This window comes from Amblyomma americanum, chromosome 3 (genome assembly GCF_052857255.1).
Source record: "Amblyomma americanum isolate KBUSLIRL-KWMA chromosome 3, ASM5285725v1, whole genome shotgun sequence".
In the NCBI taxonomy this organism is placed as follows: domain Eukaryota; kingdom Metazoa; phylum Arthropoda; class Arachnida; order Ixodida; family Ixodidae; genus Amblyomma; species Amblyomma americanum.
In genome coordinates this window covers 87,186,614-87,258,702 of record NC_135499.1, presented here as the reverse complement: position 1 = coordinate 87,258,702, position 72,089 = coordinate 87,186,614, and the positions used below count along the sequence as shown (strand labels likewise).

The 72,089-nt window shown below is 46.8% G+C and overlaps 1 protein-coding gene and 1 pseudogene across 1 annotated transcript; both read right to left on the bottom strand.

The window, feature by feature from the left end:
• Positions 1–21,695: 21,695 nt before the first annotated feature.
• LOC144123882 (uncharacterized) lies at positions 21,696–38,113 on the bottom strand. The gene is made up of 2 exons (XM_077656604.1): positions 38,105–38,113; positions 21,696–23,021 (listed from the first exon to the last, which is right to left on the bottom strand). Exons 1-2 carry the CDS (start codon positions 38,111–38,113, stop codon positions 21,696–21,698), a joined length of 1,335 nt encoding a protein of 444 aa, XP_077512730.1.
• Positions 38,114–41,971: 3,858 nt separating this feature from the next.
• Positions 41,972–64,722, bottom strand: LOC144123881 (uncharacterized; annotated as a pseudogene).
• Between the last annotated feature and the right edge of the window lie 7,367 nt (positions 64,723–72,089).

The following is a 72,089-nucleotide window of genomic DNA, read 5'->3' as shown; positions in this document are numbered from 1 at the left end:
ACGGCACCGCCGAGCTGAAGGCTTGAAATGCTACCGTAATGTAGCTATCGCTACAAAAGGGCACAACGGGGTTTGGCGTACAAGGAGGATTTTGGTCCCTCGCGGATAATTCTCCATCGAGGGAGGGTAACGTCACAAAACGTCACAAGAACCGAGCACTAGACCGGGGGAATACAAAACCGGTGGGTACCCGATAACATTGGTGATCGAAACCAGCACCTCCCAAATCCGAGATGGATGTTCGACCATAAAGGCACCGCTGAGGATTAAAGGGTTCACTTAATACAGTTATGGCTATTAGGTACAAAAGCATACAGGCTTTACCGAAAGGGTAGCAAACAGATTATTCTTCCTTTCAACTCTCAGCCGTTCGTCTTCCTACTACTCCTCCTCACGTTAAAAATGCAAAATATCTAGGCAAGGATCCACAAGAAATCAGAGTTACGGGCGGAATAAAAAAAGCCTTTTCATGCACCTACAAGAAAATCACAGCATAGATGTCATAAAGTTATTCAAGACATTTAGAAAATCAAATAGTGTAGGCATAAAAACGTGAATGCAGTAATACCGAAAACCGTTTGCTAAACCTAGTCGCCCCCTGAAGTGCTGTGTTAGGTGAACAGATCTGCGTGCCCAAAACGTGCAAGGCATTTTGTTCTACGCGCCACTGTTTTGTGCCTAGCTGCTCATCTTTAACATCAAGTTTTTTTTAGGACTATTTTATCTATTCTGACTGTTTTGATGCACGCCTAGTGCCATAGTGTAAGTCACGATATCTTTTTAAAGTATGAATTACACATATCTTGCATGAAATTTTATTGACACTCTTGATATGTCTACTGATACTGTATAGCAAAAATTTGAACACCTAAATTTGTGCTTTCTTACACATTTTTACGAATGCCTTCGCTTGCAGCACTCTAGTAAGAGAGCAATGATTGCTCCATAAGGCGTCTGCCATATTTTTCTAACTATCCCGCTTTTTCTCAAACCCAAGAGGCATGGAGCAATTTTCTGGAGCTGTAACATTGAAATGCCATGAGAGTACTAAATAATTTGATGGGCTCGAAAGACTTCGTGCAAAGACATCAAGAAATAAAATGTTCATCTGTCTGACACAAACACTTACGTGGAACGCTGTCCCAGTGGTAGCGTTCCCACTGCTATTCGACGCTAGCTTAGCGACCGCGACTTCTTTCAGCCGTCTGGACCCGCTGCTTTCTTCGCTCGAAAGGAATTCGAAGAGGAGTAAGTAATGACAGTGAGCCATACTAAATTCAGATCGTTAGGTTTAAACGATGATTAAAAGTAGATCTTTCACCGATGGAGAGCGGCTGAAACACTACCACCCCATCGCTAGGTCTTGCACAGCCTTGTGGTAACCGCGCAAATTAGGTGCCCAAGTGTACAAGTGCTCTTATTGCAGTCAGCCGCTCTTAGTCTCATCCCATGTTCTCATGGGCAGCGGGTTCTACGAACATCCCCTTTAAAGCTGGCAGAGAGGGGCTTTGACGAATCGACTGCAAATGTGCCAGTAGGTGCCGTAGATCAAAGCGCAGTGTCTTCTTCTGCTGCCCCAGGATGCATTTGCCACCAGAATTTGCCCTTCCTGGTGTGCTGGGCAGAAAGGAAAGAGGCGTGCTTGAAATGAAGGCATGGAAACAGGCAACCCTACCACAGCGGGAGAAAGGAGAGCAGGGTGGCGGAGAGGCGGATTTAGCTTGAAACGCAGATCGAGACACGCTGAGATGAAACGACTGAGGCAAATTTATGGCGAAGACCTGTGTCAGGATGTCGGCTGCTGCCGCATCCGTCACCTATTTTCCGCATTCGGCTATTCGGAGCGTGAGGCGGCGAGAGCTACTAAGTGACGCGACCGAACTTTCTGTGTGGGTGAAAAAATTGAAAATGAAAATGGGTTTTTGGGGAAGGAAATGGCGCAGTATCTCTCTCAGATATCGCCGGACACCTGAACCGCGCCGTAAGAGAAGGGATAAAGGAGGGTGTGAGAGAAGAAAGGAAGAAAGAGGTGCCGGAAAGGAAGGCTCAAGAATAATTTCGACCACCTGGGGATCTTTAACGTGCACTGAGACACAGCCCACGGGCGCCTTTTATGTTTCGCCTCCATCGAAACGCTGCCGCCGCGGTCGGGTTTGTGCATGAGGTTCATTAAGAGATTTTCTTGAAAGCTGTTCCCTCTTTAAGCAGGAGGCGGAAACCCAATGAAGATAATGACATAAAATTTGCAATATATATTATCTGGATTGGCTTTTCAGAAGGCTGATTGGTTGTTTCATTTGTCTTTCCGGTATGCACTACAACAAAGCCCAGAGATGTTATAATGTATTATATCCACACCGCTAAAACTTGTTCCTTTTCACGAGCTAAATGAAACGAAAATAATTATACCGTAACTGTTACGAATTCTGTAATTTTTATGGCGATTATTATATATGTGGTGGTGGTGGTGGTAGTGGTTTATTTTTATTAAAATAATAGTAAAAAGGAAGGAAAATATTTTTGCTAGCCCCGGCATCTGCCATCGATACTGAAGCATCTGAGCTGGGGCAGCGGAAATAAAGGATAGCAGGCAGAATGGAGAAATGAAAGAGGTGAGGGGACATGAAGAGAGGATAGGGGAAGAAGTAATATATACAAACTATTTACACAATAAGAAATGTGTCCAGGCTGTGCGCGTGATTTGTTCATATGTTGGAGGAATTAAAACAACCGCGCACAGCACTGTGTTGTCTACAACTGGAGTGGGGCGCCCAGTTATTAATCGTTCAAGGTAGAACTCGCGGAGCGTTCGGTCACTGCGTGTAACTACCTGACGGAGAACAGACGGGACGTCAGGCCCGTCTGTTCGAGGAATGCACAGAGGCTCACTAAGGTTCGCTCACGAGTGCGCGCACTGCCCTGTGGCCACAAAATAGACTTGAGGGAGTCTGGTAGCATGCCCAGCGCCCTATAGGCCGCAAGCATATCGCGACGAGCATTGACGAACGTGGTACAGTGAAGGAGCAGGTGATTTAGTGTTTCCACTGCACCGCATACATCACACACATCACTCGTCGCCATTCCGTGACGCTCCCGTCGTTCCCCGGGCCACACGCAGCTAATACGCGCGCGGAGGATCATTACACGTTGTGACCGTGTAAGTCACTGCTCAGGTGAGCCAAAATTCAACCCCTCCACAACGCTAGCGCATTTAGTTCCATTGACTTAAGCATAGACATCGAGCGTCATTTTTTTGCATTTTTACAATAATAATAATATTAATAATGAAGTCTTTATTTATATCATTTTACATTATGTAGGAGGCCTGCAGAAAAAGCCGCCGAAATGCCAGATTGACAGGGCCGCACGCACCCTTCATCGGGAGTTTGCATAAATTGAACTAGTAATAATAAGAACAAAATTTCTCTGAGAGCAAATTAAAAACAAAAACATGATGGCGCAGTACATGCATAACACGCGAAACTGCATGCCAAGCAACAAATATTGGATTTAGTGTTACAATTCCGCCTATAAATCGCATGCAAACATAATTCACTGCTTAAAATGCACGAGGGAAAACTCTATTTTGAAAATGATTGTGCAATGTCTTGAAAGCGATGTTGTCTAGCTTGATATTTCTTGCGTGTAAACTGTTCAGTATTCTGGGTGATTTATTTCGCAGCATTTGTAGACCGCATGTTGTTATTCATTTTTTATCTCCTATGGTTCAAAACGCGTGTGTTTTATAATTCGACAAAATTTTCTAGTTCACCTATTTTCTGAAAAAAAGTACTAATTACATTTTCTTTCTTTGAACAACTTGCACAACCGGTAGTCGTAACATTTTGTGGCTTGAGCAAAGTTGTATTTTGTGAATAACTCACGTGTGTGATAGTGCATTTGTAGGTTCTCAACAGCTATTACAAACTTTTTGTGCAGGATGGGCAGCTTGTCTATAATATATTTGGTAGTTGAGGCCCATTCCAAGAGACAGTAGTTAAGGCTCGAAATGAAAGACTACTGTAAATCAACATCATGTTATCGTGAGGCAATACATGGTGATTACGAGAAGCTATACCTACTATTTGGGATACCCTTTCTGTGACAAGAACTACGTGCGCATCCCACGACAGTGTATTTTAAAAAATGAAGCCCAAAGTTTAAAGCTATCCACAATGTCAACTAGAGTTTACCGTATCAATATTTTATTTTGCGTATCTATGTTTTAGTTTTAATCGTAAGAAACAAAACCACTTTTTTTACCCAGCATTTATCCTCAAACTATTTTCCTTTGTCCATTCATCCAGCTTAACTAATGGTGTATTTGATGCAGCTGTTAAGTGATCGCTTGCGTATTCTGTAAACAATATACTTTAACATCTGCATAATTAACAAATATAGCGGCTGGAACAATGTATACACACCGCTTACATCCAAATTGAAAAGAAAGGGGCCCAGGATGCTGCCTTGTGGCACACTATGGAAAATATGAAGTGGGTCGGGAAAAAGTCATCTATGGATACAATTTGGGTAGGATGTTTAAGGTAGGATTCTATGAGAGGCCCGGCTTTTCCACGAATGCCATAATTTTCGAGCTTCCTAATCAATACTGCGTGGCTGATAGCGTCGAATGCTTTTCAGAAGTCGACGAAAGCATCCAAGACGAGCTTCCCTCCTTCCGATCTGCTGAGATCGTATTTTTTTTAAAAGTGCAAGTCCCATGCTAGAGCCCTTGAGGAAACCGAATTGGGAGTCAGCTAGCAACCTATATTTTTCTTTAAAAGTTGTGACACGTTTCTTAATAGCCTCTTCTAAAACTTTAGAAAAGACCGGACGTATTGATATGGGATGGTACTTTCCCATATTGTTATTGTCATATTTTATATGCAATACACTTACTCGAGTGACCTGCATCTTAGGAGGAAATCTGGCCTGCTCAATACATAAACAAAATACATGCACTTGATACGGAACAAGAAAATACCTAACGTGTTTGATGGGTTTTACTTGAATACCTTCAATATTTTTGGAACGAGCATTCCTTAAATTTAAAATTATATTTGCAATCTGTGGTTCACTTACTGGAGTAAAAATCACCGAGTTATTATTGCCCGGAAAAGTAGCCAGTTCAATTGAAGTTTTGGTTTTATAAACATTTCGAAATAATCATTGAAAGCATCCGCAAGAGGCTTTCCTGTCTTCTCTACGTCATTGATTTTAATTTTACTGACTTTTTCAGATGCTATTATGTAGTTAAACATCGCGTTGAGTTTATGCCAAACTACATCCGTGCGTCCGGCTACAGAACAAAGTACATTATCTAAATACTCTCGTCTAGCCATTTTAGGTCTTTTTCTACGCAATTACGATAAGATGTGAACTCAAGTAGTATTTTTTCATCTTTGATTTTTTTAAACTAGTGAAATAAATCATTCTTTCCGAATTCTGGCGGACAGTCCTGCACGTATCTAAGATTTTCGATTTTTGCTACTAGAGGAAACATTTGCTCAGAAATTGGCTTTAATAACTTCAGGAACGGGTCGTATGCAGTGATGACATATTTGCTCAAAGGAACTTGGTCCCACGCCGTGCACGCCTTTTTATCCTAGAATTCGGAATAGCTGAGCTGTGTTATGTTTTGAAATAAATGTGTCGCCTTCCTGATGCTTACGTCACCTTAAGCGCATACAAATATGGGCAAATGGTCACAGAGATCTGAGAACAGTACACCTGTTTAATTCTGCATGCATCAATACTGATAATGGATACATCAATTAAGGACGACGAACTTTCTGTTACTCTCGTTGGAATATCAATTGTATTCCAAATACCATATGTGTTCAACAAGACGGTAAGGTTAGTTTGCAAAGAAGTGTCCAGCGTATTAATATTGATGTCACCACCAAAATTAACAATATAACGATTGATATTATCAAATGAGAAGAGTGTTTCTCGTTAATCAAACAAAGGTGCTATCGTTCTTTTGAGGAGGGTAACAGACTACAAACAAGCTATTTTTCACACCAACAGCCAAAGGTTCATATTCTTCTGTAATTATACAAAAATCATCGAGCAGTTCAGAATCTTATGTGTGCTCCACTAAAATACATATTTCACCAATCCGTCCAGCGGAGCGATTTAAGTAGTAAGTTTCATAGCCGTTAAGACGGTAGACATCGGTGCTATCGCTTGACCGCGTCACAGTTAGCAATACAAAATCTAGTGATTCATTTACTACCGCAACAAGTAGGTGAAGATATATTTTCTCGTTTTTAATTGATATGACCATATGATGAAAACATCTGAAAGACTGCAAAAATGGTTTGCCAATATGTTCCGGAAAGTCGTGAAGCAAAACGTAGCACGCCATTTTCTCAGTTCTCAGCTTTTAAGGAGGCTTATCGAAGTCATCTGCGCTAGTATTGTTTAACAATGAAAACAAAAACACAGAGTCCAAAAAGTCCGCCACCGTCTGGAAGACGTTGAAGTAATGAGCGTTAGCTGTTTGGTTTACTAGGCGAAGAAAGCGAAGAAGAGCGCGCCCATTGTCGAGTTGCACCCCCTCACGATACGTCCCAAACGGAATTTGCTTCGTATGGGGGGTCAAGGTGGGCCAAGAATTCTGCTTGCGGTGCGATATGGTAATGCTTCAATTATTAATTGAATGTATTTGGTATTTATCTATTATTTAATTGTGATTTTAATTCTATACCGCATCCCATAGGCTTTTATTTGCCTACCGAATTCGGTACACAACTGTCCCAGTATGGGTACCCCTTGTTGTCGGAGTATATATAGCGGAACGAATGCATATGGACGTAGCGCCCCCATAACGGGACAGTTTTCCTCCCGTTATAGGATATTTTTGGGGGGAGGGGAAAAGGATGGGAAGGCAGAACCAATTTTAATCGCCACCATTTTGGATTCCAGAAAGTGAAACTATGCTGCCCTTTCGTTCCCTGACGTCATACTCACATAGTTCCACCTCTGTCCACTATATTGGACCGTGACGTCATCATTGACAGGTGCTTGTTTCTACGATGCTATTGTATATGGCGCTACAAGTCTCAGTGACAGATTTGCTGTTTTCTAGATGTTGCCACGGATGGCGCTGTGATCTCAGAGTGGTAGCAGACCCCACGAAATCTCGAAACGTGCTGAATAAGCGCTCACGCTCTTAAAAGTCCGAAATTGGAAAAGAATGCTGAAATTTATTAGTATTACCTCAAGCAACGCAATTCGCATATTAGCGACTTTACTTGCTCCTGTGGCGCCTTACTAGCACGCTATATAAAACTCCATGAGCGACTTCAGAATGAGTTAATGCGTTGAAAGCTGACTCTGGTCCACAACATTTATGGGCGCGCGTGAAATACGGTCGCATCTCGGCACAGACACTTCTAACATTTTTCTCGTACTTCTGTGTCGTGAACATTGCTTACCTCGCATTGTCGAGCAGTTGCCGAAGCTGCAAAGTCTTTCCGGTCGATTCTGTGAAGCTATACTATTCTTGTTAAGTTTTGCTTCCCGCTCGGGTTGCAAAATAATTTCTTCCTTTCCTTCGTCCGGTTTCGGCAGCCAACCGTACAACAATAATGCATTACTGCTTTACAAGAGCGTAATTAGCACAACAATGTGCGTATGCCGATATATCGATTTTTCGGCAAAAAATAATAATAAATGAATTCTTTGAAGATAGAAAATTTTGTGCCGTTGGCAGAACAGGCGATGCCACTGCAGCTGTCAGCTACTCTAAGCGAGCCGAGCTTTCCGCCAGCGCGCGCTAACTTTCGTGGCGGTGAAGGGGAGGAGCAAAGTCACGTGCTGCAAATGAGCCTATCACTACAGTTGGCGGCGGGATCAAGGCCCTTCATTAGTTTTAAATTATTGAGGGAGTCTAGCCGAACGGAGACCGCCGGACGGAGACCTTGCCCCAGGTACTGGGCCACATATTTTTCACCCTGACTGTACGTCCGTCGAAGCCGGAGCCGCTTCCCTGGCAATCAATTTTCCATTACTGCTTTTCACTCTGCCTGGTTCTTCCCACTGGTGAAGGACACACGTTGCTTTTATTCCCCTCAAGATGAACAGCATAACAGAAGTGAAATAATACAATGCCGCAAATTTTAGATTAGCTCTTAGTTTCCACAGTTGGTTGGGTTACCAAGTGGGCTCAGCTTGCCGGGTACGGGTACGGGGGTCAGAAAGTGCAAGATATTTAAAGAAGTTGATTATGGTTACCTAATCTAATGCCCTCATACTGTTGAATTTCATATATTACGTTTCTTACGTTAGGTAATATGACTCATTGAAAGTGACAAAAATAATCTCGTAAATTTTTATTTAAGAGATAATGTGAGATTGGGCATTTCTTTGCGTCATGAAATATTCAGAACAGAGGACAACTATTGTGCCAATAACAGAAGTTTTTGTACGTACATAACTTATACATTATTGTATGAAGCAGCACAAAGAAATATTACTGTACTGTACTGTTCTGATCACAAAATATGAACGAAGTAAAGCATAAACAAATGCCAGTACATATAATTTGATTAGGAAACAATGATAAGATAGCGGTAGTAAACGATAAACAGTGGGCGTTTCAAATATAAAACCTACCTATCTAGAACAAGAAATTAATGGCGCTGTTTATTTCTGTTTGGGGGGCTTTGCTTTTTTTATTCCCGGATACAAATTTCGTCTTTGACTCCACCTGCTACTCGGAACCGGTAAACTAAACTTGTTAGGCGTCTGTGTAGTGTTATGTGCAGGAGTCGCAGAGGTATTCAGTGATCATATTTGCGACATATTGTCCATTGACATATTGTCCATTTATAAAAAAAGAAAGATTACATGCCGTCGGCTTCATTAGTATGACGAAAATTAATGCTTGGAAGAACCATTTCTCGCATACGATATGTATGTAATGACTGATCGAAACCGACTCCACAGCGCTAACAATACATAAAAGAAGAACACAGACACAAATGCTTGTGCCTGTGTTCTTTTCATCCGCCCTATCTGTTAGCGCTATGGATCGGTTTCCATCAACATCCACCAACCAGCCCGACTAATCCCTCTTCTTGATGTAATACCATACCATCATGGAACAATGTAAAACAAAGTCATGCCGTCGCAAAACCTTGTCTGCAAACTAAACCTCGCTAGCTTCTAGTTGATATTCGTATTATTTTCTACTTCGAACTGTGCACTCAGCGGCAGGCAGCACAGAAGGGGTAGAATTTGATCTCTTTGATTTCGCTTTGTAAGTAAACAAAATCTGAAAATATGGAGATAATTTTTCCAACAGCGCTCATTTCAAACTCAATTGTAAACGCTGTAGAATTCAGTATTTATGCTCAACGGTGTTTTCTTGCGGTTGCTTACAGTGAATACGAGAAAGAGTAATATAATTTAAAAATGAACGAACAAAGGGAAGGAACCGCGAGAACGGGCTGCAAAATAGAAAATCTTCGATATTCTATTTTGCAAGTTCGATATAGAGCTCTGAGTAATCAAAGCTGCACCTACTTATGTTATTAATTAAGTCGCACCTGTGCTGCAAGGTCTCTGAGTCTCCGCAGTGTGTTATATGGCTTTATGGGGCCAACTTTTTGTTGGAGGTGACGTCTTCGGGCCGGTTACAGTCTGTAGGTGGAGCAATCTCCAAGACAAACTCGCAAGAGGGTTGCAATGTCCGGAGAGCCCGCTTTCCGACTTGAGCAGTACACAGGTACTGAGGCAGGCGAGGTCTAAATTTTATGTCGTTCGGAAATGCGCGCACGCTAGAGTGACCAAAGAGATCAATTAACTATCGTTATACCAGCCGTAAACGCGATATTCGCGCGGGCCTTATTGATGATCTTGACTCCGCGACCGAGACCAGCCGCATTGGAGACAGTGACCTGTGGCGTGGCCCGCTCCGCGGGATGCTTGCCGTCTTTGCAGCGCAAACGTTGGAAGTAGCCATGGGGCGTATCGAGGACCACCGGCAAGGCGGTGGCCCAGTGCTTCAGCTGTGACAAGGGTTGCTACGGCCACTGGTTTCCAGGTTGTGCGCTGACTTGTTGTGGGCGATGCCTTGATAGTCAGAGCGCCACTTCATGCGCACCTCCAGGGATGTGGAGAATAAAACATCGCGGAGGTGACGTACAGCATGGCTGCTTTATCTGCAGGAATTTAAGTAATCAGCGGCAGTAAGGGTGACAGAGTCAGGCAACCATATCGGTTCATGAAAGTGGCCCGCACTGGGTCACTAAGAAGGGAGAGGACATTCGCGGCTACGGTCCAATTTAGAAAACTTATAGTTGACTGCTGAAGAAGCCCATGTTTCGAAACGTATTTTGATAAAGATACCGAAAAACTTTAAAATGTCGGCGACAGCCCCTTTGAGAAAAAGAGAGGAGCTGCCTGGAATAATTTAAATATGCTAGATGAGAGGCAATTATTTCTAAAAAGTTCCTAATTAAAAGTGGGCAGGAAGCTCACTTCCATAATCGAATAGAAAGATATCTCAAAATGGTGCAACGCTCGAGCATATGCAGATTCCTCGCTGTTTTCAAAACAACAAGCTCATCTCTAAAAAAATGACAGATAATATTTACATTTCTTTCACAGCAGCAGGAGCGTTTTGTTGTTTGTGACTGATTTTACTGATTTTCTAAACATGAACGACTGAATTGAGGCACACACATGGCGATTGATTAAATTTTGTGTCTTTTTTTAGCGGACACGCAAAAGTCGATTTAGCTCGGATCAGAACCTCCGGATTAGCGTTAAGTAGAAGACAGCGGTGTGCGGGCAGTGCCGCAGGACGGGGCGCTCGCGCTAGGCGGTGCGGCGTCGAAGACGATCATGAGTAGCGCTCACGCTAGGCACACACACGCAAGAGATCATTGCATACACGCAAGAGACTACTTGGCTAGGCTCTGAACAACCTAATTATTGGCTTTGCTCTAATAGCAACCCTGTTTGGACTAGTTACCTTAAAACTGTAAAAAAAAACGTGAATGCTCAAACCTATTATTTAAGCACAGTGCGCAATCTTCGCCTTCATATATTCTTCGCTTCATCATATTCATCACCATCGAGCGACCATCGTCCTCATCTGTACATACAGGTATTCATCATCACCGCTCACCTTTGTCTTCGGAGGAGTGACCGCGATTCTTGCGAGTGTGAATAAAGCTTGCTCCGTCCTGTCTGGCAATTATTGTAAAGGAACATTAGTCGACGCTCTCAATACATGATTCTGCGCAATGCAACAAACTGTCTCGCAAAAAAATAATGCAATTTTGTGGTCGCGAGTAAATGAGGAAAAATATTTTGTCCTTGATATTCGTTTAAATATGCCCTTAAGGCTCTAGAGGTATTCTTTACAATGGGTCATGAGCATAAAATATCCTCGCAGTTTTCTGCACCAAACCTACTAGTTTCTTGCCGTGTGACTCGGACAATGTAATTACAGAAACACATTTAATACGATTGGTCGCTGCACCTTGTCACCCGTCGAGCACCATTTTTTGCATTGCAAGGATTTTCATGTTGTAGATAGCTCCGAAGAACCAGTGCAAAACCAAGTTTCTTATTAGCGAGAGGCAGATGCACGTTCGAAGCGAAAAATGCCCTGCTGTAGGAACTTTGATCTGTTTTCTGGGTTTTTTCTTGGCTTTGTTCCTTTTACAACATTCTACCTGCACAAAAATAAAGTAATTCAGGAAATATGGAATTCTGTGATGTTTGGCGCGAAAATCCAAAACAGCAGCAAGCGACGGTCGTTTTTCAGCTATGGGCTTGTGCTTGTAGGCAGCAGCAATACATGTTATTCATGTTTAAACATTTTGAATTCTTCACCTAGGCAAGGCGTTTGCGGTAAAATGATGGCAAGCGGAGATATGCATTTAAATGCATTTAAATGAAACCTATGCATTTAAATGAAAATCAATTTCGAGTTTCGAGCTCAGCGCGTTGTGTACTTAAAATATTGCGTAGTCAGTCCTCGCGCTGTGTCTCTTATTAAAAATGGCACTTCTGTTCCAGGTTTACGTCACAAGGATTTCAAGAAATAATTTCAAGGACTCACCATGGTCTATTCTCTAAATCGCTCCCTTTGTGTTCTCTTAGTGGTGCACTTTCTCATTGCAGGGTAAGCTAGAAGCCCGAAGCACATGCATCCCTCTTTTTACGTGTAATGGACACATTCTCATCATTAGTGTAAATGGTACATGACCATTCTTAAGGAATATTTTTCTCGAAAGCAAGAGGAAAACTAAATAAATAATGTATTCATGCTTATGCTTTTATTTGCGCAACTTCAGCTGTGAAACGTAATCAGCCGTAGCAAAGCGCATTTTATATTTACAAGACCGCTGAGCAATAAGGAGGCAAGATTGTAAGCTCGCAATACCTGTCAGTATTTAAAAAATATTCCCCACCGAAATCCCGGGCAAACGTTCAAACAACCACGCTGTCTGCGATAATTTTGGGCCAACAGCCACGGCAAATGTAGTTAAGGCACACGATGGTTATTTTACTGCGGTGTAATTGTCGTGGCAAAATTCTTTAAGGCAGCTACTGCAACGAATTTATTTATTTTTGCTCAGAATGCATTTCCTAATCTTTCAGTGGTATTTTCACTGCTCGCCTTACGCACGGTATGAGACGGTATTTTTTTCTTTTTGTATAAGTGCGCAGATGTCAAGGATAAAAAGCACAACGCGGAACGGCTATCTTCGCCTTAGCTACATTGCCGCTCTTCCATGTCATCTCATGTAATAAAAGCCAAGAGCGCAAATATAAAGACATTCAACGAAGGAAGGGGCGATAGGACAAGCACAAATATTCAACGGATTTCATTGTCTTCGAATTAACGCCTTATATCAGTACTGATAAAAACACCTCAAAAACAGGAATAACCCGATAAGCCTCTACGCAAGTCAGGAAACATGCTGCAGAAATTTGCTCAGCAACTGATGCAAAGCTCTCACGCTTCACTCATGCAGCCGTCATCGGTTCTCTTGCTGTGGTACGCCTCCAAGAACTAACATGCTATTCTGCTCTTGCTTCGGCTTTCACAGCCTTGAGTTTTTATAGCCTCAATTCGTGGCTTGCAACCTTTGAATGTAGTGTAGGGAGCGGGCAAATTTGCGCCTTCCTCATTTTGGGTCGATACGAGTCCTCTCTTGAGCGAGGAATGCCACAGCGGCCCATCTAGCCTATGTAGACCCGTTCACAATTCAACGGAACTTGGTGGACAAACGAGGTGGGATCTTTCACAAACGTTTTCGTATGCTTCGTTCCACATTCACGGTGTCGATCTTCTTGGTTGGTGGAACCAGCGAAACTCACGCAGGACAAGACAAAGAGGCACAATCTGTGCATTATGAGCAATCTAGCCTAGCAGTTTCCTGTGTCGAGCTCCTTGGCCATAGGTTCTGGATATAGAAACGAAAGCATCCGCGGAGTTGAAAACAAAAACCGCAAAGATGCCGCGCCTATTTTCCCCTTTCTCCATGCAGCGCGCGAGTTTGTTTATCTAGGCACGTCCATAGGTTTTGTATTTCCAAGCGCCCGCTTATTCCTCTTGCCGCATATTCCATTTTGGTCTCTGTGTGAAGGCTCACCACCGCCGAGATAGCCGTGCAAAAGAACCCGGTTGAAAGCACAGTTCCAACCTGATTGTGAAATCTAGACTGTCTGACAAAACTTAGAGCTGACTGCAGGCTCTGCCAAGCTTACAAATATATTCAGTGCCTTGGAACGAGCTAAATCATAGAGAACCAACTCTTTCTGTGATCGTGTGGTTTAATGGCAGCAGATATGGCAACGCCTAAATTTAAGTTAGTATCTAAAAACTGCAACGAACCTTTATTCGGCTCTCCGTCTGTACAAACCAAGCCCTCCCCATTACCGCATGAGAATATACTTTCGATTTCTTCCTTCCTTACACAGCCGAGTCTGCAAACATCGATACTAGATATATGAAAGAAAGAATACGTTTATTCACAAAAGAAAGGCCCAGGGCCGCTGCAATGCGAGGGAGGAAAATAACAATGAGACGGCGAGGTCTAGTTCTCTAGCACATTTCTAACTCGATGTATTGATTTCCACACCTTATCAAATAGAGCTTGCACTTTAAAGCGAATCTCCATGAGCTCGTAAATGCGTCATCCGGGCTACTCTTAGGAAACGGCAAGTGATCCTACTACAGTAGTGCTGTGGTTTGCGTTTACTTGTCTGAATGGCAAAGTACCGACAATGACACACGAGGTGCGCAATACTGGAAACGGCTTGTCTCCAGTGCGAGCATAGGGCAATTGTGGATCAGGTGGTTGTTCATCTCTGGATGTCTGTCTTCTAGTAGAATTTCTTGTAGCGTGCCCAGTGGAGTACACATTCATTGTCAGGTTTGCTGCCTATGGCATTGTTTAATAACACCTCCTACGTCCTGGTGAGCTTGGATTGGTTGGGGCCTTGAAATATTGTTTATATGGGTAAGTCAGGTAATGCACTTCAAAATACGCATAATGCAGGCTATTATTATTTTTTATCAAACTCCCATTTAGTGGACCATTCGACATATTGCACGACGCACCGGGCACTGCATGTGGCCCTTTACATGATGACCCCTGTTGGCTAGTGGAGACGGGTCGAATCCGCGGCCTTTGGCACATGCTGAGGACGCTGACGCTATGAAACCACATGACAGGGGAACCTCAGGTTTGCTAGAGGGCAGCCTTTGGTCTCATGTATCCATTTTCCAAGCCACTTTTCTGTCATACTCCGAAGCAAGCCTGGCTAAACCAAGATGGCGGACTTCGCCTGGCGTGCATCACTGCCGGAGGCGTTGCGGAAAAAAACCGCACGATAATTTAAGAAGTTAGCCCATTCATAATGAACTGACAATAGGATAAGACATATTGAGATGGTCATTCGCTAGTACCAATGCAATATTCACAGCGGATTTGATGCAGAGCAGGTTAGGCCTTGCAACGCCTAGGGAGCGGTGCACTTGCCAGGACGCCGGCAGGCGCCTCGTCACAGTAGGAACAGATAGAGGGGATGCAAAGTATTCGAGCTTCCAGGCTACATATAGGACCAACTATTGCCATATTTTGTATACCGAATTATGAGTACATTGAACTATTTTGCGAGCCTTTCGGGTTCCTGTATATCGTGGTTTCATTGCATTTTACACAATTTCAAAACATCGACTCATGGATGGCCACTGACTTCCTTTCCTTTTTCAGACTGTTAGCGTGTCCGGAGATTAGATTGCCAAGGGGATACATGTCTTGCAATGCGAATAAAGTAAGTGTTCATTGCTGTTTGATTATTGGGTCGAGATTCATAAATTTTAATTCGTTAAAAGTTGCTGCACGTGGCCAAAAGAGGCAAGAACATCACCAATTCTTACTCCCTTCCCTCTTAATGAGACAGGTCCAGTCGAGTAGGTAAAGGAATAAACTGTTGAGAATCAGATAAAATCTGAGAGTAAACCATGAAGTACGGATAACAATGGCCGCTCATGAAAGAGTGCCTACGTGCCTCAAGGCGTCAATTGCTAAATCCTCGCCTCAAACGATGTAGGCTGCCTTAAAACTGCAAATTAAGCTGGTTGGGGAAGCTGGAGCAAGCTTGACCTTGGGGCGAATCTGCAAGAGAATCATCAAGAAAATGCAAAAAGAGACCCTTTCAGAGAACTGTGATGGATTGTAGAAAAGGATCGCGGAGTCGCATACGTTCGGGGGGTCTCACACTGTTTGAAGAAGATTGGTGATAAGCATGGGCTAAAGTCGTTTCGAAAGCAGACGATAAGCTGAAAAGATAAGTCCAGCGGCGAGGAAATGGTTCACGACAATGGAAACTGACACCAGGAACGGGTGTAGTATTCGTATTAAAGTGATCTTCATGGCCCGCTGGGAAGATTTATTTATTCAAATTCCTCTTTTCTGGTGTAAGACAAGGACCGATGGGGCGTTGTGTGATTACACGTCTGAGACACCGTCTAGATTCTCTGCGCACCTTGCTCTAATATCTCTCTCCAGTGATGGCATAGCAGGAGTTGTCACCAGATTTGAAAACACGCGAAAAGTGTTCAGGAACCGGAACCAAGTGTCACAAGAAGTGGTTCAAGCATTTGTTATTCCTAGAAGACAAAAAACGTGCGCAGGAAAGCCTTCAGTGAGCCCCCTTAAAATTGAGATTTCGCTCGTGCAGTTTATGCTTACAAGACAACATGTTTACTCCTAGTTTGCGTTGTGCCATGCCTCCCCTCGTGTGTTGCTTGAATGGCTGGGGCATGTGCAAGTGTTATGCTTCAATGCAATGACCGTTTTATTTTCAGCTTTTTACCTACCGGAAGTGTTTTTTGCGTAAGATTGTTTCGCTCCGTCCTACATACACTGCAGTTTCTGAATAACGGATTCATACCTTAGTCATAGCTGGGATGTCTTGACTCCTTCTTCGTCGGTCGTTTTTCACGCTGTTACAATGCGGCGAAGTAAAACCAGCTCGCCAAGCATTTCTCCCTACAGGTGATATTACGTGTTCCGGACGGCGGAATTCCTAGTTCTGCCGGAGAAATTGCGCACAGTACGACTCCTTGTTATGAATAGGCACTTTAATTCAAAAATTTAGATGTTCCTCATACAAAATGCATCTCCACGCAATCTATGGCTCCAAAAACGTTGGTTGACAGCAGAAGATTGAATATAATCCGCTAGCGAGGCTTACAAACTTTCTTCGAAGCTAAGATGTTAGGCATAGATTTGTATAGAATCCCCGCATTTCAGATGTTCATATCATGGTTTATACCGGTTCTGTAATAAATAAAACAAGAATATTATGTTCTGTTTAGTTTCCAAAGTATATTAATTTCTGTACACTTGGTCGTACGATTAGACGCAGTATGAATTTCCATATGCCTTTATTTAAGGCACTAAATAAAGTTATATATTGGTTTAAAGAAGAATATATAAAATAGGCGTCTTTGTTTGGTGCACACTATGTCTTATTCTTCAAATTCAGCAAAAAATATTAAATACAAAGTTACCAGTATTAGACTAAGACAAAGAGAACGTGAGCTGCCGTGAACTACGCGGGGCGTAAGAAAACCTCCTCTCCCCAGCTGGCTTTTGTCCTCGGTTATGTATCGAGCTAAATAGCATGTACTTCACCCTCCGAAATGGCAATCAGTTATTATTCCTTCGTGTTTTATATTATGGCGTATTGTGCGAAGAGAGGTTGCAAGATTTCCTAGACTGCTGGCATCTTTCAGCCCGCCGTAAGGACACCTAACGCTTCTGTCTTCCGTATCCTTTTTATCATTTCCTGATTTAAATTGGCAACACAATTTGTTATGGAGATGCGTGGGGCTTTCTGGCTCTCAGGCCAACTTATTACCACTTTCGTTCTCGTACTCTCATGTTGTATTCTTCACTGCTGGTCCTCTATTTCTCACCGTGTTCGTCTCCTCCAGGTATCGTTGATACGAAATTATATTCCCCTGCCGTTGTATCTCCAATTTATAACATGGTACACAAACTTAAGTTGATAATTGCAGACTCTTAAATCGGGTTGGAGTCGTTAACGGAAACTCTTTATCACAGCGGATGGCAGGGTAGGGGCTTGCATGGACGAGCTGCAATCGACTTTACTGCAACTTTTTTCGGAGTCCTGACGTTAAAGTTGAGCAAATACATCACAAGGGCCTGAGGATCATGACAATTGAATAACTGCCTGAAGGGAAAGATGTTCCTCATTTGACAATAGAAGCTGAAGTGCGGCGAGCTTAGTAGTCGAAATATGGCGGCTTTTCGGGAACCCAGGGGCATTCGGGAAGCCTTGACCGTCTACAGCATGCCTCAAGGAGATGCTCCGAGATGCGGTGTAGAGGCGTGGTTACTGCTTGGGCACTGACGGTGAGCACTGAAGCCGCGTGTGTTGTTTCTTGCTTTGCTAGCTAAACTGCTTTACATTTTTTGCATCTCTTGAAATTCTTAGGTTAATATTTGGAATGATTTGCCGCCGGGCTTCTGTTGTTTTGCAGGCATGCGATATGCACAAGGACTGCGACGGTCAATGCTCAACGTGCTACGGAAGAGGAACAGGATGCCAAGGAATCTGCTCAAATGTGCCAAGACATATGGCGGATTGCGGGTGCAAGTAGAGCAAGTAGCAGACCCATCTTACCAGCCAGATGGAAAGCCATTGGCATAGCGCTCACGGAGCCGCAAAAAGAAAAATAAATCGACGGGCAAACAGATTCCGCAGCTTTCCACATTGCGCAGTGGCTCATCATTTCATAACTTCTCTTTGTGCTGTAAGAGTCGGCACAGGAGGATTCGATGCACTGCGAATCTTCTGGATCCGGAACAAAGCGACGGCAACCTTGGGAGCCTATTTTCGCAAAACTTTTGGCACGATTTATTCTTTGCTGCTATCTAATACCTCCTCCTAAATGTCCGAACGCATGAAACTCAATGAAACTCATATGTTCTTACCCGCCTTTGCCGTCGCAACGTCGGCAGGCACAAACAGTGAGTGCCGTGATATCTCATGCCAGGCTTCTGATTTTAGAATGGGAGCCCCTTGAAGTAAGAAGGAGAAAGGTAAGTCTTAACTTTTTCAGGAACGCGAGCATACAGGAGGTAAAAGGGACTGTAGCCAGCTGTTTCATGCCGTGCAGTGTTGTAGGCATACGTAATAAAAGGAAGGACATCATCCCAGTTCTTATGGTCAGAATTGACGTACGTGGCTAGCATAGTGGTGAGCGTGCGGTTTGTGCGTTCGACGAGGACGTTCGTTTGTGGGTGATACGGTGTCGAGTGACGAAAATTGCATTCGCAGCGACGAAGAAAAGCTTCGACAACATCCGCAGTAAACTGGCGTCCACGATCACTGATCAGAAAGCGAGGAGGTCCATGACGGAGAATGAGAAAGTGCAGGAGAAAATTAGACACATCGGAAGCAGTGGCAGACGGTATAGCTGCTGTTTCACAGTATCGGGTTAGGTGATCAACACACACGATCGCCCAGCGGTTGCCATTCGCAGACCGGGGAAAAGGGCCTAACAGGTCGATGCCCACTTGCTCAAATGGAGTGGTCGGAGGTGTGACAGGGTGCAGCTGGCCTGGCGAACACGATGCAGGGATCTTGAAACGCTGGCACTGGACACAGCTAGCTACGTATTGTTGAATCGTTTGACGCATTTTGGGCCAGTAAAAACGTTCTTGTGTGCGGTGAAGGGTCCAGACAACTCCCAAGTGGCCTGACGTGGCATCGTCATGCATCAGTTGAAGAACAGGGATGCGAAGGCTTTCCGGCACGACGAGAAGAAACCGTGCACCGCCGTGCGTGAAATTCTTCTTGTAAAGTAAACCAGCCAGAATACAGAAACGGGCAGCAGGGAAATGGCCGGCGGCGTCGAAGAGTGCTGTTAACGTCGTGTCCTTGCGCTGTTCAGTCTTGAACTGGTTAGCATCAGGAAACGTGGATGAGACAGAAGCGAGGTAGTCGTCGAAGTTGTCGCCATCGCAAGCATTCGTCGGAAGCGGCAAGCGCGACAGACAGGCAGCGTCGGCGTGTTGACGACCGCTTTTGTACACGACAGTGAAGTTGAACTCTTGTAGCCGCAAAGCCCAGCGGGCAAGTCGGCCACATGGGTCACGGAGATTCACGAGCCAACAGAGCGAATGATGGTCGGTGACGATGGTAAAAGCATTGCCGTACAGGTAGGAACGAAAGCGTTGCACAGCAAAAACTACCGCGAGACACTCTTGTTCGGTAACTGTGTAGTTTCGTTCTGACTTGCTCAACGACCTACTGGCATAAGCTGTCACATGCTGATCTCCGCCGTGGCGCTGGATAAGCACACCGCCAACTCCGACACCACTGGCGTCGGTGTGAACTTCGATGGGAGCAGACGGGCAAAATTGGCGCAGAATGGGTCCCGACATCAGGAGAAATTTCATATGGCGGAATGCAGACTCGCAGTCAGGGGTCCTCTGGAATGGCACGTCTTTTTGTAGGAGGCACGTGAGTGGGAAGGCGACGTCGGCAAACCGCGGAACAAAACGGCGAAAATACGAGCACAGCCCTAAAAAACTGCGAAGTTCCTTGACTGATTGCGGCGCTGTGAAGTTGGTGACAGCCTCAACTTTCTGGGGATCCGGCCGGACACCGTCCTTATCAACCAAGTGACCGAGGACAATTATTTGACGTTCACCAAAGTGACACTTCTTAGCGTTAAGGACCAGGCCCGCTCTTTCAATGCAGTCGAGGACGATAGCGAGGCGGCTGTTTTGTTCTCTAAATGTCTTCCCAAAGATCACGACATCATCCAAATAACACGAACAAATCTGTCACTTCAGACCACGCAAAATAGTGTCCATAAATCTTTCAAATGTGGCAGGTGCATTGCATAGTCTAAAAGGCATGACATTAAATTCATACAGTCCGTCAGGTGTGATAAATGCAGTCTTTTCTTTGTCGTTCGGGTGCATTGGTATTTGCCAGTACCCTGACCTTAAATCAACCGAGGAAAAATATGAAGCAGAGTGTAGACAATCGATGGCATCGTCTATGCGTGGGAGCGGATACACATCTTTTTTTGTGATGGCATTTAGGCGACGATAGTCTACGCAGAACCGCCACGTATTATCTTTCTTTCTCACGAGGATCACTGGGGCCGCCCAAGGGCTTGAAGATTCCTGGATAACTTCTCGGTTTATCATGTCAAGAACTTGTTGGTCTATTATCTCACGTTCGGTTGGTGATACGCGGTAAGGCCTTTGTCGTATTGGAGGTGCGGATCCAGTATCGATCACATGATGAATGCGGAAACGGGGAATGGGTACTGGAGGGTCTCTGGAAAAATCGAACACTGTGACATGCTTCGAAAGCAGTCCCACCAAATTGCGACGCTCGGTCGTGGAAAGGGACTTATTAATCATGGCCTGAACTTTGGACTCTTCACAGGGGTGTCCCGGTTCTTCAAAAGCGTGATCACTGAGCGCCGCAACGGAAACCGACAAGCCTTCCTCGAAATGGGCAAGCTTCATGCCACGAGGTAACACGGCGGGCTCTTCCGAATAGTTCATTGTCCACAGCGTGGTGTGGCCGCCACTAGTTACACGGACTACGCAACGGGGCACGAGGATACTCTTCTTAGCACACGTCAGTGCAGTAGGTTCCACCACGGCATCGAAGGCATCACACAAAATTTTCGATAAAACAACAGGCACAAATTCGGCAGACATCGCCGGTACAACTGTGTCCTCTGACACAGAGAACGCTCCGAAATCAAGAGAGGAGCTTTCCACAAGAGCCGACATCAGAGTTTCGTCCAATGAAATCCCTCCAGTACGACAGTCTAATGTGGCACCGCACTGCTGCAAAAAGTTAATTCCAAGTATAACGTCATGTGTGGAACGTGACAGCACAGCAAATTCAGTCCTGAACACTTGACCACCGATAATAACGTTCGCAGAACAGACACCAAGGGGAACTAATGCTTCACCCCCAACACCCCCAAAACACCCCAGCCTGATCCCAACCAAACATTACTTTTCGACCCAAACTATTCTTGAAGTTCAAACTCATTATAGATACTGTCGCGCCGGTATCTACTAACGCCAGAGGGATTGATGATATCGACTCGCCGGCGGCCTCACCTTCATCGGCCGCGCCGTCTAGTTTCCCGGAGGAGGCGAGCGGCGTCGAGGAGATGGTGAGCGTCGTTGACGTGAAGGCGGTGGTGTCAGGCTGCGGTCGGAGGCAGGCGAGGTGTTTCGCAGCAATGCCGCACGGTAGCTACCCCAAGAGGATGTTGGCGTTGGGTGCTGAACGTCCGTATCGGGGTTGAGGGAAGTGTTCGGCCACAGGCGATGGTCTGGTTGCATCGGGCCTCGTCGGCGGCAGTATCGGGATATATGTCCGGTCATGCCACAGCGGTAACACACAGGTGGCGGGCGCCAGCGATCAACGTATGATGCTTGCCAAGCGTGGTCAGAACGTTGGTTGTAATCATCTCGAGGCTGTTGTCGCGCCAAGTCGCCTGTGTAGGCACGCCGTCTTCCCACAGACTGGTAGGCAGACTGTACCTCGCGGGGTCTCCGATCGGCGAAGTTCTGCGAAACGCCAGCTGGAACATAAGAAGTAGATGGTGTTGCGGGCTCTGCCTGCAATGCGCAACCATCTTGCTGGGCGTCATCCCGGCGCACAGGGTCTTGATACCGGAGGAGTTCCTTGCGCACAATTTGGCGAATCATGTCAGCCATTGACACTGGAGCAGCGACGTCAACGCTGGCGATGGAGGTGTCATTCGCCAGGCGCGCAAATTTCGGCACAATACGACGAAGCTTCAAAGCCTCGAACGCTCTGCAATGCTTGATGACGTCGGCCGTCGACTTCAAGCTGTCTTTGCTAATAAGGAAGTTGTATACATCTTCAGCAATCCCTTTAAGTAAATGTCCGACCTTATCTTCTTCAGATATCCGCGGGTTCACTAGCCTGCACAAATTTACGATTTCTTCAATGTACATGGTGCAAGTCTCACCAGGTAATTGGGCCCGTTGAAGCAACGTCTGTTCGGCGCGTTTCTCTTTGACAGAGCCGTCACCAAAACATTTCTTTATCTCTTCTGTAAAACGTTCCCACGTGGTAAGAGAGTCTTCATGGTTATCAAACCAAATCAGCGCTGTCGCTTCCAAAAAGAATACGACGTTGGCTAGCCTCACTGTGGCATCCCAGCCGTTATAGCGACTCACCCGCTCGTAATTAGTCAACCACTCGTCGACGTCTTCATCGGACCTTCCAGCAAAGGTGCGCGGTTCGCGGTGATGCTGCCAGCGGCCCGCCGCGGGTGCTTCCTGCTCGGCGCCGCCGTCCTGAGGCATATCCAGTGGAAGTGGTAGCAATCCGACAACTCTGCGGCTGCGTCGAGGAACGGGGGAATCCGTGGTGATACCCAGCACCTCCACCACAACTGTTACGTACTCAGCAGGCACTGAGTTAGTCTGGGGTGTTTATTTCAGAGATTTAGCGACGGGGCGCAGAGCTCAAACCGATCAGACCGACCAGCTTTTTTTTTCTCCACGCTTCTGATCTCCTCTCCTTCGTCGTCTGCGCAATGCACGTTACAATATATATTACAATAGAACTGCTATTCCTAGAGAGAAGTACATTTTTCTCTACACTACAGATCCGAGCGGGTTGATCATAGCCATAAAGTGCGCAAATTCAGATCAAGATGTCGTTTTTCCTCACACTGTTCGAGAATGGAATGTTTAATCTTAATTTATTGTTAATTTTACTGACAATAAAATGTTGGCATTGTCATTGTGACTGCCCTTGTAATATTTTTTTTGCTTTGTACCCCCCCTCCCACTGTAATGCCACTGTGGCGCTGCGGGTAAATAAATAAATATAAAAATAAATTCATCAGCAAATGCGTGTAAGGGACGATTCTATCACTATCGGCAGTTTTTCCCCCGTCTTTTTTTGACGGGCAAGCCACACAGAGCTAAACTTTGGAAAACGCGCGTTAAGAGAGGTACTGTTTGAACAATAGCCTCCCTATGCGGCCCCACAGTTGCCACATAACAGCTTCGTGCCCTTCGAGCATGAACTCCGTATGAATAGTTTTGCCGGCGACAGACCAATGACGACGAGCGGCTAACTGGGCCGCTGCGTTTTGGTAGTTCGCCACTTTATATCATTTTTAGAAAAACAGTGGAATCGCTGCTGACAACTCCCGCTCTAAGGCGCCTCATTTGTCAAATGCTTCATACCACAACAGCTCCTACTATAACTACGCATGTCGTATCCGGAATTAGATGGCCTTTTGTTAAAGTAATAGGCATTGAATTAGAAGTGGCGAAAGTACTCAGGTTGTCAGACTAGCTATGATAATGTTAATACTGAAACCTAAAAAATGACCACAATTTTCAGACTTATCATCGTGAGTGTCCTTTATGCACTTTTCTGTAACGCAGCAGAAAGTTCGACAACTTGGTACTGGCTCATGACTGAATAAATCTTTGCGGCGCTACAACAAAGACAAGAAAAAAACAAGTATGTGTTTATGGGTTTTCGCTTTTCAGCAAAAACTCATAAACCGGACGTTCTCTTCCGCTCGATTCTGACAGAAAGAGGATCGTGGTGGTGTTTTGTTGCGGATTTCCTTGAGGAGCGCCTGTCGACCCATGTGCCGGATGACAGCTTCGCTTGTCCTGTTCCTTACTTGTTTAGTCCTTGCTTGTGTTGTCGCGCAGCAACAGTTTATTCAGGTATGTACATTTTGTTCGTCTTGCACGGAGTTTGATTTGATTCTAGTTTACGAGACATATGTGACATACCTCAAAGTAAAAATGAAGCAAAAACTTAAGCTAACACCGCAGTGTAAAAAATGGTGTTAATAAATGAATAACTGATCTTACTGATATATCAAAGCATCACCCTGTAAGCTGCCAGAATTACTGTTGAAGATCAGGCCAAGATATTTGGCCGACTGCGCATATTTTACTGGTAAACAGTTACAATGAAGAGAGGACGAAGTATGCAAATAAACAGAATGATTCAACTAGAATTGTTTTAATGGGTTGTGAAAACTTATCAGTTGAGGTCTAGCAGTATTAACATTGTTAATATTAGACTTAAACCAGTCCATGCCTTTAATTGCTGCCACCTGTAATGCTGGAACTGTATCAGTGTAATTCTTTGCGCGCGAAACAATAACGGTGTCGTCAGCATATTGGAACAATAAAACAGTCAAATTGTTAGCAAGATCATTAACGTATAGATTGAATAGTAAAGGACTCAGTATAGAACCTTGCTGGACTCCGGATTTAATTGCTATGAAATCGCTATGGAATTATGAAATCGACACACATTGGCGCCTATCTTGTAAAGAGTTAGTAAGCAATTGCAAAAATGAACCTCGAAATTCCAGTGCAGAAAGTTTATCAAGCAAAAGAACGGGGCAGATGCTATCAAAAGTCTTGTTTATGTCAAGAAAAAGAGAGCAGAAGACTTGATTCTTATCTAAAGCTGAATTTAGCATGTCAGAGAATTCTTCAAGAACGACTGTTGTTCTTTTTCTTTGTATGAAGCTGTACTGACAAGGTGATTGAACACTGTGAGCATTCAAAAATTCGTCGTGGTATGCAGTAGATGCTTTTCGAAAACTTGAGCGATGCATGGATGAATCGAGATAGGTCGGTAATTACTCATAATATTTCCGGAGCCACCCTTGTACAGAGGTATAACTTCAGCAGTTTTCATTGAAGTAGATATTATACCCCTGGAAATCATATCTTTAAGTATAGCTAGTAGTACACCTTTAATCGATTCAAAATTTCTGCACAATTAAGAAACCGTGAGGCCGTCATGACCAGGAGATTTGCTACGTTTAAGACTGGAGAGAATAACCTTAAATCTCTTTCGGTGATATCAGGAAGGAAAGCAGATTCCATCACACTGGGAGGCATAGGACAGTCGGTAGGCGGGGTCCGAGATGTACCAGAAACCAGAGAAAATAGGTTGTTAAAGTCATTCGCTATGTTCTGTCTATATTTATTAATAAGATAAAATATGTATCATTATAAACATCAGCGCTCACTGCTTTCAGATTATTGACCAACGACCATGTTTTCTTGCTGTTAAAACGTGCGTCGATAAACTTAGACCTAAAGTGGTTGCACTTGGCCAGACGGATCATGGCATTCACACGGTTTAGTTCACGCTTAAATTGCAGTCGTAGTTCAGAACAGTTTGGGGCACCTCTTGATCGAGCCCACAGCAGACCTTTCTCTTTAATGGATTCCAATATTACGTTTGACATCCACTTATTGTCTTAACTTTCGCCAGGTGTGAAGATTCAGCTTTGTGTGAATGAAAAACTGATGAAACTGTCACTTAAGTCCGCAGGGGACACACTGTCAATAAAAAAATACCAATCATGCTTTGCTAGTCTTTCACAAGAACACTTATATTTAATACCTTTCGCTCGCTGCGCATAGATTCAAGGTCCCTGGAACCATCTGTTAACGAGCAGCAAACGAAATACTGGTCTGCAAGCTTGACATGAACCACAGCAGACTGCACCGACAAGTTTTGAGAACGCACAGTTATGTGGTCAATGCAAGACGCGACCAGATGCCCAGATAAGTATTCCTCTTGTGTAGGGCTGTGAATTTTAGTCTCTAGTCCCCACTTTGATAAAGTGTCCAGATAATCTGCGATCTTTAGCACAGTGGGGCGTAGAATATCGATATTCCTATCACCAATAATGCACTCGTGTTCTTCGCGGGAGAATGATGATATTGCAGAATCAAGCTCAGCTAAAAAGATGCTATCGTTACAACACGGAGGGCGGTGTGTGTGTGTGTGTGTGTGTGTGTGTGTGTGTGTGTGTGTGTGTGTGTGTGTGTGTGTGTGTATGTGTGTGTGTGTGTGTGTGTGTGTGTGTGTGTGTGTGTGTGTGTGTGTGTGTGTGTGTGTGTGTGTGTGTGTGTGTGTGTGTGTGTGTGTGTGTGTGTGTGTGTGTGTGTGTGTGTGTGTGTGTGTGTGTGTGTGTGTGTGTGTGTGTGTGTGTGTGTGTGTGTGTGTGTGTGTGTGTGTGTGTGTGTGTGTGTGTGTGTGTGTGTGTGTGTGTGTGTGTGTGTGTGTGTGTGTGTGTGTGTGTGTGTGTGTGTGTGTGTGTGTGTGTGTGTGTGTGTGTGTGTGTGTGTGTGTGTGTGTGTGTGTGTGTGTGTGTGTGTGTGTGTGTGTGTGTGTGTGTGTGTGTGTGTGTGTGTGTGTGTGTGTGTGTGTGTGTGTGTGTGTGTGTGTGTGTGTGTGTGTGTGTGTGTGTGTGTGTGTGTGTGTGTGTGTGTGTGTGTGTGTGTGTGTGTGTGTGTGTGTGTGTGTGTGTGTGTGTGTGTGTGTGTGTGTGTGTGTGTGTGTGTGTGTGTGTGTGTGTGTGTGTGTGTGTGTGTGTGTGTGTGTGTGTGTGTGTGTGTGTGTGTGTGTGTGTGTGTGTGTGTGTGTGTGTGTGTGTGTGTGTGTGTGTGTGTGTGTGTGTGTGTGTGTGTGTGTGTGTGTGTGTGTGTGTGTGTGTGTGTGTGTGTGTGTGTGTGTGTGTGTGTGTGTGTGTGTGTGTGTGTGTGTGTGTGTGTGTGTGTGTGTGTGTGTGTGTGTGTGTGTGTGTGTGTGTGTGTGTGTGTGTGTGTGTGTGTGTGTGTGTGTGTGTGTGTGTGTGTGTGTGTGTGTGTGTGTGTGTGTGTGTGTGTGTGTGTGTGTGTGTGTGTGTGTGTGTGTGTGTGTGTGTGTGTGTGTGTGTGTGTGTGTGTGTGTGTGTGTGTGTGTGTGTGTGTGTGTGTGTGTGTGTGTGTGTGTGTGTGTGTGTGTGTGTGTGTGTGTGTGTGTGTGTGTGTGTGTGTGTGTGTGTGTGTGTGTGTGTGTGTGTGTGTGTGTGTGTGTGTGTGTGTGTGTGTGTGTGTGTGTGTGTGTGTGTGTGTGTGTGTGTGTGTGTGTGTGTGTGTGTGTGTGTGTGTGTGTGTGTGTGTGTGTGTGTGTGTGTGTGTGTGTGTGTGTGTGTGTGTGTGTGAGAGAGAGAGAGAGAGAGAGAGAGAGAGACGTTAGATGACGTTCCATGTCACACTCACGGTATTACAGGACGTGCTACGTCCGCCGCTTGGGACGAAGGTGGCGCTGGTGAACACTCTCAAAGTTCGCTTACAGCCAACAAACATAAATACCCACGAGAGCAGCATATTAGACAGCCGTCGCAGTAGCTCGGTGGGTAGAGCACCGGACGCGATATTCGGAGGTCGTGGGTTCGGATCCCACCGGCGGCACGGTTGTTTTTTCTGCTGCTTTATAAGTAATTTTCTTTAAGTGATAGATTAATCTGAGTATTATTATCCCACTGTTAGGCACAACACCTAAAAAATTAAATTAACCATTCCCCTATGCACCTTGGTTGCGGTGACTGTTGGCTCCCTTCAAAAGTTAGTCAAACGAGCCCCTCTTTCCTTTACGTTGTCTGCTAATAGCTTAACGAGGGTCTCGGTTCTGGCAGTCTTCATGCCATAGGTAGCATAAGAGGGCTCTCGCACAGTTCCCGCCCTCACCGTTAGATGACGTTATACGTCACACTCACGGTATTACAGGAAGTGCTACGTCCGCCGCTATGGACGAGGGTGGCGCTGGTGAACACTCTCAAAGTTCGCTTACAGCCAACAAACATAAATACCCACGAGAGCAGCAGATTGGACAGCCGTCGCAGTAGCTCAGTGGGTATTGCACCGGACGCGATGTTTGGAGGTCGTGGGTTAAGATCCCACCCGTGGCATGGTTATTTTTTCTCCTGCTTTATAAGCAATTTTCTTTAAGCGATAGATTAATCTAAGTATTATTATCCCACTGTTAAGCACAACACATAAAAAATTAAATAAACCAGTCCCCTATTCACCTTGGTTTCGGTGACGGTTGGCTCCCGTCTTAAATGTATATATATATATATATATATATATATATATATATATATATATATATATATTTTTATGAAGGGAGCCAACAGTCACCGAAACCAAGGTGCATAGGGGAACGTTAATTTTATTATTATTTTTTTTTTTTTAATGTGTTATGCTTATCAGGGGGAGAATAATACTTAGATTAATAAATTGTTTAAAGAAAATTACTTATAAAGCAGCAGAAAAAACAACCATGCCGCCGGTGGGATCCGAACCCACGACCTCCGAATATCGCGTCCGGTGCTCTTACCAACTGAGCTACGGCGACGGCTGTCCAATCTGCTGCTCTCGTGGGTATTTATGTTTACTGCGTGTGAGCGAGCCTTGAGAGTGTTCACCAGTGCCACCCTCGACCATAGCGGCGGACGTAGCACGTCCTGTAATACCGCGAGCGTGACGTAGAACGTCATCTAACGGAGAGGGCGGAAACTGTGCGAGAGCCCTCTTATGCTACCTATGGCATCAAGACTGCCAGAACCGAGACCCTCGTTAAGCTATTAGCAGACAGGTTAAAGGAAATGAGGGGCCCGTTTGACAAATTTATGAAGGGAGCCAACAGTCACCGAAACCAAGGTGCATAGGGGAACGTTAATTTTATTATTATTTTTTTTAATGTGTTATGCTTATCAGGGGGAGAATAATACTTAGATTAATAAATTGTTTAAAGAAAATTACTTATAAAGCAGCAGAAAAAACAACCATGCCGCCGGTGGGATCCGAACCCACGACCTCCGAATATCGCGTCCGGTGCTCTTACCAACTGAGCTACGGCGACGGCTGTCCAATCTGCTGCTCTCGTGGGTATTTATGTTTACTGCGTGTGAGCGAGCCTTGAGAGTGTTCACCAGTGCCACCCTCGACCATAGCGGCGGACGTAGCACGTCCTGTAATACCGCGAGCGTGACGTAGAACGTCATCTAACGGAGAGGGCGGAAACTGTGCGAGAGCCCTCTTATGCTACCTATGGCATCAAGACTGCCAGAACCGAGACCCTCGTTAAGCTATTAGCAGACAGGTTAAAGGAAATGAGGGGCCCGTTTGACAAATTTATGAAGGGAGCCAACAGTCACCGAAACCAAGGTGCATAGGGGAACGTTAATTTTATTATTATTTTTTTTAATGTGTTATGCTTATCAGGGGGAGAATAATACTTAGATTAATAAATTGTTTAAAGAAAATTACTTATAAAGCAGCAGAAAAAACAACCATGCCGCCGGTGGGATCCGAACCCACGACCTCCGAATATCGCGTCCGGTGCTCTTACCAACTGAGCTACGGCGACGGCTGTCCAATCTGCTGCTCTCGTGGGTATTTATGTTTACTGCGTGTGAGCGAGCCTTGAGAGTGTTCACCAGTGCCACCCTCGACCATAGCGGCGGACGTAGCACGTCCTGTAATACCGCGAGCGTGACGTAGAACGTCATCTAACGGAGAGGGCGGAAACTGTGCGAGAGCCCTCTTATGCTACCTATGGCATCAAGACTGCCAGAACCGAGACCCTCGTTAAGCTATTAGCAGACAGGTTAAAGGAAATGAGGGGCCCGTTTGACAAATTTATGAAGGGAGCCAACAGTCACCGAAACCAAGGTGCATAGGGGAACGTTAATTTTATTATTATTTTTTTTTAATGTGTTATGCTTATCAGGGGGAGAATAATACTTAGATTAATAAATTGTTTAAAGAAAATTACTTATAAAGCAGCAGAAAAAACAACCATGCCGCCGGTGGGATCCGAACCCACGACCTCCGAATATCGCGTCCGGTGCTCTTACCAACTGAGCTACGGCGACGGCTGTCCAATCTGCTGCTCTCGTGGGTATTTATGTTTACTGCGTGTGAGCGAGCCTTGAGAGTGTTCACCAGTGCCACCCTCGACCATAGCGGCGGACGTAGCACGTCCTGTAATACCGCGAGCGTGACGTAGAACGTCATCTAACGGAGAGGGCGGAAACTGTGCGAGAGCCCTCTTATGCTACCTATGGCATCAAGACTGCCAGAACCGAGACCCTCGTTAAGCTATTAGCAGACAGGTTAAAGGAAATGAGGGGCCCGTTTGACAAATTTATGAAGGGAGCCAACAGTCACCGAAACCAAGGTGCATAGGGGAACGTTAATTTTATTATTATTTTTTTTTAATGTGTTATGCTTATCAGGGGGAGAATAATACTTAGATTAATAAATTGTTTAAAGAAAATTACTTATAAAGCAGCAGAAAAAACAACCATGCCGCCGGTGGGATCCGAACCCACGACCTCCGAATATCGCGTCCGGTGCTCTTACCAACTGAGCTACGGCGACGGCTGTCCAATCTGCTGCTCTCGTGGGTATTTATGTTTACTGCGTGTGAGCGAGCCTTGAGAGTGTTCACCAGTGCCACCCTCGACCATAGCGGCGGACGTAGCACGTCCTGTAATACCGCGAGCGTGACGTAGAACGTCATCTAACGGAGAGGGCGGAAACTGTGCGAGAGCCCTCTTATGCTACCTATGGCATCAAGACTGCCAGAACCGAGACCCTCGTTAAGCTATTAGCAGACAGGTTAAAGGAAATGAGGGGCCCGTTTGACAAATTTATGAAGGGAGCCAACAGTCACCGAAACCAAGGTGCATAGGGGAACGTTAATTTTATTATTATTTTTTTTAATGTGTTATGCTTATCAGGGGGAGAATAATACTTAGATTAATAAATTGTTTAAAGAAAATTACTTATAAAGCAGCAGAAAAAACAACCATGCCGCCGGTGGGATCCGAACCCACGACCTCCGAATATCGCGTCCGGTGCTCTTACCAACTGAGCTACGGCGACGGCTGTCCAATCTAGTGTTCACCAGTGCCACCCTCGACCATAGCGGCGGACGTAGCACGTCCTGTAATACCGCGAGCGTGACGTAGAACGTCATCTAACGGAGAGGGCGGAAACTGTGCGAGAGCCCTCTTATGCTACCTATGGCATCAAGACTGCCAGAACCGAGACCCTCGTTAAGCTATTAGCAGACAGGTTAAAGGAAATGAGGGGCCCGTTTGACAAATTTATGAAGGGAGCCAACAGTCACCGAAACCAAGGTGCATAGGGGAACGTTAATTTTATTATTATTTTTTTTAATGTGTTATGCTTATCAGGGGGAGAATAATACTTAGATTAATAAATTGTTTAAAGAAAATTACTTATAAAGCAGCAGAAAAAACAACCATGCCGCCGGTGGGATCCGAACCCACGACCTCCGAATATCGCGTCCGGTGCTCTTACCAACTGAGCTACGGCGACGGCTGTCCAATCTGCTGCTCTCGTGGGTATTTATGTTTACTGCGTGTGAGCGAGCCTTGAGAGTGTTCACCAGTGCCACCCTCGACCATAGCGGCGGACGTAGCACGTCCTGTAATACCGCGAGCGTGACGTAGAACGTCATCTAACGGAGAGGGCGGAAACTGTGCGAGAGCCCTCTTATGCTACCTATGGCATCAAGACTGCCAGAACCGAGACCCTCGTTAAGCTATTAGCAGACAGGTTAAAGGAAATGAGGGGCCCGTTTGACAAATTTATGAAGGGAGCCAACAGTCACCGAAACCAAGGTGCATAGGGGAACGTTAATTTTATTATTATTTTTTTTAATGTGTTATGCTTATCAGGGGGAGAATAATACTTAGATTAATAAATTGTTTAAAGAAAATTACTTATAAAGCAGCAGAAAAAACAACCATGCCGCCGGTGGGATCCGAACCCACGACCTCCGAATATCGCGTCCGGTGCTCTTACCAACTGAGCTACGGCGACGGCTGTCCAATCTGCTGCTCTCGTGGGTATTTATGTTTACTGCGTGTGAGCGAGCCTTGAGAGTGTTCACCAGTGCCACCCTCGACCATAGCGGCGGACGTAGCACGTCCTGTAATACCGCGAGCGTGACGTAGAACGTCATCTAACGGAGAGGGCGGAAACTGTGCGAGAGCCCTCTTATGCTACCTATGGCATCAAGACTGCCAGAACCGAGACCCTCGTTAAGCTATTAGCAGACAGGTTAAAGGAAATGAGGGGCCCGTTTGACAAATTTATGAAGGGAGCCAACAGTCACCGAAACCAAGGTGCATAGGGGAACGTTAATTTTATTATTATTTTTTTTAATGTGTTATGCTTATCAGGGGGAGAATAATACTTAGATTAATAAATTGTTTAAAGAAAATTACTTATAAAGCAGCAGAAAAAACAACCATGCCGCCGGTGGGATCCGAACCCACGACCTCCGAATATCGCGTCCGGTGCTCTTACCAACTGAGCTACGGCGACGGCTGTCCAATCTGCTGCTCTCGTGGGTATTTATGTTTACTGCGTGTGAGCGAGCCTTGAGAGTGTTCACCAGTGCCACCCTCGACCATAGCGGCGGACGTAGCACGTCCTGTAATACCGCGAGCGTGACGTAGAACGTCATCTAACGGAGAGGGCGGAAACTGTGCGAGAGCCCTCTTATGCTACCTATGGCATCAAGACTGCCAGAACCGAGACCCTCGTTAAGCTATTAGCAGACAGGTTAAAGGAAATGAGGGGCCCGTTTGACAAATTTATGAAGGGAGCCAACAGTCACCGAAACCAAGGTGCATAGGGGAACGTTAATTTTATTATTATTTTTTTTAATGTGTTATGCTTATCAGGGGGAGAATAATACTTAGATTAATAAATTGTTTAAAGAAAATTACTTATAAAGCAGCAGAAAAAACAACCATGCCGCCGGTGGGATCCGAACCCACGACCTCCGAATATCGCGTCCGGTGCTCTTACCAACTGAGCTACGGCGACGGCTGTCCAATCTGCTGCTCTCGTGGGTATTTATGTTTACTGCGTGTGAGCGAGCCTTGAGAGTGTTCACCAGTGCCACCCTCGACCATAGCGGCGGACGTAGCACGTCCTGTAATACCGCGAGCGTGACGTAGAACGTCATCTAACGGAGAGGGCGGAAACTGTGCGAGAGCCCTCTTATGCTACCTATGGCATCAAGACTGCCAGAACCGAGACCCTCGTTAAGCTATTAGCAGACAGGTTAAAGGAAATGAGGGGCCCGTTTGACAAATTTATGAAGGGAGCCAACAGTCACCGAAACCAAGGTGCATAGGGGAACGTTAATTTTATTATTATTTTTTTTAATGTGTTATGCTTATCAGGGGGAGAATAATACTTAGATTAATAAATTGTTTAAAGAAAATTACTTATAAAGCAGCAGAAAAATTTGTCAAACGGGCCCCTCATTTCCTTTAACCTGTCTGCTATATATATATATATATATATATATATATATATATATATATATATATACTCTCTTCCTCCTTTTAGCTCCCTAATCCCTCTTCCCCAGTGCAGGGTAGCCAACCGGAACCCCTTTTGGTTAATATCTCTGTCTTTCCCTCCTCCTCTTTATATATATATATATATATATATATATATATATATATATATATATATATATATATATATATATATATATACACTGTCAAGCAGATTTTGTTATTTATGCAGATGATACTAGTCCCTTCCAGGCAATGATGTTGATAGTATAGTCCAAAGGGGAATGAACTACCGAAGAAGCTTTATTCCTGGTCTCATAGAAGTGCGTTACCAATCAACACGAAAAAAACTAAGGCTGTGTTCTTTAAGGCAAAAACGTTCAGGTTTTCGATTCTGTGAGTTTATTGTAAGGCGGTAATTAAATTGACTTAGACAGTGCAGTTAAGAATTTGGGAGTTCTTTTTAATGAGCATATGCGTTGCGATAGCCACATTGATTTATTACGAATTAAATTAGCTCGAGCTGTAAGTGTAATCAGGAGGTGTGAATTTATCCTTCCTGCCAAACTAAAGCTTATCCTGTGTTATGCTCTATTTGAATCGCATGCCAGATATTGCCACTGGGTGTGGGGTAACACTACATACATTAATATCCATAAACTTTTGACTTTACAAAAACAGCCCTTAAGAGCTATAGCCAATGTAGATTACTTACATCCTACACAAACATTATTTTATGTACAAGATTGTGCCAATAAGCTGTCTGCACGAGTTCAGGGTTTTACATCTTTATATATCACACCTTCACGATCAGGCCAATTATTTAATAAATATATCTCACTTACACCTTTACCCAGTGTCTCGGTCAACAAGGCATCATGAATGTTGGCACGTACGGCATCCGAGAACGAATTATGGCTCTCAGTCACTGAAGTACGTCCTACCATCTGTATTGAATAAGTTTGCGTTTACAAATTATCGCAATTGCTCCGTAACAGTGACCTGAATCCGAAATATGCTCCTTTAGCGTCTTGTTTTTGCTTGCCTGTGCAGTGTATTGTGTGATATGGTTTTGTTGTTTAGTCGCTATCAGAGCTTGATTTCTTAGTAATTATTCCGTTGTGAATGGCCTTCGAGTTTTTATTACAAGGAGCCATAATTGCTTACCATTGTATTTGCCGTGCAATGTCCACTTGCCACCTAACTTCTGACAGAAGCAACTTAGGGATTTGGAGCGTTGTCAAGCCGCAATCGCGGCTTTTTTCCCTTCTGCTCAGCCATGTATCTGACCGCAAAATAAACTTTGACCTTGACCTTGGCCTATATAACTCCGCTGCATTAGAAAAGCGAAAAACAATTAACATCATCCAACTCCTTCTGGCCGTAGACAGACTGCAGTGGCAGTTGTAGGCTTTGCCGAAGGAGGCGTTTGACTCCTTAGGCAATTTGTAGGTGTAGAATGCTCCTATAGAGAGCACAATAGCCGGTATATCGATCATTGAGAGTAGCAGTTCTTAGAGTGTTTGCCGTGAATAATATATGTGAAAGTTAATTAAGCCATCTTGTTTGGGCGAACTAAGGCATTTCTGTTTGCAGCGCACTCGTTGTAGCCATAAGACCCGTTTGTTGGAACATTTTTTCTTTAGTCTTTAATTCCTTGCGTCAAAAACGCAATTTTATTTCTAGCTCCTGCGGATAGCGATCTAGACAATGCCTTGTATGACAGCACAGGTAGGACGAGAACGTAATTCCTCAGTGCCTATTTACTGGCTGTCTGAGGAGCAAGTGGACATGTTACCGGTTTAATTCAGTGAACACCGCGTGGGCGTTTATATTGCAGCAGTGAAATCCCATTTTTGTGTTTTCTGCACTTTTCCATGGGCTGAAGCAACGCCACGCCTCGCCTTCAGTCTTCTCTATTGCCGCATATCCGATCAAAGCGAGGCCGTGGCGGGGATTACGCCCGTGAAAAATCGGCTGGAGGGAGGAGGACAACACAAAACCAGAATGACAGTGCTCCAGTATAATGGCGCCATCTCCCTGTCCTTTTTTCTCTGCCTCCTTATAGCCTTGTCGCCGTGGACACCATGCGAATATTCGCATCTTGTGCGCGGCAATTAAACACTGCCATTTTTTAAATATCTGCGAGATGTGTAGAGCCAATGAACTTACAGCTTAGGGCTAGCTGTGAATGGAGCATTTATGAAAGCGCGATAAGATAGATGTGCTGAAGTCAACTTGGTCGTTTTATTTATCCGTCTTCAAGTTGCACACCAATGTGCCAAAGAAAGCAAACTGCAAGTTCCAACTGGTTTTTAAAACATAAGGAGTGTCCAATTTGATATATACTTGAATATAAAACCAGCTTGTTCTGAGACCTGCATTCATTACATCAGAGTGTTATCGCGTTTGACTTCTGCACAATAAATGCTATTCGCCTCAAGCGTTTGGATGCCATCAGAATAGAATACTTCTTGCTGCTCTAAGCACCCTGTCAACGCCACTTTTCATAATCGTTCAGACACCGTTGCGCACGAACAAATCTCTACAGGGCACGAAACATTTTGTTACCAGTGGGAGCCAGGGTCGCACTGGAGAGGGGATGATTAAGCTTCTTGGCACATTATTTCCTGCCGCCGCGGTGGCTGAGGGGTTATGGCGCTCGGCTGCTAGCCCTAAAGACGCTGGTTCGATCCCGGCCGCGGCAGTCGAATTTCGATGGAAGCGAAATTCTAGAGGCCTGTGTGCTGTGCCATGTCAGTGCACGTTAATGAACCCCAGGTGGTCCAAATTTCCGGAGCCCTCCACTACGGCGTCTCTCATAGCCTGAGTCGCTTTGGGACGTTAAACCCCCATAAACCAAACATTATTTCCTGATAGCAGCCTATGGTTTGAGAGACCTGTGAGCTAGTGCATTCTCGTTAGGCACTTACGCATCTGCCGACGACTTCCAGCAGCGCTTTTTTTATTGTTTCACGTAACACCGCCAATATTGAAACATGGCGTGTCAAGTGATTGTTGCGTTGTGTGGCATAAAGTCTAGTAGCAAGACGCTTGCATTCTTTAAAAGCGTTGCCATATAATTTCGCTGTGACCCTGAACACGAAATTTTTTGGGCATTGATGACCGGCGTGTTTACTTCTAAACAGCGCACAAAAAACGGCCCAGCGGCAATACAGCGGAGGAAAAAACAGCATAAGGAGAAAAAAGCGCGGCGAAATACGGTGCAGCGCTGCGGGAGGGGTGAACTACCGTAGTCATAGCCGCAAACGTTAAACATAACACATAATGCAGCGACCTTTGAAGTTATCGGGTGCTCATTTCACTGATTCATTAAGGAACAGGGTAGGCTAATATTGATGAGGAAAAGAATCGATCTTATATTTTTCGCGACATGAAATTTTCAATTTTTCCTTGCAGTAAATGGCATGACGAACGCTGAAGAAATTGTAATGAAAGCTTTCATTATGCGCTTTGAACATCTTTGCGCCAAATTCTGGCAAATACTACGTTTTTATTCTTCAAAACTTTGGCTATCGAGAATTCATTGTTCACCAATTTTGTTTGGCAGCGATCCCCAACCGTCATCAGACGTTAATTGCGTCCAGTATGCGATATTTACTTTTAACGGTGACAGGATTGGTCGAGCCGGCATTTTCAGGTTGCTTGGTGTTTCACCAGGACGCTACATGGTCCAGTGATTTTCCGAGGCTAAACGGCGGTTGGTTTACTTTTCGTAAAGGGCTGCACAGGTGACTTCAAAATTCTTGCATCAGCGCGCATTTGTTGCGTAATTTTATAATAAAACTCTTTTCTCATTCCGAAGAGAATTATCTAGAAACATATTTTTTCCGCAGCATTTCACCACAGCTCCTTTTTTTCCACTCGGAAGCCAATTTTATCGAAACAAATTTTCGACGCTTTTGATCCTTTTGCTCAGAGACTGCAAGAAACGCATAGCTAGCACACACCTAACGTAGCATACTGAAGGGGAAGTCTAGTGAATCATAGTTATAGAAATGAAAGCAGGGAATTTTATTTCACAGGATGTTGCTTGCCCAAACGGGCTCGGAGATTAGGGGGTATAATAAATAAAATGACGCGAATAACGAGTTGGTAATAAACTATGTTTTACAGCATTAAGTACAGCAAGAAAGCTTTGTCAGAATATAACAGTGGGACTGCTCTTGCACTTTTAGTGGTAGTAGTATCGCATTTGTTCGGCCAACAATTATTAGCGGAGAAGATTCCTGGAAGATAGTCGTAAAAAGGGCAGCCTATCAATAAAAAAATAGCCGCCCGAACTGAATAACTCACCTGAGGCATCAGTGATAGCTTTGTATAAACGACTAGAATCCCCCAACTCTTGCTATAACACTGCTGTGCGTTTACGTGACAGCTACGACGTTTAATGTTCTTTTAGCGAATTTGTGCGAAATTCTGTAAATATTTTGTCTGCAAGTGATATTATAAATGAAAAAAATGAAAACAAAACAGGAAATGCACAACCCGCCGAAAAAAACATCACATATAATTCTGTTTTCCTGAAGCTCATTAGTTTTCTTTATGCGCTCCTTTAAGCTTTTAAATCTCTGAGTGTATTATATATAAATTAAATTTCTAGAGACTCATAAGCACCGCCTTAAGGGTATGACGTGAAAACGTAATTGGTTAATTCCCAATTACACGGAATTGGCCATCCTCTACTTTGCAGTCACAGATCACTGGGATCCCTCATGCCACCCCTGTCGCAGTGCTACAGCGGTTATGCGATGCGCCACTGCCCTGCGATGGCCGGTGCTGCCACCGGTGGTCCTTGTGCTACCCAGGGTGCTCTTCCTGAGCTACCAATAATCAATTTCACAGCCAGCTGCCACGGTGGGTAGTTTGCTAACAATCCGGAGCGCAGGTTGAGAAAACGCTACAAGCTCCTGTGACCTAGATTGTCCACCTGCTTCCTCGGTTGCTTGTCTGGGGATCTTAGAGCGCAGCTCGTATGCGCCCGTTCGTCGGTTGAGCCGCGTTACCGTCACCGACGGCGTAACCGAGCTCGAGGTGAGCGAAGGGGGGTGAGGAGAGCAAGCGCCCTCCCCTCCAGACCGGTTGTGCCGTGCGAACGAAAGTACGGCCACTCGCTCATAGATGACGCTACACTAGTGTACGCCGTAAAGCCCCTCAACAGCGCGTCGTACGTCACCACTTTATGTGCGTAAATGGAGCGCAAGTAGATGGCTAGATGCGGAAAGGTTTCTCTGCGGCGGCACGCGCCCATGGCTGCCTCCTCGCAGTCTCGCCACGCTCCGATCCGTTGGCGGACGGGGCTGTGGAATGTGCTGCACGCCGTAGATTGTCCGCGTCAGTAACGCTAGTGAACGCATCTCCATCCATTTCTCCAACCACAAAGCCACAATCCTGACAATCAAAGACTGGGAGAGGAGTCTTACTTGAAAAAAAGAGTGCCCGTGGAAAATAAAGAGTGTTTTGTATACCTGTGCTTACATACACGTATGTCTCAAATTCTTTACCTGTATATATTGCAAATTCAAAACACCAACACAGATATGCTCGAATGTCGCATTAGGGAGTATCGTAATCAATCTTATAATTTTTTTCATGGCATTTTCACGCACATTCAGCGGCCACCCGGATTTGCTGTGACTCAGGTTCTTTACAGCTATCACATTAATATACCTTACTTTTGTCACCACTATTCAGCTGTGTGAAAAGTTAGGCATCATACTTGAAACATGAGTACGGCATGTCCATGAACTAAAAAGCGATTTGTCTTCATTACTCGAAGGTAGGAGCCGACCAACAAAAAGACTCTTTCCCAGTTTGTTCTTTAATTTACAGTTGAAAATTGGTTGATGGGAAAAGAAAATGGCGCAGTATCTGTCTCACATATCGGCGGACACCTGAACGGCGTATTAAAAAGGGATAATGGAGGGACTGAGAGAAGAAAGGAAGAAAGAGGTTCCGTAGTGGAGGGCTCCGGAATAATATCGACCACCTGGGGATCTTTAACGTGCGCTGAAAACGCACAGCACACGGGCGCCTTTGCGTTTCGCCTCCATCGAAACGCAGCCGCCGCGGTCGGGTTCAAACCCGGGTACTCCGGATCAGTAGCCGAGCGCTCTAACCACGGAACCACCGCGGCGGGTTTTAATTTACAGTTCGAATCCCATTTTCCTCTTCCATAGCATGCGCCTTTCCTTCGTAACTGCCCGTGCACGGTAATCACACGCATCGATTTTTTTTACAACCTTTATGCAAGTGCCGCGAGTTTGTGCGCATGGGGTCATATCTTGGTCTGAGCTGAAGCGTGGAAAACACATTGACTTTAAAGCTCGCAACCAGGTAGGCTGGTTCCTCTCCTTTTGTCGTAAGTGTTCGGTCTGAACACTTTTCATGATACATGGCAAAGCACTGTCTGTAAGGCAGTGACTTTTCTTCAAGTGCATTTTTTCATCACTTTTCATTCTAGCGCTGAAGTATGACAAGATACGATGTGGACACTACGAACGCCAGACAGCAGCAACCTTTATTTTCATGTCGAAAATAGGGTGTGTACTGCATCATTCCCAAGAAAATTGCAACATTTTTTCTTGAAAAGCAGAAATATAAAAAAATGTTATTTTTCTTTATACTGTTGTTTCGCCCTGTTGTTCAGCCTGAATTTAAATGAATATCTTTATAAGTAGTAGTGGCGAGGAGTGACCGACTGCGTTATAAATTTTCACAGTGTGTTTCAGTTCTGCTACCCACGTTTATGAGCAGAGGGTACCCAATCAACGCTTCTTTTGGGACAGGAGTGCTTTAGGGTTCTCAGACGAAATGGTATCCATCTGGCTATGACGCCAACTAGCTCAGCCCCACTATGTTTAACATCAATATCATCCTAGAAAGGAAACATTTGAAAGAACTCTCGTCTGAGCCAAGCAGTTTGAGACTGGGAAGCGGTAGGTGGGGTGCAGTGCCCCCTCGGGAGAAATGTTCGAGGGGCAACTGCCCCCTTCCCCTCAACCCTTTTGTTCAGTCCCGGAGTCCCTACGAACATTCCAGCGTTGCTAACAAGGCGCTCTACATGGTTTGGAAGCGACCCTCGTGCGCTGTGCACAGCTCCGAAATCAGGGGACCCACTTTCGTGAAAGCCAATTTTGCAGATAAATAGAGTCCCGGGTTCGAACCCGACCGCGGCGGCTGCGTTTTTATGGAGGAAAAACGCTAAGGCGCCCGTGTGCTGTGCGATGTCAGTGCACGTTAAAGATCCCCAGGTGGTCGAAATTATTCCGGAGCCCTCCACTACGGACCTATTTGTTCCTCTCTTCTTTCACTCCCTCCCTTATCCCTTCCCTTACGGCGCGGTTCAAGTGTCCAACGATATATGAGACAGATACTGCGCCATTTCCTTTCCACCAAAAACCAATTTAAGATAAATAGAATGCAACACTCGGTAATCTTCCTTGCAGACGACATGTCTGAAAGTATTTAGAACAATGAACATGTCTGTTTTCGTAAACTCAACTATGTCGCGTTAAAGGAGGGGCTCGACATAGACGAAAGGATCGCTATTTACACGAACTCGACACAAGTCGACTCCACTTTTTTAGGCAAAGTTAAAAAAACATCTAGGAAGTGAGTAGAGGGCTATAGCAAGAGCTTTCCTTCTCAAAAGTCGCTCTTTCTCTCGAATATTCAATTCCGCCCGCATTTTGTCGAGTTCATGTAAAGGGCGTGAGGGCGCATTCACCGACATCACAGTGGGCACCATATTAAAGCGAAAGCTTTACTGGCCGCGAACTTGCGATTTCATCGTCGCGATGCTCTGAGGAGGCACATGACGTCACAACGCGTGCCTCGCCGCGGAACCGAACCGGTTTGGCTGGGCCAGTGGCGGCTGGCCAACACCACCTAGACTTTTTAAGGCCTCTCCACGTTTGCGTGACGTCACCGCACTGCGACGGCCCAGTAGGTTCGGCTTCCGCGCTCGCACGCATTTCAAAGTGCTGATTATGTCTCTCGAAAAGAAAATTACCTTTTTTTTAAATCGTGTTTTGCTTGCCCACACCCTAACCGAATGTTTTTTTTGTTCTTGTTTCTTTGAAAGTATAAGCAGTTACATTTTAGCAGACTTTTACTGACTTTATATCAAAGCGCTGGTTTCGAAACTAAAAAACTAACAAAAACAGTCACAAGCACACAGAGTAGTCAATTCTTCAATGTCTTCAATTTTCTCTCTTTTTCTTTTGCAGCCTTTTCAACTATAAGTTGATCATTTTTTCTTTTACAAAGGTTATTTAGAAGCGTGTTTGCTGCTGCACTTAGGACATAGTGCATTACCAACAGTGGAGTGTGCCCATTTTCACACACATCAAAGTCAATGCCGTCGTTTAACACATCATGCGTGAGTGCGAAGAGAGCCTCCTTTTGATTTGGTAGTGCATGAAACCGTGTCGCATGCTGTTCGCTTCTCAGTTTGTCAAGAACTATCTCAGCAGTAAGAACAGCATTTACTATGGCAGGCTGTGGAAACTTGAGACTACCACGAGTCATGGCCTTGACTAACTCCCCACCTTCTACTTCAATTTCATCTTCAAGCATTAAATTTTTCTTTGCAAGTCATGCATGACAGCTTTTTGAACGCAACGTGGGCACAATAGCCAGCAACGTAAGTGGTTGCTGGGAGATTTGGCGCCTTCGCATAATCGTCGTCCGTTACCTCAATGTCAAACACTTCAAGTACTGCATCGTTTACTGCCACCGCATCTGTTGCAGCCTCAAACTCTGGGAGCTCCATAATGTTCTGCAGACGAAGCTTTCGCTCCGACTCATAGACTTGTCTTATGGAAATGTGGTATTGCGCACCGGAGAGTTGGCGGTATTTGCCAAACCTCTCTTCCAAGCAATCAGTCTGAAACTTTCCTAAAAGTACATACTCGAAGTTCATTTTATCTAGGCAATACCAAGTCACCTTTACCAAGGTGTCTGTCGTGAGTCGGAGCGCACTGTGAGTCTCTCTTGTAAGTATGCCTGCGTCAAATTTGAGAGACTGCCACAGATCTAGCCACTCCACTATACTTAACAGAAACTGGATCTGTGGACTTGACGCTGATGTAATCGGTGACTGCAGCTCATCACGAAGTCGAGTACCCTTGGTGCATGTCTTTACATTTACAATGTTCCACCACTTTGTTATTGTTTCAAGGAACTGTGCAGTACCAGACACATGATCTAGCTCAAGTCTGGGCCCACATGCTCGCAGAGCTGCTGCCGTAGACGGGCTGAAAATCCTTAGCGCAAGCTTGACATTCTGTCGCTCAATATTCGATGGGTTCAGAGATTTAGACGAAAGTGTTGGTGCTGATTTAATCAGCTGACCCTGTTCTTTTTAGTGAAGTTCTCGAAGTGCTTTAAATGAAGCTGTAAGTATAGGTGGCTTTATATTAGGTCCTGTGGGGCTAGGAAAGAACATGCATGTTCCAGCATTTCGCTGATTGATCCAGTTATTCCTGACGCATTTTATTAAGTGTACAGGATAAATCAGAAAAAAAGAGAGGACGTTTAGAGTCTGCAGGGTGTGGATACACTCTCTGAAGTTTGCAGGGGGCCCCAAAAAGTGACATTGTTTTCCGGTTGATTGAGTTATTGTCAGCTATGACTGCGATTATACGCAACTCAACATGCTCTAGCTGAAATGATGCTATGCAGAATAGTGTGAAGCTGCTGTGCGTTGATGCGCTCTACTGGCAGTATGTGCACAACATTCTTCTGACGCGAAAGCAAGCTTTGCATCATAAAAACATGGGCTGTTTTTGCTGCATTAGGGCTATTTGTGGCCGCACCAACAATTACTCCTCCCTTATAATCAAAATACGGCTGCAGGTGAATTTCGTCCATCATGAGTACAACAATTTTTTCATGCTCCGTCATTGCTGCGACAAGCTTCTTTGCATACGATAGGAAAGAAGTGCCTTGCTGTTCAGCTGCCGGACTTACGCTGTAGGAGTTACATATACGACGTATTGTAGATTGATGGGGTAATCAAAGGTTTCCGGCACTGTGAAGGAACCTATAATCATGCGGAGAAACTGTAAATAAAATGCTTGAGAATACCAGCAACTCTGCAGAATACCGGGATGACCTGCTATGCTTGACAAGAAGAGAAACTTGCTCTTTCAAAAAACTAACTGCATTGGGTTGTTCAACATCTGCCAGTTCACAATTTAAGGCATCTTCAAGCAGGGATAGTGCCAACTTAAGCAAATCATCAATTTTTTCTTCGTGCTTAAACAACAATTTTCCGTGAAACGACTCTACAGCATCCAGCAGACCTATCAAGCAACGGATATCATGCACTGTGTGAGGGATGGTATCTATGCCATCAATTGTAGTCAGCTGCACATTTCGGTAATGAACTTTCACCGTGAGGTTCTCTAAGACCGTGACTGACGACAAAACACGAGGGACGTCATCAACAGCAAGATTGAGAAAAAGGACGCAGGCAGGTCGAGAAATAACATTCCAAAAATCAGAAAGCTTGATTTGAGGAAGGCACTCCAGTAGAACTTGGAAAGTGTCAATCTTGTTCTTTGCTTCTTCCTCCTCGTGTGTCTGGAGTGACATGGCGATGGCATCTCGTAAAAAAGCTGCTTCAAGACGCATTCTCTTTTCAGTCCGTGCTTCTCGGGACGTAGTGGCGGGCGCAGAAAGGTACGCGGGACAGTTCGGGAATACACTGGGAATGGCGTCGGAGCTGAGACGAGCGATCTTCAATTTTGCCTCGACGACTTTGCCCGTTTTTGAGTCCACATACTTAGAAGATGTCCGAATGTCTGATTCTTTAAAGTGCCGCTCGCAGACCTGCAAAGCCCAGCGCAGATAAGGTTAGCATATTTAAGATGATTAATTCCATGGGTGCAATAGCAATTAGCGCAGTGAAATATTTCAAATTTTAGAATATTTCCAGCGCGCCCACTGGACCATGTTGTAGCGCATGATGTACACACAGCTACGTCGCGGAATAAATATCACGCTTTTTCGACTTACCACTGAGCGCTTTCCGGGTTCGAAATCAGCACGTGGAATGGCTTTCAACCATTGCCTCCTTCTGTCAGCATCAGCTGGGAAAGTGAAGACGCGCACAGTCTTTTCTCCATCGTAATTCCCGCGGCAGCCGGGAACACAAGTGTCCTGGCCTTTTAACAAATGGCCCAGCAACTGTCACACGCGCACAGCACTTTCACAGACGTTTCCCAGGATTGCACTTCGAGTATTCACAGCCCGCAAGGAAGCTTCAGCAAATGACACAGAAAGAAAGAACGGCGGAGGAACAGCATGTAACACACGACACGTGCAGCACATGTTCAAACGCGATGGTAGTGATGTTTATAGCAATCGCGATGTCCCCATCAAATGATTGCTTTCAACAATTTACTAGAAAAACTGCACAAAGTAAGCTTTTAAAAGATTGAACAGTTTCCAGAAATGCGAACGAAGATTGTTACATTGAACCAGATATCTTTCATGTCTTTTAAAACGGTGAAATTCATTATCTTCAATTTGCTATACTCAAATACGCCTCGGAGTACTCCGCACTTCAACAATTTGAAGCAGCGCGGGAGGAGAACGGCGGCAGCGGCCGCCAGGAGGTGCTGCCGCAGCGGTCGGTGGTGGCTGCTCCCGCGTCGTAGTGCGGTTACGTCACGCGTCGGAGGAGAAATCGTGGAGAGGCCTTAAAAGTCTAGGTGGTGTTGGGCTGGCGCACTCGGCGCGAAATGAGACATGCTCAAAGTCTCCGCCAGTGCGGTCAGATTGCACCGAAGCCGTCGAACGCGTCGTCGGTGAAGCGCATTTGGAGTATAGAAGGTCTCGCTTTGGCCGACGTGACGTCACCGCGCAGCGCTCCTTAACAGAGCCTGCGCTTAAGCGCTAACAAACTCATTCGATGGCGGCATCTATTGGAGACACTGAAACCCCCGCAATCTCACAGAATAAAAAAAAAATATGTGCCGAGGCTCGGAATCGAACCAGGGCCTTTGGCGTTTGAAGCAGAGACGCTGCCACTCCACCGCGACGGCTCTTTTTTGTTTACTGCATGGAAATAGTGCCGAAAAAAAAGTCTAAGCACGCTTACACCCGAAAACAACAGGCCACCTAACCCTTGCAAGATCCTTCCTTCCAAAAAATCAAAATTTTGGGACGCACACACATGCATTCAGATAAGGGAGCCAGCTAAGCGGCTCTTGCAGGGCAGCATATACTCCCCGCACCAAAGCACATTGTTCACGAAACAAAGATTTCGACGACCGTGGTGATTCGGAGTGGCGGTCCATCATGCGGCTCTTCCAGAGACTAAAATTGTCTCAGCAACATAAATAGATCATATTGCACAGCACAATTTTTCTCCACAGGCTAAAAACGAATACTGTGGGGTGTGCTGTCAATGTCCTCCCTAATTGTTCGTTGTAAAATGTCCCAGAAGGATTTAGCATCAATGCAGAGAGTAAAATAATGGTCAATTGTCTCTGGTGTATTCCACAGGCGGCAATGGACCACTTGCGGAAAAGCGAGCGCCGCCTGCCATGCAAACAGGGAAGCTCCGCTGGCACTTTTGGTTGGAAAGGGGTTCTCGAGCAGGCGTGTGCAAAGGTAGATTTCAGATGTTCACGTGCGCTTGTTTTCTTGTTTTAGCGTTGTTTCTTCGCCGGAAGCATGCGTTTGCTAACGAAAGAGGATGATGGAGGAGGAGAACACCCCATTTCCGTTTTTTAGAAACGGGGTGGGGCGAAGAGTTTTCGAGTTGTAGCCTGAAAAACGACCATGTGTGGCTGAACCTGCAGTCTACTACCTCACCGGAACGCCGAATGACCAAATGAAAGTGTGCATGAATGTGCGCCTATGTGCGGGCGAGTGTAACAGCATAATGAAATGCACTTTCCTAATGCCCATTTATGTTAGCGCTTCCTCGATAGGGCAAGAGTTTCTGCTAACTTCATGCAGCACCTTTTGCCGCAGCCCACACTTAACTGATCAGTAAACGACTCGTTGCACCATCTCAACCACGGCTCGTGCTGATACGATAGAGCATTGCTTTGCGTTCTAACAGGCCGCTGGAGCGTTGGAATGCGCGGATATAGGCGAGGTTGCGCTCTGGCGCGTGCTTCGCTGTTGAGATAGCACAGCTCGACATTGTAGCATTTATGAATGTTCATACTAGTACAAATAATTTGGCTGTCACAGAATACGCACGTGCGTCGATGGCAAAACTCTTCTAGAACGACCGAGCTGTGCGCACTTGGGAGCAAGCGCGAAATGTAGCAGGAACAGTCGTTTCGAAACGTGCTCGATGCGCGAATTGCTGGCTCCATTAACGGCTTCGTCTTTTGCGCGTTGTATCTCGTAGCGGCTTTTATTACGTCCAAGTATCGCTGTTGCAAAACGCGTGGTCAGTTTAGTTAGAAACGCGTTGAAGTTGCATGACATTTACGTGGCAGTTACAGCTCACATCTGTCTCCGCACTACAGCGCTGGAATGCACGGCCAGCTCATGTTTTCCAACCAAAACCAAATCGCCTACAGAGAGCGCTAGCTGCGCTTTCACCGCGCATGCGCAGAAACTTTTCCGCAAATGGTCAATTCACCGTCCATAGCACAAGCATCTCCTTACCATGAAGCCATGCTGTGGAGTTCGCTGACCTTTCCGCGAACTCGTTGGTCGTGTGTTCGCAAGGAAGGCCGCTCCAGTGGGGTCGGAAGTCGCCAACAAAGGGACCCGTCCCATGCCGGCCTCCCCTTCGTGCGGCGGACGTCCTTGTTTACTCCGCGCAGTCACGGGCATAGCCCGCCTTAAGAAGCCTAACCATGTACAGCGGTCGACGTGTTCGTTGTTAAGGGGTTGACGAGGTTTGGGGGCGCACGAGATACGGCTGAGTATTAGCCGAGTGACCGGAAACCGACTATTCCCGTAAATGTCTTCTTCTCTTTCGGTGTGTTCTGTGAACAACTTTGGTGATCGTCTCGTCGGCATATATTTGTCGCTTGTGCGAAAGAGAAAACGTATGTTAGGAAAGTGGTAACCGCTGTGCCTTGGGTGCCGTGGGAGAGAGTGGTCGCGTTTGTGCTGTTTGTGTATTTGATTTCAACCTCTATTTTCCCAAATGTGTAATCAGCACTTTTTGCCCAATCTGTGATTAGTTGGCGGAAACCTTATTTTCCTTTCCCCGACCACTGATTGGTGAGGTGTGTCGCTAGTAATCTTATTGATGGCTGTCCCCGCTAAGGTCAGAGACAGAGGGTTTAAAAACAAGCGCGCTGGGTTGAACGAGGGCTGAGTTCGTCTGATCAATGGTTTAGTCATGTAAATAGTTTTCTCCTTGGTTTGTTTCTTCTCGTTTTATTTATGTTGTAAATAAATAGTTAACCTTCTCCTTTCCTCGAGTAACGTGAATGTTTGCGAGTTAGAACCACCGGGTCATCAAGAAACCCCGATCTCATCATCAACAAGGTGTTTCCTCACATCACCACCCGAACGGGGAAACTCAACTGGCGCAGTCGACACAGGATCGCAACTTCTTTCTACTCGAGGCATTGGACGGAAGGTGAGAAGAGCAAGTTCGTGGACAAGCTGTTTGTCCTAAAGGAGAAAACGTGAAGCTGCGTTGAAAGATGACGTCGAGAGCTTCAGTATCACTGGTCGTGGTCGAGTGGACGTCGGAGGCTCAAGTCAGCGAGGAGCTGAAGGAGCCGGGCAACGACAAGCCATCGAGGGCTCGAGTCAGCGAACTGCTGAAAAAGAACCAGGCGTCAACCTCGAAAGGGTTCGAGTCAGCTAGCTGCTGAAAGTAACCAGGCGACAGAGTGAAGCGAGGTCCGAAGCGGTTATCTGCTGAGGGACCAGGATAAAATCGTGGGCGTCTACCTTCCCGGGAGCCCGCTGTCATCACGCTGAGATCGACAGTGCTGCGGTCGTCGGAGCATCGAAAGAGGTAGGACGCCTTCCTGCCTTCTCCGAAACTGCCATGTCTGTGCCGTAGTCATACGCTATACGGTAGCATCGAAATGACCGATGCAAGGATGGATGCTGCAAGGGGGAATGGTCTATAGCATTTCGAGCAACTTACGTCCACAGAGCCGGCACTAGAAAATATGACGAAAGCTTTGTGGAACAAAAGGGAGCGCAAGGCTCAAATGTTTGAAATTGAAAAGTTGAAGCTCAAACTTGAGCTTAAAGAAATAAAATTGATGCAAATGCAGTTTCCGCCACTAGAGGATGCGCAACATGGACAGCGGTTGGGCGATTATGCAAATGGACTGAAAACAGTGCTGGCTCCTATGCCAGAAAAGGACCCATTGGCGCCCGCGGGCCATATGGGCGGAGGTCAGAAGTGCGCCGCACCTGAGGCGACATTGACGTGGTTAGCAATGCTGCAACTGCGGTTGCAGATCGCAGAAGTAAAGAGGGAATCGCTGGAATTGAAGCGCGAAACGTATCGTCTTCGTTCGGAGCGTATAGCACTAGAAAAGGCCAGCGAGACAGAAAAAGTGCAAGTGCTGGAAACACAAAGAGCGAGGCCGGAATTAAGAGATGCTAATTCTGAGTCTGACGTCGCTGTCCCTGGCAGATTAGTTCCCCAGAACTGCGACAGAGCACGACAAACTTTAAGGGTAACAGCAGGTTCTGATGAAGTTGTCGCCGAGGCGGCCTGCAGGCCATCACTGGCAGCTGAGGGCGCGCCGCTCGTGTCGGTCGAGCTTTCGATACAAAGAACGCAGGTAGCGCTAACTCGGACAGCGGTATTGGTAGACGCGTTGAGCGCGCCGGGCGACAGCAAAGAGCTGCGTGAGGATTCAGTGATGGTTTCCACCAATGATTCTGGAACAAAGGAAGCGCACGCAGAAAACCATCGGACACCTAGAAAAAGTCGTCGCCGCCGAGTGTACCCTAAACGCAACAAAGCCGAGTCCTCTCAGACTACGCCTGCGGGTGATTCGACGGTAGCAACAGGAAGGGCAAGGTGAAGGCGTGCTTCTCGGCCGCAAGAGGCGTTCACGTTGTGGATAGGCAGCGGCAGATGAGATGTGGCGTAGCACGTTATTCAGTGGGAACAGCAGTGTACACGGAAAAAGAGGGGCGAGCTAACTCACGACGTAAGAGATTTCAGAAGAGGCTGGAGCGCCGCGCCAGACGGAGAGTACCTGGCAGGCGACAGTCAGGGCTAACTGGTCGCGCACTACGCATTAGAAAGAAAAAATGCTCATCGGGCGCGCCAGAATGCCGATTGCTGCCAAAGGGGAAAAACTTGACAAGCAACGGCGCTATCATTTCAGAGTCTTTGTACGGCCGGACCGTTAGACCATCCCCACGCTGCCGGGCCTTTGTAGGTTTATTACCGAAACGCAGAAGCGCTTGCAAAGGGGGTGCGGGAGTTGTCCTTTTTTGTGACCGGTCGGCACCAGTGAGACAGCTCCCAGCCGAGCGCGGCTGAAGAATTTAAAGCATGCGAGCTCTCCGAGTGCTCAATGTTTGCATGCGCAAGTAACCAGTAGATGTAATGCGGGAAGTGGAGGCTAGGGACCAACTTCGCAGTTGGCATACAGAGAGCAGGCATGGCAAGTTCTGGAACGTGCAGGTTGGTGTCCTGACCTTGTATGCACGTAATGAATTGAGGCTGTGTATGTGTGCGCGCAGTGCTGCTTGTGGCCGCACTTTTATGTCACACTGACAGCAAGTGTCCGCGTGACATTCTTGGTTAGGAGGTGTGCAGTTCGCTGACCTTTCCGCGAACTCGTTGGTCGTGTGTTTGCAAGGACGGCCACTCTAGCGGGGTCGGAAGTCGCCAACAAAGGGACCCGTCCTGTCCCGGCCTCCCCTTCGTGTGGCGGACGTCCTTGTTTACTCCGCGCCGCCACGGGAATAGCCCGTCTTAAGAAGCCTAACCATGTACAGCTGTCGACATGTGTTCGTTGTTAAGGGGTTGGCGAGGTTTCGAGGGCGCACGAGATACGGCCGAGTATTAGCCGAGTGACCGGAAACCCACTATTCCCGTAAATGTCTTCTTCTCTTTCGGTGTGTTCTGTAAACAACTTTAGTGATCGTCACGTCGGCATATATTTGTCGCTTGTGCGAAAGAGAAAACATATGTTAGGAAAGTGGTAACCGCTGTGCCGTCGGTGCCGTGGGAGAGGATGGTCGCGTTTGTGCTGTTTGTGTATTTGATTGCAACCTCTCCTTTCCCAAATCAGCACTCTTTCCCCAATCTGTGATTAGTTGGCGGAACCCTTATTTTCCTTTCCCTGACCACTGATTGGTGAGGTGTGTCGCTAGTAATCTTATTGGTGGCTGTCCCCGCTAAGGGCAGAGACAGAGGGTTTAAAAACAAGCGCGCTGGGTTGAACGAGGGCTGAATTCGTCTGATCAACGATTTAGTCATGTAAATAGTTTTCTCCTTGGTTTGTTTCTTCTCGTTTTATTTATGTTGTGAATAAATAGTTAACCTTCTCCTTTCCTCGAGTAACGTGAATGTTTCCGAGTTAGAACCACCGGGTCATCAAGAAACCCCGATCTCATCATCAACAAGGTGTTTGCTCACATCACCACCCGAACGGGGAAACTCAACTCATGCCTTCACAAGCAGCGTGGACGCGTGCAGTTTAAAGGAGAATGTTTTTGCGGAAAAAAATGCACATTCGCCTAACACGTCTGAAAACACTGGTGTCAAGGGACTCCAGAAAAGGTTGCCGATGCAACGGTACAGGGAACAAATACTCTGTAAGTACCTGAGTCATCTGCCTACTGGAGAGGCTATAGAGGTAGTCTCAAGAAAAGCGTACAGTGAGAAAATTGAAGGTGTTAGCAACTTCTTCAAAGAATCCCCATAAAGGCCCCTCACGAGTGTGTCCCATCGGTGCGAATAGGGAAGGCAAATAAGCGCTGAGACACCTAATAAGCACAGCTGCTAAAAAATGGGTGGTTTGACGATTTGAAAAAGGTAAAGCGCGAAACAAGCTGATGCACGAATAAGTGAACAAGGCTGATTCCACCAGACTCTAGAGAAAGAAATAGGTTATCGCGATGTGTGAGTTCCCATTGGGAACGCCATACGAATGTAGCAAATATTATGTGCATCACCTGCACTTTTTTCCTAGCACAGTGGAGAACCTGCAACACATAGGCAACTTTTGCAAATAAAAAAATGTTGCAGACTTGAGCCCGAGCAAACACTGACAGTTCCCTACCCATCAAGCCTAGGTTTGTCGCCTCATGGCGACTATCTGTGAATCCCAGTAGGCGCCAGTGTTGCAAATTTGGTGAAGAGGAACCCCTAGGAAGTGAATTAGCCCGCAGTCTCAGCTTATGCCACAATAATGACTTGGCGTTGTTGTACCCCAATGGCCCAACCAAAACCTCTTGGACTTATCTAGATCAAGAGCCGCACTTGATACCTCGCAAAACTGTTCAATCAAATGCAGTGCCTCAAGCACACTATTTTTGTCTGAACAAAAGAGGGCGACATCATCTGCATAGGCAAAAGCCTTAATTTCAAACTCCGCCAGGGAGAAACCGCGGATAGATGTGCAGATAATAATACTGAGGCTAAGAGGTTCGAGAAATAGGGCAAACAACAAAGGCGATAATGAACAGCCTTGGCGAACAGATAATTTCAAAGCAATAGGTTTGGTTAGCTCTTGGTTTACATTTAGCCTTGTATAGCACTCCTTATAGCACAGTCTTATGCCCCTAAGCAAAACATCTCCAATATTTGCGTGCTCTAAGACCGCAAACAAGAACTTGTGACGAACTTTATCAAAGGACTTGACAAGGTCAATCTTAATTAAAGCTACTTGTCCGCTCTCATCGGATACTGTCTCCACTACTCAACGTGCGATATGAATATGGGTTTGGATGCTGCGGCCTCTGATACCGCAGACCTGATGCGTGCCTATTAAGTGAGCGACGACCAGCTGCAGATGATTGCAAAAAACCTTTGCAAAAAGCTTGTAATCTACATTACAAAGAGAAATTGGACGATATCTCTCAACTGTTTTCAAACGGTTTGAATCTGAGCTTTTTGGAATAAATACAGTATGCCCAGAACAGAAAGTTGGGACCAAAAAACCAACATTTTAAGAAGCCTGGAAAACCTCCATCAAGACCGGCGCTCGGCAAGTGGGAAATGTTTTATAGAACTCGCTAGTAATGACATCTGGCCCAGGAGATTTCTGAGCCGTCAGGTCAGAAATGGCAGATTTAATTTCGTTCAAATAGGCCCCTCCACTAAAGCACGCTGCTCATCGTCAAGTCGGGGCAAGCTTTCGAATAAGTGACTATAATCTGATGCCACATTTGTGTCCGCACAACCACCAAACAGCTTCCGATAATAGTCAAAGAAAGCCTCAATAATACCAGTGCCATCGCTGTATGTGCAAGTATGGGCAACCTCCATACCGAATTAACAATATTTCTTTAGCTAGAGCAGTCTGCCTTTCATCACTCAAGACCTGACGAGATAGTTGTTCATCCAGAAACCTACGGGTCCTTGATCTTATCACGGCCCCTTTGTATCTTTCGGTTTCAAACTGCTGAAGCTATGCTTTAACGGCAGTGATATCTTCGACATAGGCACCTGGGCTAATCCTCTATAACTCATGTAGCTCAACTACAGTACGGCCGAGCTCTCGAAGGTGATGTCTCTTCAAAAACGCGATTCTTGCTGAGGCCTCAATAGCAATGTCTTTTGTTTCTTGATTAAATGAGTCCCATGATTGCAAAACTGAGAGATCACCGCGTGACCACGTGTCCTTCAAGCAAGTAGATACAGCACGTTTGAAGATTTCATCTGGGAGCAGGCAGCTACTAAGCTTCCACAGCTCCCATCGAGATTGGAGTATGCACCGACTGTACCTCCCTATCTGAAGAGACACCTTGCAATGATCACTGAAGAATATGGGCCGCACCCAGTAACCAAAACGCTGGCAAGCATGTTCGCTGAAACGTATTTTTCCTGCCATTAGTCGACCATTTGTACACAGATCGTAAAATTATGCTGTTGGGAGATTTCAATTGTGTTTGTAGGGATGAAGACCGAGCAGTGTTAAGTAAGCGATATTACCCTAGTGCTGCTTTACTTACTGATTTGGCATGCGAGTACAACCTGGTGGATGTTGGGCAAGATAAGGCACCTAGCATTCATTTCACTCATTTTCAGTGCTGCTCTAGTGCTCGCCTTGACAGGATTTACGGCTCCGCCACGACGGCTCAAGCTTGGACTATCAATAAAGGCGGATCTAGTGAATGCACTCTTCCGATGCAGAAGTCACCGCGCTTTCGCTACGTATATCTTGGCCTAACAGAGCTAGGTCATCAGCAATTTTTGTTTTCGGTGGAGCACTGCCAAAGGTCACCGGCGTTTCAGAAGAGATCAGGCAGTTTCAGAATAGGGATGGCTTGCATCCGGGCTCTTTCATCAGGCCCAACCACATCAATTTCTCTCTTTCGCACTTAAGCTACGCTCCTGCACTGCTAGAGCTACTTGCTGGAGAACGAAATGGCACCCGTGAAGAAGGAAGCTGTTTTGAAAGTGCGCCCGTCCCCCGTGGGAGTATTCCATCGCACTTTCCTTTCCTATAATTGCCAATAAAAATTGCTTGCTAATTTTTCTTTTGTATACATAATTTGAAATAAAACTTGCATCCTGGTCACTACGTCCTTTAGGCTGACCCCGTAACTTCCAATAGCATAAAATAAAAACAAAAATTCCGGGATGTACACGGTTTGCCAAAAGTAATCAGGCTGCATGGTTTACTTCCCATTCGACTAATAGAGCTCTTGCTGCTTTCCTAAAGATCAAAAAGTTCTCGGAAGGTGAGGGCAAGGGTTCTCCTTATCATGCAGAGATTTAGAGCCTGAGGGCTAGCATAACTTCAATACACGACTGAAAAGCAAACCGTCCAGCCTGGTTGTTTTTGGCAAATACTGTATAGTTTGCATTAGTTCTCATACACGTCACAACGGCCGCCATCTCTGGCTCCAGATACCGCTGCGGAAGCCTGGTTGTTTTCCTAACCCGTTTATCGCCAATCGGCTTCTTTTTATAGCTGTGCAGTAAATACTCGGCAAGAAAGGGGAGTCGGTCATTTGTCCTTTATGCTGTGAGTTATTGGTTGTTCATTGTTCGGGCTAGTGGTGCCGAGGGTGGAATGGTAGTAAGTGTGGAAGTTGAGGATAGGGTGCATGGTCGCAGGTGCGCAGACGCCATTTCCCAAAGCAGGTGGGGCACCGTTTCCTGCCTACACTCTTCTGCACTCAAAAATGGCGGCCGTGACGCCAGGTTAAAAACGTGTATGCTTCGGTCGAACAGTGGAATCTCCGAGCCGGAACTTGCGCCATCAAAATAAAGCGGCGATGAGCTCTCGCTGCTTTCCGAATATATAGAAATAATTTAAGCGAGATCGAAACCAGCGTGCTCTTGATTAGTTTTTAACGCATGCGCATGCAGTCAGTCGACAACTCGTTCAAATGCTGCACGTGTACGGCAATCGGGAGAGGTGACTCGATCACCGCGTGGTTAAGCGAGTGGTACTAGTTTCGTTTTCATGAGTTCTCTAAAGTGTGCAAGTGTGCGCACGCTCTTATCAGCCTTTATTTTTAAGCGAAAAGCTTCGCTACGCCAGCTTTTCGAGCCGTCAGCGCGGCCGCAAGTTTGACCTTCAACGTAGCTAGAGGTCAGCAGGGCCGCAAGTTTCACCTTGAATGTGGCTAGAGGTCAAAGCATGAGCATAAGTGGTGGCAGTCAGGTTCGACACATGACGTCTGCTACAGCAGCGACACCAGCGCCTGTTACACTATTTCGACTTTGACCTTGACCTTTATTCCTGGTCTTCGGCATCGCATGCACAGGTCATGACAGTGGGTTCTGCATAAAACTGCGGTGCGCTTTGATGCGTTGCGCGGAACGCTAGGTGCGATCGATGCGACGCCTGCAGTGGAGAGCGGCAGATGCGCGCTCCAACATTCCGTTGAGGAGAGGGGAAAGGAGGCATCACAGGTGTGCTGCTTTCTCCCTCCGTGACGTCACACACCTTGACCGAGCAGAGCGAGGAAGCGTCTGCTGGAACCGTGTGCGCAGAGCATCAAAGTGGGTTCTGCACGAAACGCCGGTGCACTTTGATGCGCTCAGCCCAACGCTAGGTGTGTTCAATGCGACGCCTGCCGTGGAGACCGCCAGTCGCCCTACCTCGAACGTAGCCAGGGAGATGCAGCTTTTCGCCTTCGACCAGGGTTAACCAGAGCTAAACCACCAGCAATTTTTTTCGTCTCTCTTGAAACAGAAGGGACGCATGAAACCTATGCGCAGCAAAAGGTGTCAATTACCCCCGCCGCGGTGGATCAGTGGTTAAGGCGCTCGTATACTGAGCCGGAGTACCGGGGTTCGAAGTCGTCCGCGGCGACCGCGTTTCGATGGAGCAGAAACACAAAAGGCGCCCGTGTGCTCTGCGATGTGAATGCACGAGAAAAAATCTCAGGTGGTCGAAATTAATTCCGGAGACCTCCACCCACTACGGCACCCATTCCTTCGTTTCTTCTTTCATTTCCTCCTTTAACCATTGCCTTACGGCGAGGTCCGGGTGTCCACCGAGATATGTGAGACAGTTACTGCGTCATTTCTTTCCTCAAAAAACAATTTTTATTTCAACATGTCAACATTTTGTGTACGTGCTTTGCACATGAAGACGAAGGCAGCCAGAACGCAGGATTTGCCGCAGTATAGCTTCACAATTAACGTTCCCATCTTTTTTGTTAATCTTCAAACTTGGTTTGCACCTCGCCTTAGCCGTGGATCGCGCGCCGGTCAACCCCTAAGTTTGGAAAGCGTGATAGTGAAAACAAAAAAAAACGTCACTTGATTTGGGTAGTTAGGCCCTATGCGGATATATGCGTTAGCATGATGTGTTTCGGTGCTGCGCGGCTCTGGTGTCAAAGGAACGTCAATTTCGGCTAGATGGTGCATCCCATTTCAGACGGAAAAGAATAGCGCTAAAGGTAGACGAACACAAAGAAATACCGGCGCAGGACAAGCGACGCCGGCTTGCGTCGGTCTTTCTTGTGTTCGTCTACTTTTAGCGCTATTATTTTCCGTCTAAAATAGAATGCTCTGGAGTGTTGGGACATAACCTTACTAATGACAAATCATGTCAATTGTCGATTGGAGCTACTGTCTTTTAACAGGCGCATTTGTTCCCTCACCCACTCCGTCCGCTTCCGGTCTCTTAACGTTAAACCAATCATTTTTGTTTCCGTAGCACATTTCTCTTTCTGAAGGCGGACGGTGGTCGTGCTTCGTGGACGTGAAATGCAAAAGGTAGCTGGGTGCTGTTTGACGTCAACCCACAAGAAAATAAATGAATGTGGATTAGCTTAGCTAAGCTAATCCAAGATATACAACGTGAAGGCTGTCAGCGTTCATTGTGTGCATTTGCGTTGGCGTTGACAACGTTCTCGACGCCGATGGTTTTGAGGAAAGGAAGGGCGCGTAACTGGCCCCTTGCTCAGTGGACGCCTCAATCGCGCTTTCAGTACCTACTAGCTAGTACCAGGCTATCACCCGAACTTCTTACGTTTAGCTGCTCTGCAAGCATCATTCGAATCACGTTCACCACCTAACCGCTGCTGCTCATTCCGCTTAGATTGGTGCGCTTAGGGGCGGTGCCGCCTGGTTAGAGCCGCGGGTTCTTGGCAAGCAAGCCACCCGGTGGGCAGGGGTGCTGTGGCGCAGCGGCACAAGGCAAATGCTATTGCAGGTGTTGCCATCGGTGAAACTTGGGCTTCTTGGGTTGCGTGCAACTCAGGTTCCTCTTCGCGAGCAGCCTTTCACGATTAAATGGGTTGCCGGCTGGCATGGTGGGCAGGTTGCCAACGGCCCGTTTGGCACAAAACTTCCACAAAACTGACCTGCCTGCCACAAAAAGGCTTCAAGCAAACAGACAAACAAGCAGACAGACAGACAAACACACAACGCCCAAATGCTGGGAATGAAACGATAAGTGCTGGCGCACTAAAAATTGGAATGGACACTTAAGCTCCGCCTTAAGAATAGGACGTGGTAGCGTTGAGTTAAAGCCCATATATGTGGAATTAGCATTTGCAACTTTACACTCATATGCCCCTGGGAGTACTCACCACTTCTTCCGCAATGGTGGAGCGGTTAAGTGATGCACCACTGCACTGCTATGGCAGGCACTGCCACCACGGTGGGGTTTCCGCGACCTAAGTTGCTCCTCCCGAGCAGCATCTCGTGATCACTCATTGATTTAACTGCCACCTGTCATGGTGGTCACTTTGCTCACAATGTTTCTTCTCCGATGGGGGCATACCTCGCCCCCTTGCAGTACCCTATTTTGCGCTCGCAACGCCGACGCGGGAGTTCCTGGGTAACGGTGCCTTTAACGCTGTCGGGTTAAATATTTGCAACACGTCTACCTATTTGTGAGCATATGAGTAACGTCCACATGAACCACATCTTCATATGCAAAGAGCCATCATATACTTCATCTTTCATGCCCGTACTAACTTCTTGATGTATAGTTTCTTTCCTTGCAATATTCATGTTTGGAATACCTTGTCATAAACGTTGTTTCCTCACTGTAGAAAAATTATTGCGAGCCTATTCGTGGATTTTTTTACATGCTAATTCTTCTATATTATAAAACACCTGTCATAACCTAATTAAGGCCGCAGTATATGTAAATAAACAATGATATATTTATTTTCTTGTTCTTTGCGGGACATTTTTTCTATCCCATTCAACAAAAACGGAAAAATTTGGTCCCTCGCTGCACTTTGGCACCGAGAGCTTTGCACTGAAAAGCACAGATTCCCCTCACTATTCGACGGCGCGTAACACACTTTTCAATACAATTGAAAACCTGAGCTGAAAGTGGGATGCCGTACAATCAGTGTGCGCGTGTCTGTGCAAGCAGTGCGCGTTCAACGGCGTTAAGATTACGTTTAGTCTTCATAAGCTTCCAAAGACTTCCGTTCCGTAATGCTCGCAAATCACTCGCGTGCCCATATATTATGTAGTGCGGACAGGATCAAAAAAAAATTGGTGGTGGTTCAGCTCTGGTTAAACCTGGAGTGACGCGATAGCTACAACTGCCAGAGTCGAACTTGGTCACGTGACCAACCACGTGACGAACCACGCGATCAGCCACGGCGCAGCGCCATCGGCAGCTGCTCCTTACCACGTTATCAACCACGTGACAGCGTGGCGGCGCAGCCACTGGGTGGCGGCGCCGCCACCGCCACGGCGCCGCCACGCTGATGGCTCGAAACGCTACAGTAATGTAGCTATCGCTACAAAAAGGCCGTCATCGCCTGAAAGACGTTGAAGTAACGAGCGTTAGCTTTATTGGCCATGCGTAGAACGAAAGTCTTGTCGCATCTAGCGGGGCCAGTGAGGAAAACCCTGAGAGGTTCGGAAAAGAACACAACGTTTCCACCTAGCAGAGCGATCGACTCCTAGCGCCATCTATCAAAGAAATTACGATGCACGTCTACACGTTGTCGAGTTACACCCCCCCCCCCCCAGTATACATTTCAAACCAAATTTGCTGCGTTTGGGGAGTCAAGGTGCGCCTTGAATTCGGCTTGCGGTGCGATATGGTAACGCTTCGATTAGTAATTGCTTGTGTACAATGTTTACATATTATTTAATTGTTATTTTATTTCTATACCACAACTCATGGAGTTTTATTCGCCTCCCAAGTTCGGTAGACAACTGTTCGGCCGCGGTCCTAGCGGCAGCTGCGGCTGCTCCGGCAGCCAGACCACCCCAGGAGCCTGGTAAGCAAACCGGGCCGATGGCGACACCGGTGGGGGCTGCCGCCTGTTCCAGCGGCGCGACGCAGGAGGTATACTACGTGACTACGAGCCCGGTCGAGGGTGCATGGACGTCACAGGAAACGAATAGTTTCCGCCATGGCGCCCTCTCCCAGCACTTCAGGTCTTAACGGCCCTCCTCCTCCCTTCTCGGCGGCAGCTTGGGCGCCGCATTTTCGGCTCTCCCCGGACGCCGTTATTTTATCGGCACACTGGCTCCGTCGGAGCGTCTAGCGAACGACGGACGGTGCTTGTGCGGTGGAGTGTGTTGGTGCGCCTGTGACTGTGTGTTCCTGCCGCAGCTTCCCGCATCGGCCGGACCCTTCCACCACGCAACCGTTACCACCGCTTGACATCGTCGTCCCTCCGCCGTGGGGCCACCAGCTTGTTCGTCAGCAGGGACCCAGGACGCCAATCAAGTCCCTCGCCGCCTCCCCAGCGCTGGTGCATCAACGCACCTACAGACTCTGTCCGCAGAACTTTACCATGAGTCCGTCACCGTTTTGTTTTACTCACCTGTTTCGTTGTTTACGTTTGGTTCATTGTTTTCTTCTTTATTTTCATGGTGGCTGTTTTTCGTTTCACTTTTAACGTGCAGAGTTCTCACTCTCCAGATAAGCAAAGGGAGATGCTTCACCTTGCGCGTTCGTTTCATATGGATGTTTTGTTTCTGCAGGAGTGCAATTTCCGCACTCCTGCAGATTTTATTTCTTTCCTTACACGTCATCACGTTGATGCTTTCTTTTCCTTGACGCACTCGCAGTCGAGACAGTTTCGTGGAGTGCATTCTTCTGCGGCACGGCGCCCCCGATGTGCTCGTCACGGAGAGAGGAACAGAACTCACGGCGGAACTAACGCAAGCCATCCGGCGTTACAGCCAAACCAGCCACCGGAAGACCACTGCATACCATCCGTAGACCAACGGACTGACCGAGCGCCTGAACAAAACCATCGCCGATATGCTCGCAATGTATGTCCATGCCGAACACAATACGTGGGATGTCATCCTGCCTTACGTCGTCTTCGCCTACAACACCGCAGTGCAGGAGACCACCCAGATGACACCTTTTAGTCTCGACCATGGCAGGGAGGCCACGACCACGCTAGACGCCATGCTGCCCAACGTTACAGAAGAAGAGAACGTCGACGTTGCCGCCAATCTTCAACGCGCAGAAGAATCTCGAAGGCTTGCCCGATTACGGATCAAAGATCAGCAGCAGTCTGAGGACAGGCGCTACAACCTACGAAGACGCAACGCGGAATACACGCCAGGAGACCAAGTCTGGGTTTGGACGCCCATTCGCCACCGTGGATTGAGTGAAAAGCTTTTGCGCCGCTATTTCGGCCCGTACAAGGTTCTTCGTCGGCTAGGTGAACTGGGTTATGAAGTAATCCCTGACGCAATCACTGCATCCCAGCGACGTCGCGTACGATCAGAAGTTGTCCATGTAGTCCGTCTGAAGCCATATTATGCGCGCTAAAGGACGCTTCATTTCCATACTCTGTTTTCGCAAGATCCGTTTTATCTCTTACTAGTCGCATTATTTGTTTTAATGCATCGGGTCGATGCTTCTTTAAGAGGGGAGTAATGCCGCGAATATTTGCAATATTTGTTCTTCAAATCTGCCGCCACACCACTTAATCGCTTTGTTTGTGACGCAAGACGCGACTAAACTTATGTCGATTGATCGCAGCCAGGCAGAGCTGATTCTACGTTGTTCCGGAATGTTCTAGTAACTATGCACGCATTATCTCGAAACTTCGCAATCAGCATTGAATTGAGCCTTGCCGACAGCGACGGACATTCTGTTCGACGACCGCCGAGCACGCTTGTCGCTTCGCCGCCTCTGAGTAATTCCGTACATTGTGGGCGCAAGTCAGCCCAATAAACAGTTTTCTTTTAGAAGACCTTTTGGCCGTCTTCCTCGCTCCTTCGACTGCCGTCACCATTACATGACAATATTGAGATCGCGAAAAACGATGAGGGACAAAAAAAGAAAACACAGTACAAAACGCGGTACATCACCTGAGGTTTACTACAAGGAAAACCTCATTTATACAAGATTTGTAATCACACCTGATATACAGCAGACACCATCACGTGACACAGGCACGCGAGCGCGCGTGTCAAAAGTGCCTGAGTCACATGATGGTGTCTGCTGTCTATCAGGTGTGATTACAAATCTTGTATAAATGAGGTGTTCCTTGTAGTAAACCTCAGTTGAAGTACCGCAGTTTGTACTGTGCTTTCTTTTCTTTGTACCTCGTCGTTTTGCGCGGCCGCAATATGCACTCCATTGTTAACCACCAACTAGCCCGCCTTTGCCTGTTACATGTGCCACCTTTGTGTGGCTCTGAATACCGTCCAGTACTCCGGGGGACTGTCCTCGAAATTTCTCGCCAAGTATCACGATCCCTACAGAGTACTGGAGCGCACATCTGTAAATTATGTCGTCGAATCCCTCATGCCGTGTTCCGATCTTCGCGGCCGTGAGGCAGTTCACGTCCAGCGCCTCAAGCCTTACTACAACCCCGTCATCTTACCATCGCCGTAAGTGGCCAAGATTACTTTTCTTTTCCCCGGGAGTGATTATAAGGAAGAATACGCACACTCATGAGAAAAACGAAGATGGCCCTGTGCTTCAGCCTTATTTCTATCACGACGAACGTCTGTGCTCGGCCTGGCTGACCTCGGACTGCGTTCGCCGCTACTACCGTCCACCCAGTTCCTTTCAACAAACCCCCGTCTTACACTTCCGCAAGCAACAGGACATATAATATTTACTCATCCTAAAAATTTCCTTGAAGATCATATTTTCATGTCTCTCACTAAGCGCGGCTTTTTGAAAATTTGTCCTGTGGCGATTAAATACTTTCCTATACTGACGACTTGTACTCCTACTTGTACTCTTGTTTTTCAACAGACAGCATATTTCTTGACTTTACTAAACCTTTCGCTGAAGATAACCACTCACTGCTTTTATCTAAACTAAGCATGCGAAAAACTGAACCTGCAGTATTTAAATGGACTCGTGCGTTTTTCTTTTATCGTGCTGAGATTGCGAACGCTAATGAAACTAACTCTTCAACAGCACTAGTTAGCTCAAGGGTTGAGTTCTTGGTGCTGCTACTCCCGTATTTGTATATTTCTGGACGACTGCGTGCTTTGCAGTAATATAACTTATCATTCTGCTATCCATTCTCTCCAGGGTGGTGTCAATAACTTACTTCACTGTTGTAATACCTGGAAAATTGAATTAGACATTAAAAATGCAAATACATATAAGTTTCTCGGACGAACATGTCACGGATCTCCCCAGAGAGCACTCAGACCGAAAGAATGGACTAGGCGACAGGTGTACCCACACAAACGCACATTTAATACACCCTACGTGACACACACACTAGAACAGAAAACTAACAAAACTAACACAAAACACAAAAACTATAAATACACACGACCCGCGCACACTGCTACCAGCGTCTACTACTAGCGTTATACTATTAGCGGTCGGCGTTCGTGCTCACGGTTGGTTCGGTGCGGCTGCGGCATTGTATGGATCCAGTAGCCGGCGTCGAGGCGGCGTTCGACGTTCTTGGGCTGGCGTCGCTGGCGACGTCCCTGGCTGCGTCGTACAAGCTCCCGGTCCAAGCGCCCGTGGAGGTGATGCCGGTATTGTTGGCATTGGGGACACCACCCGGATGGGTGGCAGCAGCGCTGAAGACACCCCTTACCGTAGCAGGTGGTATCGTCCTCCGTTGACTCCCCGGAACGGGCTCAGGCACGGCAGGAAGTCCACGATGCGAAGCCGTAGAACGCGACCTCACCGGAGCAGTAGCGGGTTTCGCTCTCTTCCAGCCAAACTGGTCGCATTGGTGAGGGCCCGAGGGAGCGGACGCATCTCGCATCGACTCCGCCAATTTCTGGCTCCTGTGCCCAGCTAAATCATCCCAAGGACCCATTAAGACCGTCAACAGATCCAGGAAGGTACACGGGCCCTAACCGTTATCATCTTTTGGAAGTGCCCGATGATTCACAAGAACTGGCAAGTGAAAACGTCTCCGCCTGCTGTGCCGCGGCGCTCAGCCTGGTCTCATCGAGGCGAGCCTCGCCGGCGGGCTGCGTTCCACACTCACCGGCAGCGCACCTACCCCCAACAGCCATGGACGTGCAAGCGCAGAGGGAATATTTTCGTCCCAGTGAGTGGACCCCGATACTCCGCGCGTACAAGGGTGAAATCTCAAGCGAGGAAACGCTGGCCATATCCCATCAAGCAGCGACTGTTCCATCTAAGCCTACGGCGTCCGCGTCCACTACCCCTGCGACTTTCAAGCCTACATATAGGCCTCAACAAGAACAGCTGCGCGCGACGCACGCAGTCGCACACCGAAGCAAACAATTTGCTTCACTCCCTCCCGGCGCTATACGTTTCGTTTACTGACCAAGAGGAGGCCTCGCTTTGAAAGGCACCATGGCGCAGCCACTCCTGCAAGCCCTGCAAGTCAGCGCTGCTGGCCGTGACCTCGGGGATATTCACCTGAGGATCCACCCTACGAATAACACCTTCACGGTCGCTACCCCGCACGAGACAACCGCCCTTCACCTCGTCCAGCTCAGGGAAGTGGTGCTCCAAGAGACCGCTTACCCTGTCTCAGCCTGCATTGCACCGCCCGCGGCTGCTTTACGTGGAGTCATCTCGCAAGCCTACTTGAAGAAGACGCCGGAGCAGATGCTACGGGACCTCCAGACCCGTACGCTGATATCATTGCAGCCCGCATAATGGGTAGGACTCATTCCATACTGATCACCTTTGCGCACGGACCAGTCCCCCATACCGTATGGTACATGAGTGTAGTGCACAGATGCAAGCCGTACAAAGGAAGTCCAGACGCGTGCATGAACTGTCGTCGGCAGGGCCATAGGTATGACGTGTGCCCGCACCCCAAGACTGGTCTCTGCCCGCGGTGCGGAGACAAGCATGAACCGCAAGATGCGCCTTCCTGCATACCGGCCTGCATTATCTGTGGAGGCCAGCACTCACGGGCACCGGCTCGTGCATGGCTAGAAATCGCACCGCCCAACCACGCAACCCATCGCCCCAGAAGGCAATGCCCCCTAACAAGGATAACTTTCCTCCGCTGCAAACGAACAAGAACGACTTTCCTCCGCTGAAAACGACCCTCCCGTCTTCTGCAACATGGGCCTCCAAGGCTGCCGAGACGAACACCGGGACCTCCCAGGACCCGGACGTGAAGGCTCAGCGAGAGGAGGTGAAGCAGCTCAGGGCAGCCCTCTCTACCGCCACCTCTGCTGTATCTCCCCATCCACCACCACCATCCCCTTCACCCACCCATCCCGCCCTACCTCCCCCTAAAAAAGAAGGCCTGATGAGAGCCCAGTCGAACCAATAGACCTAAACGCCAAATTTCAGGCCCTCGCCCAAAACTTGAAAGCCAGGCTCACAGAGCGCATTACTGCGCAGCTCACTGCACAGTGCCAGCTTATGACTTAATCTACCATTACCCGTCTAATGTATAGTGTCATATGTAGCATCATGACCAAGGTAGAGGAGCGCTTAACTCGCCTCACTGCTGCACTCTCAACGGACTATCCTCCCACAGTCCCACTCTCCACACCCATCCTTCCCTTCACTACCCAACAACATGGCTCCTCCGACGGGGCTTAATTCTTTACAGATTATACAGTGGAATTGCAGGGGTTTTCGGCGAAAGCGCGATCCTCTGCAGCAAATTATCGCAAGTTCGTCATCCCCACCAGACATTATCGCCATTCAGGACGCCAATGTTTACAAGCAGCTGCCAGGATACACTTTTATCCCCTAAGACCCCACTGATCTTCCTCGGGTGGGCACATAGGTCAGTAAATCCTTGCATTACGTGGAGCACGTAATTACCTCCCCTATCGCTAACAGCCTTATTGAAGTCTTACCGCCCACCTCTGCAAAATCAGCCCTGTTCTTTCTTAACTGCTACCTTCTCCCACGTCAGCCAATTTACTCCCCTCACTTCTCATATCCGCAACCCAGTTGGCCGGATCAAACCCACTACTTATTGCCGGAGATTTTAATTGCGCTCACGTGGACTGGGGCTATCGGCGCACCAACCACAGAGGGACAGTTTTATACAATGAGACGCTGGCGCTCCACCTGACCACCTTTAATGATTTCAGCTTACCTACGCGGATTGGTAACAGTGTTACTGCTGATACCAACCCAGACCTCACGCTTGGTAGAAACTTGGAGCACCTGCTGCGGGAAAAAAATGCTTTCCACACCAGGCAGCATTCATCACCTAATTCGAATAACGCTAAACTATCGCCTATCTCAGCGCAAATTTACCGTTAAGCACACTAATTGGGACGCGCTCCGCAAATTTAGACAAGCGCAGCCAACACAGGCCCCCTTCGACCTAGACACCTGGATTATTCAGTTGCAAAAAGACATTCGCCAACACACTCAAACGCTCGACTCTACCCCAGACACCCCTGTTATTGACAGCAAGCTCGCCCACCTCCTCAAAGCACAGGACAATATAACACAAAGGTGGAAGACTGAGAAGCACAATAGGAGTAAACTTGTTCAGATTCAATCCCAAATAGTACAATGTAGTGCCACTTTTTGCAAAGCTAATTGGGCTCAGGTTTGTGACGGTCTCCGCGGCAATCTCTCTACAACCCGCGCTTGGCATCTGTTACGGCACATGCTACACCCCACGCAATCCAAATCCCAGACGCGCCTTAGCATTCGCCGCCTCGCTCACAACCATCGACAGGACACCGACGCCTTCCTCGCCCAGGTGAAATGCACCTATACAACCTCCGGTGTCCCTTGCAAGTATCCTAATTATGCGGGCCCACCTCAGCTCGAGCTTGACGCCCTTATTACAGAACCAGAATTTCGCGCCGCACTATTGAAATTACGGAATACCGCTCCCGGAGATGATCAAATTACCAATGCAGCTATCAGAAATCTTGACGATGCTTCCATCTCTGACTTAGTCAACTACTTTAACGAATGTTGGGAGGCAGGTACTCTCCCTGCCTCGTAGAAGCATGGAAAAATTATTTTTATTCCAAAACCCCACAAGCATATCACCCTAGAAAACATCCGCCCCATTTCTCTTATATCCTATCTAGGCAAGGTCTTCGAGCACATAATTCTTTCGTGGCTAACAACGTACATGGAAGACAACCACCCTGTCCCCCACAGTATTCCCAGCTTTCGTGCCCATCTATCTGCGCAGGACGCCCTACTTCAAATTATGCATGTGTGCTTGATGATACCATCCCCCACCACACTAAAGCTATCCTGGCAGTTGACGTCACCAAAGCATTTGACAGAATTCGACACGATGCCATCCTACGGGAACTGCAGGCTCTACAGGTAGGCCCTAAAACCTACAACTACGCTCGCGCGTTTCTCTCGGGCCGCACTGCCTCCCTGCACATAGATCAGATTACCACATCCCCTTATATACTGGGAGAGCTCGGAACCCCTCAAGGGGCGGTCCTTTCTCCCCTTTTCTTTAACGTTGCTCTCATTCCCCTAGCTCACAAACTGACTCTAATCCCACACCAAAAGCATACCCTGTACGCTGATATTACCACATGGACCACTCATGGCTCTGACGGGGAAATTGAGGAAACTCTTCAGTTAGCAGCAGACACCATCTCCTCTCACGCGTCATCCATCGGGCTCGAATGTTCCTGATCTAAGTCTGCGCTCTTCCTAATTAGGCCAAAATCTAGCGCTAACTCGCCAATCCAAATCAATTTAAAAGGATCCCCTATCCCCATCACACCCGCCCTCCGCATCCTTGGCCTCCACTTGCAGGATTCTGGACGAAATAAGCATACCCTTAAAAGACTCAAGGTCTCCACGCAATCCGTGTTGCACCTTCTACGCCGAATGTCCTCCCTTAACAAGGGTTTAGACGAAGCGGACAACATGAAAGTAGTGCGCGCATTTACGCTTAGCCGCATTCTATTCGCAACCCCATATCTCAAATTGAACCACACGAAAACCGAAGGCGTGAACGCAATGATCCGCCTTGCGACTAAGGCAGCCCTAAACCTACCTCGTTGAACTAGCACAGCCAAACTTCTTGCACTAGGCATGCATAACACCGTTCAGCAACTAGTTGACGTGCACCTTCAGACAGAGTACCTTAGACTTGCCACGAGTGCCACTGGCCGCCATATACTCTCTTCCCTTCGCATCAACATACCCGCTAACCACTCAACGCTTCTAGCCAACCCTCGACACATCCATACACCTCTCGTTCTGAAACCCCTTCCTCGAAATGTCCATCCCCAATATCACATCCCTCGCCACGTGGATCGCGCAAATGTCCTCCATAAGTATTATGGGCAAACCCACGATGCCGTTTGGGTAGACGCCGCATGTACAGCGCATGAAGCGGTAGCAGTTGCCTACAATCCAACCCTACCTCACCCCCTAACGCACCGTCTTCCTTTGGGCTCTACGCCTGAGGAGGCAGAGACCGCCATCGCCCTAGCCCTTGCACATTCGGACGCCCAATACATCTTCAGCGACTCCAAAACGGCTCTGTCCAACTTTGCCAGGGGCAGGATTCGCGCCCCTGCCTGGCAATTGTTGAACACCCCTACCCAAAATTTACCGCGCAGGGTAGAGCTTCAGTGTGTGCTGGCTCATTCTGGCAACCCTGGAAACGAGGCTGCCGATACATTGGCCCGAGGTTTGATTTGCCGGGCTCAGGAGAGTCTCTATCCAGAAGTCTCGAGAGAACGGCGCACACCTTTGCAGAGCTCAAGCAGATACCCCGTTTGCACCGTCGGACTTACCCTCCTCACCACCCCTCTCTTACGCCCTCCCAACAGATCCTCTTCAGACGCCTCCATACCCGCTCTCTGTCATCCCCTCAGCTTCTATCCCACTACTGCGGCACATCCCCTGCAAGCTCCCTATGCGGTGACCCCCACGCCACACTCTCCCATATCATTTTCGGCTGCCCTGCTTACCCTCCCCCGCGGGGACAGCACGCCATCTCGAGCTGGGAGGACTGGGAGGTCCTGCCCATGTCTGCAGACCCGACATCGCAGCTTGCTGCGGTGACTCGGGTTGCCGACGTCATGTCCCGGCATGGCCTACTTGATGCAGTGCGGGACCGCGCAGTGGGCCAGGGACGCAGCTGGGTCTAAAACTCACTTCCTCAATAAAGTTTTTCTGTCTGTCTGTCTGTCTGTCTGTCTGTCTGTCTGTCTGTCTGTCTGTCTGTCTGTCTGTCTGTCTGTCTGTCTGTCTGTCTGTCTGTCTGTCTGTCTGTCTGTCTGTCTGTCTGTCTGTCTGTCTGTCTGTCTGTCTGTCTGTCTGTCTGTCTGTCTGTCTGTCTGTCTGTCTGTCTGTCTGTCTGTCTGTCTGTCTGTCTGTCTGTCTGTCTGTCTGTCTGTCTGTCTGTCTGTCTGTCTGTCTGTCTGTCTGTCTGTCTGTCTGTCTGTCTGTCTGTCTGTCTGTCTGTCTGTCTGTCTGTCTGTCTGTCTGTCTGTCTGTCTGTCTGTCTGTCTGTCTGTCTGTCTGTCTGTCTGTCTGTCTGTCTGTCTGTCTGTCTGTCTGTCTGTCTGTCTGTCTGTCTGTCTGTCTGTCTGTGGAGCCAAAGCGTCCCTGACCCGCCGGAGCCTCCGCTTCTCTGCTGTTCCCCCCCGTGCCTCGCTCTCACTCGCCCTTTTATAGCCTTCGCGTTACTACACGTAAGCCTTGTCGTCGTCGTCTTCTTCTCTTCTCCACCAATCATCTCTCTCCACCTCACCGAATGCTTCTTCATCTTCTTTCTTATTTTGTTAATCCACGTCGCCTTATTCACACCTCTTTCCTTTAAAAGTTAATTTAGGCTCCTTAATATATGTGACAAGGGCCCCCTCTCTCAAGAGTTTTTCCATGAAAAGCTGCTCACGTCATCCTCATCTTCAAGCCATCCAGCCAACCAATTATCTTCTGTGGCAATACCGGACCCAGCACAAAACGCACCGCAGATGTCCAGCCCACACCAAGAGAACACCACTTACATAGCACACCAAACTGTGTTTTCAGAACACACCACTGCCGTTGTCCGTACAGAGTCCTTAATAAACATGCTCGCGTCCACAACACACTCCCGTGTATGATCACATAACACCAACAACAGCAACAGCAACAACAAGATAAATCCCAGAGATACATTAACACAGCAACAACAAGGTACATTTAAGAGATACCTAGAGCTGTTCAGTTGGCTCTACTCATGAAGTTCGCTCCAACGTGATCTCTGCCTTTAATATATTCCACCTGAAATGAGTATTCTTGCAAGGCCAAACTCCATCTCATGACTTTACTATTGTTCATTTTGGCCTTGGTTAAGTATTCAAGCTGCTGATGATCTACTTGGATCCTGAAATGTCTCCCATAAAGATAAATGCGCAATTTATTTACCGCCCACACCACCGCCAAACATTCCTTTTCAACAGTGGAGTAGTTGCTTTCACTAGCTGATAATCTCTTGCTTGCAAAAATACTGGATGTAGCACGCGATTTTCTTCTTGCAAGAGTACGGCTCCTAAAGCTCAGTCTGATGCATCGGTGCGAAGCACAAACTGTTTATCCATATTCGGAGCTAGCAGAACGAGCGGTTTTGCCATATGCCCGTTTAACATCACGAATGCATGTTCATGTTCAGCCGTCCAATTCAGCTTATTGCTTGCCCCCTTCTTAGTGAGTTCGACAAGTGGGTCGGCTATGTGGGCATAATCGGGAATAAAGTCCCTGTAGTATCCCGTTAACCCCAGGAACGACTGTACCTCCTTCTTTGACGTTGGTGTCTGGGCCTGCTGTATTTTGCCCAAGATGTCGTCTTTCGTCGCGATGCCGGCCATCCCCAGTTTGTGTCCGAGAACAGAAATGGCTACAAAGCCCACCTCACATTTTGCCGGTTTTATGGTCAACCTGGATTGCTGAATTCTATCAAATATTTTTTCAGGGTAATTACATGCTCTTACCGCGTGTCTGTTGCCACCAGGATGTCATCAATATAGTGTTCTACATTTCGGAGCCCATCCAAAACTTTCCTCATGAGCTTCGTGAATATTGCAGATGCTGTCTTCAAACCAAAAGGCATGAACTTAAACTGGAATAAACCCGACGAGCACGAAAAGGCAGTCTTCTCTTTAGAAGAATTTTCCATTGGTATTTGGCAATATCCTTTAGCTAAATCAAATTTAGAAAAAAAACTTTTGTGAGCCACTTTAGCGAACACCATGTCCGCTCTTGGTATGGGTTCTGCATCGGGTACTATGATGTCATTTAGCCGGTGAAAATCTACACATAGTCGGTTAGTACCATCGAGTATTTTAACAGCCACAAGAGGCGCATTGTATGATGACCACGACCTCTCGATCACACCAAGCTCCAACATATCCCGCACCTCATTTTCAATTCATTCTTGAACTGCTAAAGGTAGCGGGTATTGCTTCACGCTGATTGGTCTATCTGTAGAGAAATCTAGTCTGCAACATATGACATCCGTTTTGCCCGGCACATCCGAAAACACGTACCCTTTGCTTTGGAGTAGGGCCGTTATCTGTGATCATCGGTCTTCATTCAAATTGGTGTTTATTAGCACCTTATCCCAACCTATAGTTTTCTTCCCACTGCACGTGGGCATCTCGACAACATCATCTGTCTCCTCGGCTACTACCGAGCATGCTACCTTGGGGGCGTACCGTACGGGACCCCTTGATTCGTATTTCTTCAACATATTTACGTGAAAAACTTTCTTAGTGTCATCTATCAATAACTCATAATCCATGTCCTTTTTCGTCGGCGTCACAAGGTACGGGCCTTTCCATTGCATTAGTAACTTATTCTGATCCGTGGGTAGCAGGACGAGAACCCTGTCACCCGGATTCAGATTTCTGTGAATGGCTTTCTTGTCACAATATCTCTTATGGCGTTCACGCACTTTTTCCAGGCCTTGATGTGAAAGCCTGCATGTTTCCTTCAACATGTCCCGCAACTCAATAACGCATATGTATGTTGTCTTGAGATCTGATGCAATCTCCTTATTAGCCCACAGCTCCTTGAGTATTGCAAGTACTGAAGAAATGATAATAAAAAGAATTGAAATTGAAAAATTGAAATTGAAAAGTGGACTTCTAACGGTTCTCCCATATAACATCTCGAAAGGCGAGAAACTAAGACTCGTTTGCGGTATTTCGCTGTAAAACAAAAGAGCTGGGAGATATCTACCCAATCAGTAGGTCTCTCCTGGCACATTTTCTTGATCATATTTTTGAGGGTGCCGTTGAACCGCTCTACAAGCCTATTACACATGGAATGGTATAGCGTTGTTTGTAACAGCCTTACTGACAAAAGGTGGTTAACCTACTTCATTAGCT